General features: G+C 43.4%; 3 pseudogenes; 2 read left to right on the top strand and 1 right to left on the bottom strand.

Moving 5' to 3' along the window:
* The window catches only part of LOC123486972, an 18,891-nt pseudogene extending 8,622 nt beyond the window's left edge, over positions 1 to 10,269 (top strand).
* Positions 10,270 to 15,613: 5,344 nt separating this feature from the next.
* Positions 15,614 to 18,968, bottom strand: LOC123486971 (annotated as a pseudogene).
* Positions 18,969 to 25,992: 7,024 nt separating this feature from the next.
* LOC123486970 lies at positions 25,993 to 47,983 on the top strand (annotated as a pseudogene).
* The last annotated feature ends 24,106 nt before the right edge of the window (positions 47,984 to 72,089 follow it).

The raw sequence follows: 72,089 nt of genomic DNA, 5'->3' as shown, positions 1-72,089 counted from the left end.
TTGAGCAGCCTGGGACATCATGTCGCTCCATCCACCAACGCCACGTTGCACCACAGACTGTCCAGGAGTTGGCGGATGCTTTAGTCCAGGTCTGGGAGGAGATCCCTCAGGAGACCATCCGCCACCTCATCAGGAGCATGCCCAGGCGTTGTAGGAGGTCATACAGGCACATGGAGGCCACACACACTACTGAGCCTCATTTTGACTTGTTTTAAGGACATTACAGTGGGGAAAAAATGTATTTAGTCAGCCACCAATGTGCCAAGTTCTCCCACTTAAAAAGATGAGAGAGGCCTGTAATTTTCATCACAGGTACACGTCAACTATGACAGACAAAATGAGAAAGAAAATCCAGAAAATCACAGTGTAGGATTTTTAATGAATTTATTTGCAAATTATGGTGGAAAATAAGTATTTGGTCAATAACAAAAGTTTCTCAATACTTTGTTATATACCCTTTGTTGGCAATGACACAGGTCAAATGTTTGTCTGTAAGTCTTCACAAGGTTTTCACACACTGTTGCTGGTATTTTGGCCCATTCCTCCATGCAGATCTCCTCTAGAGCAGTGATATTTTGGGGGCTGTCGCTGGGCAACACGGACTTTCAACTCCCTCCAAAGATTTTCTATGGGGTTGAGATCTGGAGACTGGCTAGGCCACTCCAGGACCTTGAAATGCTTCTTACGAAGCCACTCCTTCGTTGCCCGGGGCGGTGTGTTTGGGATCATTGTCATGCTGAAAGACCCAGCCACGTTTCATCTTCAATGCCCTTGCTGATGGAAGGAGGTTTTCACTCAAAAATCTCCACGATACATGGCCCCATTCATTCTTTCCCTTTACACAGATCAGTCGTCCTGGTCCCTTTGCAGAAAAACAGCCCCAAAGCATGATGTTTCCACCCCCATGCTTCACAGTAGGAATGGTGTTCTTTGGATGCAACTCAGCATTCTTTGTCCTCCAAACACGACGAGTTGAGTTTTTACCAAAAAGTTCTATTTTGGTTTCATCTGACCATATGACATTCTCCCAATCCTCTTCTGGATCATCCAAATGCACTCTAGTAAACTTCAGACGGGCCTGGACATGTACTGGCTTAAGCAGGGGGACACGTCTGGCACTGCAGGATTTGAGTCCCTGGCGGCGTAGTGTGTTACTGATGATAGGCTTTGTTACTTTGGTCCCAGCTCTCTGCAGGTCATTCACTAGGTCCCCCCGTGTGGTTCTGGGATCTTGTGATCATTTTGACCCCACGGGGTGAGATCTTGCGTGGAGCCCCAGATCGAGGGAGATTATCAGTGGTCTTGTATGTCTTCCATTTCCTAATAATTGCTCCCACAGTTGATTACTTCAAACCAAGCTGCTTACCTATTGCAGATTCAGTCTTCCCAGCCTGGTGCAGGTCTACAATTTTGTTTCTGGTGTCCTTTGACAGCTCTTTGGTCTTGGCCATAGTGGAGTTTGGAGTGTGACTGTTTGAGGTTGTGGACAGGTGTCTTTTACACTGATAACAAGTTCAAACAGGTGCCATTAATACAGGTAACCAGTGGAGGACAGAGGAGCCTCTTAAAGAAGAAGTTACAGGTCTGTAGAGCCAGAAATCTTACTTGTTTGTAGGTGACCAAATACTTATTTTCCACCATAATTTGCTAATAAATTCATTAAATCCTACAATGTGATTTTCTGGAAAAAAAATATTCTCAATTTGTCTGTCATAGTTGACGTGTACCTCATGATGAAAATTACAGGCCTCTCTCATCTTTTTTAAGTGGGAGAACTTGCACAATTGGTGGCTGACTAAATACTTTTTTCCCCCACTGTACATCAAAGTTGGATCAGCCTGTAGTGTGGTTTTCCACTTTAATTTTGAGGGTGACTCCAAATCCAGACCTCCATGCGGTTGATACATTTGATTTCCATTTTACATTTTTGTGTGATTTTGTTGTCAGCACATTCAACTATGTAAAGAAAAAAGTATTTAATAAGATGACTTCATTCATTCAGATCTAGGATGTGTTATTTTAGTGTTCCCTTTATTTTTTTGAGCAGTGTATTATGATCAGTATTCATATAGTGCATTTGGAAAGTATTTTTCCACATTTTGTTACGTTACATCCTTATTCTAAAATGAAGGTTTTTCCTCATCAACACAGTACCCCATCATGACAAAGTGAAAAAAGGGTTTTAGATTGCACATTTATAAAAAATAAAAACTTAAATACCTTATTTACATCAATATTCAGACCCTTTGCTATGAGACTCGAAATTGAGCTCAGGTGCATCCTGTTTCCATTGATCATCCTTGAGATGTTTCTACAACTTCATTGGAGTCCACCTGTGGTCAATTCAATTGACTGGACATAATTTGGAAAGGCATACACCTGTCTATATAAGGTCCCACAGTTGACAATGCATGTCAGAGCAAAAAACCAAGCCATGAGGTCGAAGGGAATTGTCCGTAGAGCTCCGAGACAGATTGTGTCGAGGCACAGATTTGGGGAAGGGTACCAAAAAATGTCTGCAGCATTGATGGTCTCCAAGAACACATTGGCCTCCATTCTTAAATGGAAGAAGTTTGGAACCACCAAGACTCTTCCTAGAGCTTGTCACTTGGCCAAACTGAGCAATCGGGGGAGAAGGGCCTTGGTCAGGGAGGTGACCAAGAACCCAATGGTCAGTCTGACAGAGCTCCAGAGTTCCTCTGTGGAGATGGGAGAACCTTCCAGAAGGACAACCATCTCCAGCACTCCACCAATCAGACCTTTATGGTAGAGTGGCCAGACAAAAGCCACTCCTCAGTAAAGGCAAATGACAGCCCGCTTGGAGTTTGCCAAAATGCACCTAAAGACTCTGACTATTTGAAACAAGATTGAACTCTTTTGTCCTGAATGCCAACGTCATGCCTGGAGGAAACCTGGCACCATCCTACGGTGAAGCATGGTGGTGGCAGCATCATGCTGTAAGGGATGTTTTTCAGCGGCAGGGACTTGGAGAATAGTCAGGATTGAGGAAAGATGAATGGAGCAATGTACAGTGAGATCCTTGATGAAAACCTGCTCCAGAGCGCTCAGACCTCCGACTGGGGTGAAGGTTCGTCTTCCAACAGGACAATGACCCTAAGCACACAGCCAAGACAACGCATGAGTGGCATCGGGACAAGTCTCTGAATGTCCCTGAGTGGCCCAGCCTGAGCCAGGACTTGAACCAGATCAAACATCTCTGAAGAGACCTGAAAATAGCTGTGCAGCGACGTCCCCATCCAACCTGACAGAGCTTGAGAGGATCTGCAAAGAAGAATGGGAGAAACTCCCCAAATACAGGTGGTGCCAAGCTTGTAGTGTCATACCCAAGAAGATTTGAGGTTGTAATCGCTGCCAAAGGTGCTTCAACAAAGTACAGAGTCAAAGGGGTCTGAATACTTACAGTACCAGTCAAAAGTTTGAACACACCTACTCATTCCAGAGTTTTTCTTTATTTGTACTATTTTGTAGAATAATAGTGAAGACATCAAAACTATGAAATAACACATATGGAATGATGTAGTAACCAAACAAGTGTTAAACAAATCAAAATATATTTGAGATTCTTCAAAGTAGCCACCCTTTGCCTTGATGACAGCTTTGCTCACTCTTGGCATTTTCTCAACCAGCTTCATGAGGTACGCACATGGAATGCATTTCAGTTAACAGGTGTGCCTTGTTAAAAGTTAATTTGTGGAATTTCTTTCCTTCTTAATGCGTTTGAGCCAATCAGTTGTGTTGTGACAAGGTAGGGGTGGTATATTGAAGATAGCCCTATTTGGTAAAAGACCAAGTCCATATTATGGCAAGAACAGCTCAAATAAGCAAAGAGAAATGACAGTACATCATTACTTTAAGACATGAAGGTCAGTCAATCCGGAAAATGTCAAGAACTATGAAAGTTTCTTCAAGTGCAGTCGCAAAAACATCAAGCGCTAGATGAAACCTGCTCTCACTCGAGGACTGCCACAGGAAAGGAAGACCCAGAGTTACCTCTGCTGCAGAGGATAAGTTCATTAGAGTTACCAGCCTCAGAAATTGCAACCCAAATAAATGCTTCACAGAGTTCAAGTAACAGACACATCTCAACATCAACTGATCAGAGGAGACTGCGTGAATCAGTGCCCATGGTAGAATTGCTGCAAAGAAACCACTACTAAAGGACACCAATAAGAAGAAGAGACTGCTTGGGCCAAGAAACACGAGCAATGGACATTAGACCGGTGGAAATCTGTCCTTTGGTTTTGATGAGTCCAAAATTGAGATTTTTAGTTCCAACCGCCGTGTCTTTGTGAGACTCAGAGTATGTGAACGGATGATCTCTGCATGTGTAGTTCCCACCGTGAAGCATGGAGGTGTGATGGTGTGGGGGGTGCTTTGCGGTGACACTGTCTGTGATTAATTTAGAATTCAAGGCACACTTTAACCAGCATGGCTACTACAGCATTCTGCAGCGATACGCCATCCTACCTGGTTAGCGCTTAGTGGGACTATCATTTGTTTTTCAACAGGACAATGACCCGGCTCACACCTCCAGGCTGTGTAAGGGCTGCTTGACCAAGAAGGAGAGTGATGGAGTATTGCATCAGATGATCTGGCCTCCACAATCACCCGACCTCAACCCAATTGAGATGGTTTGGGATGAGTTGGACGGCGTAGAGGAAGGAAAAGCAGCCAACAAGTGCTCAGCATGTGGGAACATTCCAGGTGAGCTATAGGAATGCCAAGCGTGCAAAGCTGTCATCAAGGCGTGGTGCCTCACTGAAATCTTAAATATATTTTGATTTGTTTAACACTTTTATGGTTACTACATGATTCCATGTTATTTCATAGTTTTGATACCTTTACTATTATCGCACAATGGTGAAAAGACATAATAATAAAAACCTTTCATTGAGCAGGTGTGTCTCAAAACTTTTGACTGGTACTGTATGAACAGATATTTCTGTTTTTGCTTTGTCATTATATATTGTGTGTAGATTGGATGAGGGAAAAATGTAATCAATTTTAAAATAAATTTAACGTAACAAAATGTGAAAAAGTCAAGGGTTCGAATACTTTCCGAATAACGTATTACAGGTTGTTACTTCGGAGGTCGCCTAAGCCTGGCAACCCAAACTTCCACCTCGCAAAACCCAAACATGATGATTATTATATTATGGGATGATTAACTCTCACTGGCTCCCCATCCAGGTTTGTTTGGCCGTGTCCTGGCCAGGTGGTTCCTCCACGCTGCTGCTGCAGAAGGATGGCTAGCGGTTTGAAGCAGGGAGATCCCTACCCTCCCCATGCACTGCAGCTGAAGTGACATCCTGGCCATCACCGGCTTCACCACCTGCATGGCATGGCCTTCACCACCGGTAGGGATCCACCACCAGGAGGGAGCATGTTGATCTGCACTGCTCTTAGACCAATCAGAGAAAGTACAAAGATCTGTGCCTCTGCTCTGAGCCAATGATGAGAGGAGACCACTAGAAAAGAATATACCTTTTGATCTGTTTTTGTCAAACATTCTATAGGAAATCTTCCTGCAATCCGTCCTGGATCCTGTAATGAGATATTTCTCACACTAAACTTCCTAACTCATGAAACTGTTGTTGCAAGCTATGCTCTTTACCAACTGAGTCACATGTGGAATGGCCAGTGCGAGCTAATCACATGGGTCATATTACAGTGCCTTCTAATGTATTGCATGGGTAACATAATTGATCACTGTATAGCTGTAATTCAAATTATATCCTATCTATATATAGGAACTACTTTTAACCAGGCCCACATAGACCGGGTCAAAAGTAGTGCACTATATATGTAACAGGGTGCCATTTGGGACGCAGCCATCATCTTTTTGATATAACTGTATATGCTCTTGTTGTAATGTGTCTCCCTCTGCAGGCTCCATGTGGTACAACTTGTTGAGGGGTATACTTGGAGGTGGGAGGGGGAATGGTGCTGGGGTTACTGCTGGGATTCCTGCTGCGCTACTCTTTCCCAGCAAAAAGACCAGGTAATGGTTCTCTATTAAAGCACTTAGCTTTTAGTCTAGGAGTAGGCTTAATACAGTTTCAGGAAACTGGCCTGCAGAGTTGACCTATAACGAAGCCTAGTTTCAGTAGCCTCTTCCCTTTTTCAATAATAAGTTACTCCAGGGACATAGTCCTTGTTTGAAAAACTTTAGTAATGCATCCTTCCTTCCTTCTTCTTTCACTTCGCTCTCTCTCCCCTGTAGGACAATGCCAGATGAAGCGCCTGATTCCTGCTGCTGGGCTCTGTCGGTGTTTGCCGTGTTCGGCATAAACGCGTGGCCGTCTCCGCTCGGGGCCTCCTGCACCCTGGTCCTCGCCTCCTGGCCGGCCTGGGCTGAAGAAGGTCAGCATCAATCCCACACACACACACACACAACGACTCCCATCCCAAAGCCAACCTCACTCAACCCCCGTACACTGCATCTTCTAGCTAGACATTTACTCTCTCACCCAACCCCAAAATGCCCCCAAAGCATTGGATAGCAGCTGGACAGCTTGAACGCTCCAGTGCAACACAAACTGTTGCTGGGACACAGTGGACCTTCCAGTTGCAATATAGAGGCCCAATCCCAAATATACAGCCACAGAGTCCCATCTGGTATTGTCTCTATGGGAGGCAGATTCTCCAGTAGAGAAACAGTTGTGAAGTCTTGGTGTTTGCTGAACTCTCTCTGTAGTCTGGTTTGTGTCTGGTAGGTGGTTTTTAATGTTTTTGTTTTCACTAGTTTAAATAGCACCTCTCGAACCCCTCCATTTGCTCTTACTTTCACAATTATTTTGAAAAAACATGTTGAAAATGTGCACGTTTGAGAAAACCCGTAACACTTGGGTGTCCGTGTGTGTGCGTGCACAGTGCATTCGGAAAGTATTCAGACCCCTTGACTTTTTCCACATTTTGTTACGTTGCCTTTATTCTAAAACGATTAAATATATTTTTTTCCCTCATCAATCTACACACAATACCCCATAACTGACAAAGCAAACATGTTTTTGGACATTTTTGCAAATGTATAAAAATTTACTGATATCACATTTAAATAAGTATTCAGTCCCTTTACTCAGTACTTTGTTGAAGCACCTTTGGCAGCAATTACAGCTGCGAGTCTTCTTGGGTATGACCCTATACAGCTTGGCACACCTGTATTTGGGGAGTTTCTCCCATTCTTCTCTAGCCAGATCCCTCTCAAGCTCTGTCAGGTTGGATGGGGAGCGTTGCTGCACAGCTTTTTCAGGTCTCTCCAGAGATGTTCCGATCAGGTTCAAGTCTGGGCTCTGGCTGAGACACTCAAGGACATTCAGAGACTTGTCCCGCCACTCCTCTGTCGTTGTCTTGGCTGTGTGCATTGTCCTGTTGGAAGGTGAACCTTTGCCCCAGTCTGAGGTCCTGAGCGCTCTGGAGCAGGTTTTCATCAAGGATCTCTCGTACTTTGCTCTGTTCATCTTTCCCTCGATCTGACTAGTCTCCCAGTCCCTGCCGCTGGAAAACATCCCCACAGCATGAGTCTGCCCCCCACCACCATCTGCTTCACCGTAGGGATGGTGCCAGTTTCCTCCAGACGTGACGCTTGGCATTCGGCCAAAGAGTTCAATCTACTGTTTTCATTAGGGACCAGAGAATGTTGTTTCTTATTGTCTGAGAGTCCTTTGGGTGCCTTTTGGCAAACTCCCAGCGGGCTGTTTCATGTGCCTTTACTGAGGAGTGGCTTCCGTCTGGCCACTCTACCATAAAGGCCTGATTTGTAGAGATGCTGCAGAGATGGTTGTCCTTCTGAAGGTTCTCCCATCTCTACAGAGGAACTCTGGCTCTGTCAGTGACCATCGGGTTCTTGGTCACTTCCTGACTTCCCCCGATTGCTCAGTTTGGCCGGGCGACCAGCTCTAGGAAGAGTCTTGGTGGTTCCAAACTTCTTCCATTTAACAATGATGGAGGGCACTGGTGTTCTTGGGGACCTTCAATGCTGCAGATATTTTTTGGAACCCTTCCCCAGATCTGTGCCTTGACACAATCCTGTCTTCTTGAGCTTTATGGACAATTCCCTTCCGGCCTCATGGCTTGGTTTCTGCTCTGACATGCACTGTCAACTGTGGGACCTTATATAGACAGGTGTGTGCCTTTCCAAATCATGTCAATCAATTGAATTGACCACAGGTGTGGACTCTCAAGGATGATCAATGGAAACAGGATGCACCTGAGCTCAATTTAGAGTCTCATAACAATGGGTCTGAATACTAATGTAAATAATGTATTTTATTTTTAATAAATGTACAAAAATGTCTAAAGAATCAGTTTTTGCTTTGTCATTATGGGGTATTGTGTGTAGATTGATTATTTTTATTTTTTAAATCAATTTTAGAGGGAAGGGGTCTGAATACTTTATGCGTGTGTGTACGTGTCTGTCTGGTACTCGGCGGGTGTGTGTGCGGTCCCTGTGGAGGACATAGTGGGTATTGCCTGGGAGGTGTTCCAGCCACTGCTGTTCGGCCTGATCGGGGCCGAGATCAAATCTCAGAGCTGGACAAAAACACCGTCGGTGAGAACACACACATGCATAAACACACAGTCAGTAAGAACACACACCACATAATATACATTTATACCTCGCTCTTTGGAGATCATCTATTAGGGCGTTTCCAAATGTAACTTGAATAAAGTGTTTCTGTCATTCTACCCCCCTTATACTTCTCTCTGTCCTACCAGGCCTGGGCATAGGCTGTCTGGCCATTGGTCTGCTGGTGCGTGTTCTCTTCACCTTCGTCTGTGTGCTGTGTAAGCCGGCTTCAACTTCAAAGAGAAGCTCTTTATTGCTCTGGCCTGGCTACCCAAAGCCACCGTACAGGTACTTAATGGTAAAACAGAAACTAAGGTGGTCTAGCGGTCCTGCCACTGCGCTCTGGGCTCGAATCAGCTTACTGCTCTTTCAGCATTCTCTCTCCCTCTCCATCTCTCGCTATCCAATAAGCATACAAAAGACTATCTAAGGGTGAAATTTGCCTCACACAAAAAGGCTTCTCAACAAGCAAAATAACCATATCATTTGAATATTGTGACTAGTGATTGCGCCACATGCAACACGTTTGTTTTCTGTTTACTTAAACTCATAACAATATTAGTATTGTGAGTGTTAAATAATGTTTTGCAGAGTCTGGTGCTGCTCTCGTATGGAGCCGGGGAAGGGTTAGGAAAATCTGTCGTATTATTACCAATGTTGGTGTCATTTTAAGTTTATGACTGAGTGTTCCAGCTCTCACAATGTTGTGGGTAACATGAGGCCAAAGTGTCGATCTTCTCTCCCCAGGGCGGCCTATCGGCTCCACAGCGCTGGGACATGGCCCGCACCAAGGAGGATAAGGGAGCTGGAGAAGTCACGCATGGACGTGCTGACAGTGGCCGTGCTCTCCATCCTGCTCACCGCCCCCATAGGGGCCCCTTGTCATAGGACTCACAGGACCTGTCCTGCCCAGAAACCAAAGAACCCTGCCTGGGGTGAGTACACACACACAGAATGTGCAAACACACTGTCTGCATAAATGCAAAATGACAGAAGCACACACACACAGCAACAGGAAGGACTGCCTCACCATCTGAGTGTTTTAATATAGAAACAAACACACAAAACCCCACACCTACTACTAAACTTGCTTGAGTGACAGCTTGTCATAGCTGTCCACACGCATTGGGAAGGAAGCGTGTTTACTGAAAAGCAGTGTCCCTTTATGACAGAGATTATCTTTATTAGAAAAAGCCTGGAATCCAAACAGATATGCTTTGTTTCAACATGGTTGACAATGGTGAAACAGAGCGCATCAGCCAGATCTCAGGCTAATAAAGAGAAGCTGTGGATGGGAGAATGAATTGTATCGTGGCTTCAGGTAGTTTTTTGTTTCTGCATTATGCTTCAGTCTCAGCCCTGTCACCACACAATGGTGGCTTGTTTTACTCTTCAGGTTTGGAGAGGGAGATTTTTATTTGACTACACTGTGTGTCCTGGTAAAATGTGTTACCTGCCAATCACTGTTCTCAGACTCTACACTCGCTGAGACATTTTCCATATGAACCATTTGGCCTCTAGTCTTATTTTGTTTATACTCACATGAAGGCACTTCAGTTTCTCTCGCTCTGCACACACGCAAGCACACACACACCACGATAAAAGCCATTTTTTAATAATGATTTTCTACCCTTTTCCTTGGATATGCAGAGCGGGGAGCAAAGCGGAACTATAACTGACACCCCAATCACCTCGAGAGTACCCTCTGATAACAAACCAACCTCAGTGGCGGAACCGGGAAGTACACTTCACCAAGGAGAAAATTACATGGATGGATCATAGGAAATGGGGCACTTCAAGGGATGCATCTAAAATGGCATCCTATTCTAGTGTAATGCACCATATTCCCTTTAAAGTGTGGTACTGTATAGAGAATAGGGTTCCTATTTTAGACTCAGGTGACACCCAGGATATTGCCTTTCAGACAGGGGGGTTTTCAGAGGGCTTTGCCACCTCTCTCATCTGTCTATCCGTGTATCTGTCCTTGGTGTGTTTGACATCCTGCAGCGTTTGATTTATATCTCCCCCAAGGGTAGTTTCCAGACTCCGAGCTACACCTGCCACTCAACCAACAAGCCACTATATCCAAGCATTCTACACTATACTGTAATGTTACGATACAACGACTGAAAATTCAGTAATGCTACTACTAAAATGATACCCTATCATTAAAAGTGGTTCTATGAGCAGAGCCACTAGAATTGTGACATTGACCATCAGGCATGTTGTGTGTTCATTATCATACTGTCATTCACTGTATGTACGCCCTCACAACATTTATTTTTTGTCCTTAGGCCTTACGCATCAATTATTTACCAGCTGCTGATGTTGTATTCTGTGTGCATGTAATGTATTTATGGAAGTGTTGTACTAGTTTGTTATGCAGTTTGATACAGGAAAATATTATTTTAGCGATGGACGGTTGTTGCTAGCGTGCTATCTAGACTCAGGACAAAGGCAAGATGATTTTATTTATTATGCGTTTCATTTTAAGCAATATTCAGATAATGTTGTGCAGTGTGCACTAAATGTGACCAAATTATGTCACAAAAAACATGAATAATATGGGCCCCTAGCTAAGATCTATTTAAGACGGGTCTTTCAGGCAGAATCGGTGTGGCTCAGATAATCGAGTCACATTCCGAGCAATATACTGTAAAATCAATGTTTAAGAAAAGACTGCCAAAACAGTTTTTGTTCTATTCATTTATCATGTTTTTATTATTCTTAATATTATTCATTATTTATTGTGCAGTTGATTTAGAGATTTCTTTGTTACGTTTGTATGGACTCTTGAAAGAGTCCCTTGGGTTTTCAGTAGTAATTTGTGGTATATCATACCATGTAAGAGTGCTGTATAAGCTCAACCAGAATATTATACCCGGAAATGATTTGATATTGAGATAAAAACGTCTGCACTGGCCTCAACAAAGGTGGTAGTCTTTTTGACACTCAGTGTAAGAAAACATTAAGGACACCTTCCCCTAATTTGAGTTGCATCCCTTACTTTTGCCCTCAGAACAGCCTCCAATTTGTCTGTGCATGGACTCTAAAAGGTGTCGAAAGGCGTTCCACAGGGATGATGGCCCATGTTGACTCAATGCTTCCTACAGTTGTGTCAAGTTGGCTGGATGTCCTTTGGGTGGTGGATCATTCTTGATACACACAGGGAAACTGTTCTGCATGAAAAATCTATCAGCATTGCAGTTCTTGACACAAACCAGTGCCATACCCTTTTCAAAGGCACTTAAATATTTTGTCTTGCCCATTCACCCCTCTGAATGGCACACAGTCCATTCGGGAAAGTATTCAGACCCCTTCGACTTTTCCATTTTGTTATGTTACGGCCTTATTCTAAAACTGATTAAATAAAAAATGTTCCTCATCAATCTACACACAGTAGCCTGTAATGACAAAAGCGAAAACAGGTTTTTAGAAATGTTTGCAAATGTATTAAAATGTATTTACATAAATATTCAGACCCATTGTTATTAGACTCAAAATTGAGCTCAGGTGCATCCTGTTTCTGCATTGATCATCCTTGAGATGTTTCTACAACTTGATTGGAGTCCACCTGTGGTAAATTCAATTGATTGGACATGATTTGGAGAAAGGCACACACCTGTCTATAAAGGTCCCACAGTTGACAGTGCATGTCAGAGCAAAACCAAGCCATGAGGTCGAAGGAATAGTCCGTAGAGCTCTGAGACAGGATTGTGTCGAGGCACAGATCTGGGGAAGGGTACCAAAAATGTTTGCAGCATTGAAAATCCCCAAGAACACAGTGGCCTCCATCATACTTAAATGGAAGAAGTTTGGAACCACCAAGACTTCCTAAGAGCTGGCCGTCCCGGCCAAACTGAACAATTGGAGGAGAAGGGCCTTGGTCAGGGAGGTGACCAAGAACCCGGTGGTCACTCTGACAGAGCTGCAGAGTTCCTCTGTGTAGATGGGAGAACCTTCCAGAACGACAACAATCTCTGCAGCACTCCATCAATCAGACCTTTATGGTAGATTGGCCAGACAGAAGCCACTCCTTAGTAAAGGCATATGACAGCCCGCTCGGAGTTTGCCAAAAGACACCTAAAGAACTCTCAGACCATGAGAAACAAGATTCTCTGGTCTGATGAAACCAAGATTGAAGTCTTTGGCCTGAATGCCAAGCGTCACATCTGGAGGGAAACCTGGCACCATCCCCTACGGTGAAGCATGGTGGTGGCAGCATCATGCTGCTGGGGATGTTTTTCGGCGGCAGGGACTGGGAGACTAGTCAGGATCGAGGAAAGATGAACGGAGCAAAGTACAGCGAGATCCTTGATGAAAACCTGCTCCAGAGTGCTCAGGACCTCAGACTGGGGCGAAGGTTCACCTTCCAACAGGACAACTACCCTAAGCACACAGGCAAAACAACGCAGGAGTGACTTCGGGACAAGTCTTTGAATGACATTTAGTGGCCCAGCCAGAGCCTGGACTTGAATCCTATCGAACATCTCTGGAGGGACCTGAAAATAGCTGTGCAGCGACACGCTCCTCATCCAACCTGACAAGGCTTGAGAGGATCTGCGAGAAGAATGGGAGAAACTCCTCAAATACAGGTTTGCTAAGCTTGTAGCGTCATACCCAAGAAGACTCGAGGCTGTAATCGCTGCCAAAGGTGCTTCAACAAAGTACTGAGTAAAGGGTCTGAATACTTATGTAAATGTGATAGTTCCGTTTTTTATTTGGAATAATACTGGGGAAAAAATTAAAAAAAACGGTTTTGCTTTGTCATTATGGGGTATTGTGTGTGGATTGATGAGGGAAAATAATTATCTAACCAATTTTAGAATAAGGCTGTAACGTAACAAAATGTGGAAAAAGTCAAGGGTCTGAATGCACATGTCTCAAGGCTTAAAAACCCCTTTAATCTGCCACCTCCTTTATCTACAGTACACTGATTGATTGATGGATTCAACAAGTGACATCAATAAAGGATCATAGCTTCTCACCTGGATTCACCTGGTCAGTCTGTCATGGAAAGAGCAGGTGTCCTTCATGTTTTGAACACTCAGCGTAGATGTAGTTACTATCATGTATTGTAGTAGTCATGTTTTAGTTTTGTGTTAGAGGTAAGCAAAGTTCTTATCTTTAATGTGGTGATAATATCTTATTATAAGGGGTGAGATTTTCCTATCACCTTCAGAGTGCACAGGTCGGGTCCTAGTGTCAATGTTTTGGAATGGAAAGCAGATGCAAATAGTAACTGGTGCTGCTGACGTCCTTAGGTTATATGTTGGAATGTGAAAACACCACACAATAGTTGTTGAACATTTTTGTGCAGACAAACTCATTGAAAAATGTAAAATATATATAATGTGTCAAATGATTGTAAATCAGTTGTCCAATCAGTTCCCAAAACTTCAAGGCCTGTCTGTCTTCTTGCCATTTGACAAAAATCATTTTGTGAAACAAAGTAAACTCAGGTGAACTTTTTTTATTTTACAAAAGTCCCACGGCCTAAATCCCAGTAAAACATTATGAAAATACAGATCTATGTACTGTAATTGGTATTTAACATAAGGATCAGTAACCAAAGGATCAGATTCCTTCTCCAAATCTCATGTTGAAGAAGTACTTGCAACACATTCAGTCTGAATGCCAAGTCAATCCGACAACTGACATGTTTGATACTATAAAGGCAAAAAAATGAATTGCTTAAATATTTTGGTGTAGAAAAACATGGGTTCATTGTTTCTTGAGGGGAGCAGTTTTGTGTAATTAAGATGTTCTGAAATGTCTTAAGATCTTCAGTTTTCAATACAAGGACACACAATATAGTATGAACACAGAATTAAGGCATGTTTTATAAGGTTATGAACAAAGAGAAATGGCAGAGAAAACAAATCCTATAAGTGTGTTTGTATGCAAGTGAAAGACTTCAAGCTTGCGCGTTCGGAGACTGAAAATGCTAAGTAAAGTTGTTTTCTTTCAACCTAACAAAATATACTACTACCCTAAATAGCAAGTTGCTACCTAGTTGCAATCGTGATTCAAGTCTAAATTCCCCTCAATGTGGTCCCAATAGTTTGGAACCGAGCCCTACCAAGGAGCCCTAGGTTAACTTGTTTTCTAACGAGACCTATAAGTGAGAGATAGCCAGACTGGAAAATGGCCACTATACAAAAAGTTTTCTGAAGGAGACAATAAGAGGGAGTGGTGATAGGTTTTACACTACTCCGTGGTATAGCCTTTCAAACTATCTCAGTTATTGCCCATTATTGGCAAGTTGAAATAGAATAAGATGTGTTGATGGTAAAATCTTTGAGGAGTTAACTCGCCACCAACATTTCTGCAGCATATCACTACCAAAAGCAAAGTATGCGCCATATCTTTTTTTTTACCAAAACAAAAGTAAGACAATTTGGCAGAGTACAAAAAGGCCATGCCCTAAAAATACAGACAAAAACACTTTTTAAAAGAACTAAAGACCGTTAGAGAAGGGAGTAAGATGTCGGCTCCCTCACAGCGTTAAAGATGGATTATAGTATCTTCTTCTTGAGTATGAGAGGCCCCACGTTGTCTCCAGTCAACTTCGTTGTGCTTTATGTGTGATTTGTCACAAACAGGGGAACTGCAACAGGGAAACAACTTAATATTAGCTGATACGTACAGTACGAGGCATTGCTTATAGATAGGATAGCTTGAGCCCCCCCTGCATAGTTGACAGTTTATTAACAGTCATATGCTTCCCCTTGGCCTCAAAGACTGTGAGAATGGACAAAGAAACTGCTGACATCTGCATAACATTTTCACAAAGGTTAGAAGACCACTTGCTAAGCTATGTCTTTGCATCTAACATGATCTAAAAACCAATCTCAAGCCAACCACTATCCCATTCCCTTGGCCCCGGACGCATAAAGGCTGATCAGGGCCTGTATTCAACAAGTGTCTCAGAGTAGGAATGAAAGATCTAAGATTAGGTTCCCCCTGTCCATATAATCTTATTCATTATGATCTATCAGGCAATATTGATCCTAAGCACTCCTACTGAGAGACTTTGTGAATATGGGCCCTGAAATTACTAGGAAGGTGTAGTGTTAGCAATAACCATCCAACTCTCCCTCTAGTCCAATTTACCGTTTTGGAGCGCCAGCAGCGGCAGTAGCAGACGTTTGTGCTCTTCAAGTCCTCAATGTCGATCTCGTTGACCACTTTGGGGTTCTCCTTCTGGATCTTCAGGTTGATCAGGCTGTCCTTCTGCTTCTTCTTCTTGGGCAGGAAGGGCCGGATGGTGAGTAGCCCAGCAGGGCCAAGATTCCCAGGAGAGGCAGCAACCGGAGCCACTCAGAGACTGGGAAGAAAACACACAAACAAATCAGGCACACACACACACAGGCAGGCACAGGTAAAACACACACAGGCGCAGATACACACACACACACAGTGATGTTGGATCTCCTCAATTGTTCCACCCCTGCGGTTCCCATAACATTCCACCTGGGGTGTTCTGTATCAGTGTCCGATGCTACATGCCCCTGGATTAACTATCTAATGTTAGCTACATTTCATTCAATTGACAATTCTGTGAACTGTCTTGTGCAATTTTTAAATTGACACAATACCTGTTTAGCAACGGTGTAGGCTAGAAAATGACGTGCAGAAGCTTGCAGGGATTTGTAGTCTTGCATGATGTCTACTTTGATGCTAATTAGCATTTTCGAATCAGAGTAAATACAGCGGAATATATTGATGAAAGTCACCTTGTCCGAGAGAGGTTTACATGGCTATCAAAACGTCGCGCCAGGGTAATGGCCCACACGAAACACAGCCCTTATTTTAAGTGTTCTAAAATTCCCTATGGGAAAAATGAATGGTGGAAAACGATTGGAACCATTTCCCTGTTTGACCGCTAGGTTTGATGGTATTATGACACCTCCACTGTGGGGCTCTATAGGCTGTCTCCATTTAGCAGAATACAACTGTCTGGAAACCTGATCACTGTGCACCCCAATGACCATGGATTATACCATTGACTATGACAGCTGAGGGCTGTGTTTTGAATCTCATGGCAATTAAATTAAAAGCCTTTTGATTAAAAAAAGAAGGGTTGCCTAATGGGAGAGATGTTAATCTCATTATACGATTTATCTCGACTTCAAAAGGCAAATGTAAAAACACCATCAAATCCGGACAAAAGAGCAAAACAATTTAATGACGCGCACATATTTGAAGCTGCTAGAATGTCTTTCCCTGTGTGGAGGCATCGTTTACACAGGCATCCAATTCTGATATTTTTTCCACTAATTGGTCTTTTGACTGTCTAAACGCAGCCATAGTGTCTTTAGATTCCTGCAGGGACATTTCACTTGACTCCCATATTTTCCTGACAGTGAAAAAATTAAAAAGACATGTAATATAGGGGTGGAAAAACCTCAGTACTTATGCTACTGACTGCAGGCAAGTTATAACTTCAAAGCTACACCGAACGGCAATGAAATTAACAATAATTGAGCTTCCAGTGCCATGCCAATTATTCCAGTCGCTTCATGTTCATGCATCTCCTATAGATTTGCTACCGAAGACTTATTAAATCCAATGTTTACAATGTCAATGATCCTCAGTATGGAGCACCTCAGGGCAATGGGAGAAACCATAATTTTCCACCACCGCTTTCCAGACCTGGGTTCAAATCCTATTTGAATTCATTTCAAATATTGTACTCTGTGCTTGATTGAGCTTGCCTGGCTTAATGGACAAATAGAATAGTCCCAAAACTGAAAACCCATCCCATCTGGCAATCCAGACAGAATAGGGAAAACACTCAACCCAGGTACTTGAACCCAGGTCTGCTGCTTTCCTTAGCAAAGGGCATGTCATCTCCACATTCAAGAATATCTGCTATGAAGACCCAACTCAGAACCCCAGCCACTAGTTTAGGGCTATTTTTAGGTCCCAAATCTGACACTTTCCATAGTCATGCATTCAGCGTTCATCCCAAAGGTCAAGCGTAAGCGTTTCTTCCAAGTTGTCAAAGCTAATGTAAAGCCAATATTTACATTGGGTTTGTCATAATACTTAAATTCAAGGCATAACTTTTTCCAATGTTGTGCAATGACAGCTACTGTCGTCAGACCCTTTTCCTCTCACAACTACTCAGAAAGGCTAGTGTGGAGCCTCGTTCAGGTGTAGTTTGAGAGGAATCTGTTCTCCATTGAGTAAGCATGCAGTCCTAGATTTACACTGCTTTATGGGAATACTATGAGAGTGTATTTAGTGTTTTGAGGCTAAGGCAAAGGAAAGGTTTGATGATGCACTGTTTAATGACACCAAATTATATCAGCAGCAGTTTCACTAAGGAACTTTTATAAAGCCATCCAGTGAGTCTTATTAGCCTACATGTGACTGGTTGGTAACAGTTTACTTGAAGCAGCTTCTCATCAAGTGTTATTATTGCCTTATAAACATTTAGAGCGCCAATAGGCCTATAGTTGGTTTTATTTTTGCTTTATAGACTGACTGGTCTCAATGTGCTGGCCTGCAATGAGAGCAAGAATCATCACTGCTAATAGCATATACTTTGTTCATGTCAAGCAATGAGCTCCATCAATTGAACTTGGAGTTTGTTGCTTATGCACACAGGAGTATGTAAAACACGCATCACTGTAGCCTGTATATCAAAGTATGGCAGCCTCAACCTGGATTTTGTTGTAGCCTAATGTTTCACATGCATGGAATAACATGGTTTAGTTCCCTTCAATAGCCAAGAGAGGCAAGAGAGACAAGGTGACATACAAACGAAACACTTGTTTGGCTACACCTACGGTACAGTACACTTGATACAATGTTTCCACTCTCCGAGTCTGATACATTGTAACAATACAAGAACACTTCTCAAAGTAGTGCACTGTTAAGCTACCCTACAATGTTCAATCATCTTGACCTGACCCAAGTAAGGAACTTTATTCAATATGAAGTGGATGAGCACTTTAACAGCCACACAGAAAACAATCTATAAGAAACTTGGAAAAACCGCATTAAAACTGGCAAACTACTGTGGCTAGTATTGTAGGCGTGCATGCATGGGGATTAGCTATTCTGTCTTTCCTGTTTTCACCATTGCAACATTGTAACCATTTACCTGTTAACCTTGCAAATCCTCCGATCGTCTCCGGAAGGGGGAGCTTTTTGAGGTAGGCTGGAAGCTGGATTTTTATGATCCTTGAAATAGTTTCTAAAACCATCTTGAATGAAACTATAGGCAGGTTTTAGTTTGAGCTGGATATTTCCTGAGGTCCGTTTGCGTCATTACGCTATATTTGAAGCTCAAGTCTTGACCGGTGCGTACAAATTGTCCGTGCAATAGAAATAAATAGAGAAGACGCGTAGATGTGTTGGTGAATAGACGCAATTGCGGAAGATGACGCTAAAACATGTAGCCAATGAACGTTGGCAGAGTTGGTGTAATCTGATTGGACAGTTTATAATGGTTCGGATAAAGAGAAACTAGCTAATTTCATGAACCTTGTTTGATACATAGGCCTATGTGATGTTTGTATGACAAAGTAGCCTACCGATGTTTTCTGGGGAAAAATACATTGTATTCCATTCTATTGTATGCTATTGTATTGTATTCTATTTGTTATTTATTTATTTGTGCATTGGCTTCATTCATTCATTCATCCTTCCTAAGCAAACGTTAAATGTTTGTTTACTCATAATTTCACCCATATAATAATACTTAAAAGTTTGAGTAGAACTTCAAGAGGAAATCCAATAGGCTGGGATGTATCTATTTGCATAGTCATCCAGTCTCTCTCTCTCTCTCTCTCTCTCTCTCTCTCTCTCTCTCTCTCTCTCTCTCTCTCTCTCTCTCTCTCTCTCTCTCTATCTGTGTGAGTGTGTGATGTGGGTAGTTGGCTACAAATGGGATCCACTTAAAAAGTTTAGGGGGGCTACATAAATCATATATCTATGTCTCAGGCATCGTTCATAATCTCAAATTATGTCTCAGACATAGTTAATAATCTGAAAATTATTTAAGTTTAAAAGATGGGTTTTTCTCTCTCCATAGTACAGAATGGCTTGTCTGCAATCTGCACTAATCTGAAAACACAGGAGAGAGGTGAAGTCAACGTGGATGATGATGCGTTCAGGGAATTTGCTTATGCCTGTCAGTTATTTCACCTCACTCCTGATGAATGGAAGGACCATTAAAATGCACAGAAGATAAGCAATTGGTTAAGACAATCCACAGATCCACAGAGGAAATCCACAGAGGAAAAGCAATTGATTAAGACAGACCCCTGTATCCTCTTTTATAAATATGCAAAAATCACTGGGCATAAAGATAGGCTTACCTTTGGCATAATAACACCCTGAATTACATTTTAGTCATTTAGCAGACGCTCTTATCCAGAGCGACTTACAGTTAGTGAATGCATACATTATTATTTTTTTCATACCGGTCCCCCGTGGGAATCAAACCCACAACCCTGGCGTTGCAAACACCATGCTCTACCAACTGAGCTACATCCCTGCCAGCCATTCCCTCCCCTACCCGACGCTGGGCCAATTGTGCGCCGCCCCATGGGTCTCCCGGTCACGGCCGGCTACGACCACTGCGCCACTCAGGAGGTTATAACATTGTACTTTCCATTTCCAGTTGAATTTATTTCCTTATGAATCCAACTATACTAAACAAAAATATAAACGCAACATGTAAAGAGTTGGTCCCATGTTTCATGAGGTGAAATAAAAGTTATCAGAAACTTTCCATACGCACAAAAAGCTTATTTCTCAAATGTGTATACATCCCTGTTAGTGAGCATTTTTCCTTTGCCAAGATAATCCATCCTCCTGACAAGTGTGGCATATCAATAAGCTGATTGAAGAGCATGATCATTGCACAGGTGCACCTTGTGACCTAGGGACAATAAAAGGCCACTGTAAAATGTGCAGTTTTGTCACACAACACAATGTCACAGATGTCTCAAATTTTGAGGGAGCGTGCAATTGGCATGCTGACTGCAGGAATGTCCACCAGAGCTGTTGCCAAAGAATTGAATGTTCATTTCACTACCATAAGACAACATCGTTTTAGAGAATTTGGCAGTACGTCCAAACAGCCTCACAACCGTAGACCACGTGTAACCACGCCAGCCCAGGACCTTCACATCCGGCTTCTAGCACCTGCGGGATCCTGACACCAGCCACCCGGACAGCTCATGAAACTGTGGGTTTGCACAACCGAATAATTTCTGCACAAACTGCTAGAAACCGTCTCAGGAAGCTCATCTGCATGCTCATCGTCTTCACCAGGGTCATGACCTGACTGCAGTTTGGCGTCGTAACTGACTTCAGTGGGCAAATGCTCACCTTTGATGGCCACTGGCACGCTGGAGAAGTGTGCTCTTCACGCATGAATCCCAGTTTCAACTGTACCGGGCAAGCGGCTTGCTGATGTCAACGTTATGAACAGAGTGCCCCATGGTGCAGTGGGGTTATGGTATGGGCAGGCATAAGCTATGGACAACGAACACAATTGCATTTTATTGATGGTAATTTGAGTGCACGGAGATACCTTGACGAGATTCTAAGGCCCATTGTCGTGCCATTCATCCGCGGCCTACATAATCTCAGGTTTCAGCATAATAATGCATGGCTCCATGTCACAAGGATCTGTACACAATTCCTGGAAGCGGAAACATTTCCCAGTTCTTCCATGGCCTGTATACTCACCAGACATGTCACCATTGAGCATGTTTGGGATGCTCTGGATCGCGTGTCACGACAGCGTGTTCCAGTTCCAGCCAATATCCAGCAACTGGATGCGAAGGAGATGTTTTGCGCTGCATGAGGCAAATGGGGGTCACACCCAGATACTGACTGGTTTTCTGATCCACGCCCCTACCTTTTTTTAAAGGTATCTGTGACCAACAGATGCATCTCTGTATTCCCAGTCATGTGGTCCTCTGTAGCTCAGTTGGTAGAACATGATGCTTGCTATACCAGGATAGTGGGTTTGATTCCCGGGACCACCCATACTTAACCCTCCCGTTGTCCTAGGGTCAAAATGACCCGCCACTGTGTTGAACCAACTTTATTTAATTTTTATATTTTTTGGATCATTTGTGAGAAGGAGGCAGTGATACTTTCTTTAAAGTCTCACTGCCTCCTTCTCACAAATGATCCCAAAAATATAAAAATTTAATAAAGTTGGTTCAACACAGTGGCGGGTCATTTTGACCCTAGGACAACGGGAGGGTTAAAATGTATGCACTCATGACTGTAATTCGCTTTGGATAAAAGCGCCTGCTTAATGGAATATATTATATTATTATTATTATATTATGTGAAATCCATAGATTAGTGCCTAATGAATTCATTTCAATTGACTGATTTCCTTATATGAACTGGAGCTCAGTAAAAACATGTATATTTTTGTTCAGTGTAAGAATCACATTTCCATAGCAGGTTTTACCCTTGGGATTTCTATGATGGGCATAACACGCCCTCTAGTGTTTGAGGCATGCAGGCCTCATCCGAGTTGTTGATGAAAGTGATTGAACTCCACTATCCAGAATTCTTTGCTGTTTAGGCCAACCTTGAATCTTTGCCTGGAGAAATGTCCGTCTCATTAGTTGTACTATTTTTGTCAGTGACTTAAATAATTGGTATAATAACAACATATTTAATTGGTATCTCGGTTGAACAAGTTCAAACATTTTTGCCATGTTTGCAACATGTTTTGTAGTTGGGCATATTTATAGTCAGCCCTTTGCCTTTTACTTTTAGGTCCATAGCCTCCCGTGTCATTGGTGAATGACCGAAGATGTCGCATAGTAGGTTGTTTGCCCGGCTGCTCTGTAAGTATAACAACAGATATGTGTTTTCCTAAACATTCTTTAAATTGTTTAGTTTCAGCTAAATTAAGCGCTTCACGGAGCACGTTTTGCACGGAATTTGGGGTTTCTTGCTCACAGGATAGCCATGACAAGCAGCGCTCGTGCCTCTATATTGGCTAACTCTTTTAGCATGCTGATAGCGCATCAATTTCTAGGCCACAGTCCGAACTACTGAACTTTGACCGTGCTTGTCCTTTAGGCTGTATATTTAGCATGTCAATTCTATAAATGAGATTAGGACATGTAGTTATCTATACTATAACGTAACTGTCAGTGTAGCCCTAGTTGTTTTGGTAGCTGGCACTTGGTAAACTAATGCTACCTAACGTTACTCCCCATTGTATTTTAGGTTGCAAACAACCAGTAAAGCTTTCAATTTGTGATTTTTATCTCTTTATATGGAAGGAGCTACAGGCTGTTATGTTGGTTGCAGTGTTGGGGAAACTACTAGTACTCTGAAAAGAGTTTACCAAGCTACCAATTACTTCACACTGAAAGAAGCCTACCTAGTGTACCTTAACTTAAGAAATTGTTTACTTAACTAAAGTTACATTGAAAAAGTTGTTCACTACAGTACATCCAAACTACAAATTGCAAGAACAGATCACTTTGGGATGATATGTTAACAGAATATGTGTTTTTAGCCAGTTAAACACAAACGATGTTTAAAGTGAGAATTGGGTAGATCTGATGCCGAAAAAGAAAGGAAATGATTGCCTACTTAACCCATTTTCTTTTCGTTTTGCCAAAAAAGTACTGAAGTTTTAGTAGTTAGCTACACTGCCACATGGCAAAAAAGTAATTAACTAATGACAACACTACCTAGATTTGAATTTAGTCTCCTGAGTGGCGCAGTGGTCTAAGGCACTGCATCGCAGTGCTAACTGTGCCACTAGAGATCCTGGTTCGAATCCAGGCTCTGTCGCAGCCGGCCGTGACCGGGAGACTCATGGGAAGGCGCACAATTGGCCCAGCGTTGTCCAGGGTAGGGAGGGAATGGCCGGGCATTTGCAACCCAGGGGTTGTGGGTTCGATTCCCACGGGGGACCAGTATAAAAAATATATATATGTATTCACTAACTGTAAGTCGCTCTGGATAAGAGCGTCTGCTAAATGACTAAAATGTAAATGTAGTTCAACTGCCGCCAAGATACTGCAACATTTGTTAAATTACTAGTTGAACTACATGTAGTTCACTACTCCCAACACTGGTTGGTTGGTATGAAATGACTTTAAAGTCACCCATCAATTCTGTCCCTTCTCTTTCGCCATTGTTTTTAGCATTCCATTGCTCTACACCAGCAATGGGCTATTGAAACGGGCTAATGTGATGCTCCATTAGCCGTTACAGAATAGGTAAGTTCATGTTTGGCGTAGCACAGAATTTTTCGACCAACCTTGGCGATACATGTTTGGCCGAATCGAGAACGAAGATGGTATCGTTAAGGTTGGTTTCAAATTCTGTGCTACGCCAAACAGTACCTATCGTAACGGCTAATGTAGCATCGTTAGCCTGTTACAATCTGCTAGCTACACATTGACAAGCTCATTGAAAAAGCATAGGTCAAAAGCTCATAGGGTTCTTGGCCAATTCTGTGGACCAGCTGCCCCTGAGCAGAAGCCTGATGATAACCTTATCAATCATTTACATTTTAGTCATTTAGCAGACGCTCTTATCCAGAGCGACTTACAGTTAGTGAGTGCATACATTCTTTTTTATTTATTTTTCATACTGGCCCCCTGTGGGAATCGAACCCACAACCCTGGCGTTGCAAACGCCATGCTCTACCAACTGAGCTACATCCCTGCCGGCCAGTCCCTCCCCTACCCTGGACAAATTGTGCGCCGCCCCCTGCGCCACTCGGGAGGCCAAGTCAGTAGCCTATCAGTGCCTGTCAATGTTATTTTATTGATTTTCTGCTGCAGTTTAGTTCAATGCTCAAAGTCAACAAAACAACAACAAAACAAATGGAGAACAAACGACAACATGAAGTGTTAACCGTTAGCGAGCAAACTAACGTTACATGCGACCATGTTGTTGCCCTCTGTTCAAGCAAGCCTTCCATGGGCAAATAGCAGAATTTCCAAATGTGTGCAATTTCAGAATCTCACAAATTTCTGTAGATTACACATTCATGGTCATTTGTTTCATTTCCCTTATTTATAACCTGCCTTTTGTGAAATAATAATCTCACCATGACTGCCATACAGAACTGCACAGACTAATGCCATTCATAGACTTATCTTCCTTTCAATATCAATCATGAGAGAAAAAGCACAATGGGCAGCAAAAATACATTATCCAAGCATAGTGGCCTACATAGTGTATGTGTGTTTGACTACTGACAGTTGCTACTGTGTACTGTAGGTTTTGGAACAGGCTCTGGGCCTACCTTCAGGTCTGTTTAATTGGATTTAAAGCAATCAGAGGCACATCATGTGACATAACAGCTCAGGCAACAACGCTGGACTATGTCTCCTAGATGGCCAATCCTTCTCCCCCTTTCCATCATGATGTGAAAGTGCATTTTGACAAGTGTTTTTTGGTATTATCACTTGTGTGTGTGGTCTCACTTTCCTCTCCTTCTGTCTCCATTTGCAGTCAGCAAAATGGGGTAAGGGAACTGTTATACTGCTTCAAGGAAGCACCTCTACATTGACAAAGACACCAAGGTCATTTGCCAAGGCTTCACAGGGAAGCGGGTATGTAGGCTACACAGCACCTGGCTGACACTGGCTGCTGTCTTCATTCAACTGGGTTGTGTTCATTATGGCACTCAAAGGAAATCTTTAAAACTTTTTGCAACTGAAATTATCGAACATTATTGTTTCCTATTGGACAAGTCCAGGTAGTCCCTCCCTGTCTCAGTCCGCTTTCATCTGTTTGGCGCAATGAACACAACCCTGATTGGGTTATTGTGTTTTACTATCAACAGGCATTGTTGACGATCAGCCTGTGCAGAGTCAAAACAGCTCAATCATCTTCCCAAAATATTCATTGCCAAAGTTGCCATGTAGGAGTATGTAGGCCTACAGATTTAAAAAGAACCAACTATCTATCCACTGGCTAAGGATTTGAATTTGCAATGTGTTACATTGAGTAAAAAAAAAAGATTAACATATAAATTAAAGCAACACACACACACACAGTAGCTAGCTATCTGCAACTGAGCACCTTATCCCCAGACAGTGAGTGGTAGTTAAATGACAGCAGAACCTCGTTCCCCGATATTGTCTTAGATGAGGATGGAAGACCTCTGTAATTGTCTGTCAAAGTGGCCCAGTCGAAAGAAGAGTATCGGCATCATTGTCCAACAAGCAAACATCTCTTTCCTCTTTCACCTTGTAGGTTAATACCCAGCCCCCCTCCTCTGCAACAACTCTTCAATATAGGGTTATTAAATATAGTTATTCTAATGAACACTCATGCTAATTAGAAAGGGATGAACTGTGCACTGACTTTCCTCTATGGCTTGATAAGCAAACCATACTTCAAATTCATTGTCCTATCATTAGTGGATGATAGCTAGGACCGCCACCACCGGCGAAAAGAGCAAAGTGAGCAGACAGTGCATGTTGCATTAAAAATGAATAGAGGAAGAAAATAGATGAGTCTGGTGCAGGGAAGAAATATTGAAATTTAAAGATATCTGCATTGGGAGGAAAAAAAGTGCTGGCTCAGTCTTTCCTTTATCTTTCTTTACTGCTGGTAATTATAGTTTTAATGTTAGGATCATTGAATTGGACGTTTCCTGGTTGGCCCTTGTAGCCACTTATCTATAGCGTTTCTAGACAGCCTCTGTAATTATTCACCGAGAAGGCTGCTGGAACTTGGCAGGTTGAATATTAATAATATTACGACACATTATTGGACTGGGTGCCCACTGAAAAAGTAAAGTTGGGACTATGAGTGATTTTTATTGATGACCTCAAGAAATACAGAGACATAATGCCATTGATTATGGTCGTTTAGTGTGCCTGGGTTGGATTTAAACTGATTGTATGTGATGCCAACCTAAGCCCCATTTCAGTTACAGGCTAATCCTAACTTACACTTAAGTTGAATTTTCACTTAGTGTCCCATTGACCTAAATGCGTGACTAAGTGACAATTAGACACAGTAAAATACCTGAAAATCCTATACCAAATCTCCTCTCTGACCCCCATTCACATAGTCCTTGATTTACCTGCTGTTGTACCTAGTCTTAATATGCTGGTGGTGTCTGTTTGCCCATCCATGTCAGCTTGATTCCCATGCCCCCTCCCTCTTGCGGGCACCGGGCACCATTCTGCCCAGTTGATTAATGGTGGATGGCAGGCCTGTTCTCCTCATTCCCAACTACCTGTCTTTAATGATATCTCAAGGTTGGCCGTTGGCGCCAGTGAGTGACCGGGACAACTCCCCGCTCCATCTTCACACACTGTCAGCCGCTACCTCCCTACCCCTTCCCCTTGGCCCCTAACCCTTTGAACTGAAGGATCTCCACGACATTGCTTCCATCTTACAGATCTGCAATCAAACATTGAAGCGGGCTAAGGTCAAGAGAAATGACTGGGTGAATTGGGAATGGGCTAGCTGACTCTTCCTCCTCTCTCCCTCTAGGGGACGTTTCACAGTCAGCAGGCGATCGACTATGGCTCCCGGCTAGTCGGTGGCGTATCCCCCGGCAAGGGGGGGAGGACACACCTCGGCGTGCCTGTCTTCAACTCTGTCAAGGAGGTTAAATGTTTTCCACTATTTCTTATTCAGCCCTAAACGAGAACTGTTTCTCAACTAACTTGCCTGGTTAAGAAATTGTTAAGTAAATACATACATTGATGAATAGAAAGCCCTAAATTCACCATGTCCCTCTGTCCCACACCTCCAGGCTAGAGAGGGCACCGGGGCCGACGCCACAGTCATCTACGTGCCCCCTCCGTTTGCGGGTGCCGCCATCATCGAGGCCATCGACGCCGGCATGCCCCTGGTGGTGTGCATCACAGAGGGAATCCCCCAGCAGGACATGGTGAAGGTCAAACACAAGCTGTTGCGCCAGAACACCACCCGCCTCATCGGCCCCAACTGCCCCGGAGTTATTAATGTAAGAATACATATACACACACGCACTGGTATTTAGTATACACACACACAAGCAGATGCGCCAGGTCACTACCCGCCTCATCGGCCGCAACTGCTCTAGAGCGATCAACGTAAGAGGCTAGAACACACACTCTTTTGGTATTAACTTTGTGTTTTCCTATTTTGCAGCCGGGAGAATGCAAGATCGGGATCATGCCGGGCCACATTCACAAGAAAGGGAGGATTGGTATGATATTTTCCCCTGGCTCACTTGCATTCATCTCAGTGAATCATTGAATAATATCCCATTTTACTTGGCAGCAGTGTCATAATGCTGACAGACCAACAGCTTGTTCTGTGTCTGATGGAAAGTTAACAGTAGGTTAGAGATCCCAAATACGTGCTTCAGTCTCCAAAACGACGTGTGTAGTTGAATCGTGAGAATGAGTCCGAGAGGGAGAAAGAGAGATGAGGGAGAGAAAGTGAGAGGGAGAAAGGACCTCTGCCCATGTGGCGATCCATGATAGTCGCTCAGCGAGCGACCAAGCAGTTTATTTTCTTCACTGTCTCGCGGCAGACCGTTTGATAAGATGTCAGTGCTGCAACCCTGTAGGCACTAGTCAGCAGACACATCCATAGCAAATATTTCTCCAGGTGCAGTGGAGGCTGGTGGGAGGAGCTATAGGAGGACAGGCTCATTGTAATGTCTGGAATGGAATAAATGGAACGGTGTCAAACATATAGAAACCACGTTTGACTCTGTTCCTTTTATTCTATTCCAGTCATTACAATGAGCCTGTCCTCCTATAGCTCCTTCCACCAGCCTCCACTGGTGTAGTGATGGAGGGACTGCTGGGGAGCTGCATCGCTGCACAGACATCCTAGACCACTTGCTGCTCATTGCAAAGGCATACAGTGTCTGCGTCCCTAATGGCACCCTATTCACTATTGTCCCTGGGGCTCCAGTCAAAGGTATTGCACTATATAGGGAATAAGGTGCAATTTGGGCCTCACCCATACAGTATAAATACAGGTCCTTTCCAATACTTAAAAATGCATCCTTCCTCCTTACCTCTCAAGAAGGAAGGATGCATGTTAAGAGAATTGGAACTTGTCCTCAGTCTCTCCTTATCTACATACAGGAAAGGGAACTGTGTTGCCAGTGGTTGTGAAATATAGGTATTTTTTCCCCCATCTTTCAGGCATTGTCTCTAGGTCTGGAACTCTCACATGCTGAGCTGTGCACCAGACTACAAGTTGGCCTGGGGCAGTCTCTCTGCATCGGTACGTGGGATTAAATGTTATGGTATACAGATACTGCAAATGTATAGACCAGGGATGGGCAACTTTGATGGGGGTGGGGGCCACAAAAACATCTGAACTGATCATGAGGGGCCTCAGAGGCTTGCGGGTCTGCGTACCCGCCCATGCAGTCAGAGCCGGCCCTAGCCTTTTGAGGGCCCTAAGGAAAATGTCAAATAACAACAATTTCACTAACTGAAGTTGTTTTCTCCCCTCTTGACAGCAGAGAGAACAATCTGAAGTTTTAGAGTAATTTCATGCAATTCTACACTTTGCCATGGGGCAGAGATAATTTTTCTGCGGGCCTACAAAAAGGGACGCCAGTTGCACATCCCTGGTATAGACAATATACACTGAGTGTACAAAGCATTAGGAATGCCTGCTCTTTCCATGACATAGACTGAACAGGTGAATCCAGGTGAAAGCTATGATCCCTTATTGATGTCACTTGATAAATCCACTTCAATCAGTGTAGATGGGGAAGAGACAGGTTAAGGAAGGATTTTTAAGCCTTGAGACAATTGAGACATGGATTGTGTATGTGTATTATTCAGAGGGTGAATGGGCAAGACAAAATATTGAAGTGCCTTTGAATGGGGTGTGGTAGTAAGTGCCATGCACACCGGTTTGTGTCAAGAACTGCAATGCTGCTGGGTTTTTCAGTTTCCCGTATGTGTCAGGAATGGTCCACCACCCAAAGGACATCCAGCCAACTTGACACAACTGTGGGAGCATCGGAGTTAACGTGGGCCAGCATCCCTGTGGAATGCTTTCAACACCTTTTAGCATCCATGCCCGATGAATTGAGGCTGTTCTGAGGGCGAAAGGGGGTGCAACTCTATATTAGGAAGGCGCTCCTAATGTTTTGTACACTCAGTGTAGTTATTTTTAATGCATACATAACACTTTCCACATATAAAACCAATTAAAAATAAACATTCTAAGTACATTGTACTCTATGCCTACGGTCACATCTGACATCCATCTTATGGATATAAGCAGCGTAACAGTGTTTTCTAATGGTTTGTGTGGTTTTTGTTCAGGCATCGGCGGGGACCCCTTCAACGGGACAGACTTCATCGACTGCCTGGAGGTGTTCCTACAGGACCCCAAGACGGAGGGTATCATCCTGATCGGAGAGATCGGAGGCAACGCAGAGGAGAACGCTGCCAATTACCTCAAACAGCACAACTCTGTAAGAGGAGACCCACACACATTAACATGCTACCAGACTGTTAACACTTTGTCAATGGTCCACCAGTACTTTTGTGAATCATCCAGACCCTTTTGGAAAGATGTGTGTAGTTCTGTCAGGTACTCCCTTTCATCGCTTTGATTCCGACGACCCCCTTAGGAGTGCACACTCAGAGCCCCCACATCCAAAACGTGTGTGTGGACACATTTTACTATACTTGTGAGTACCAGAAGTCCTCACAAGAATGGTAAACTACAGTGGGGAGAACAAGTATTTGATACACTGCTGATTTTGCAGGTTTTCCTACTTACAAAGCATGTAGAGGTCTGTAATTTTTATCATAGGTACATTTCAACTGTGAGAGACGGAATCTAAAACAAAAATCCAGAAAATTACATTGAATGATTTTTAAGTAATTAATTTGCATTTTATTGCATGACATAACTATTTGATACATCAGAAAAGCAGAACTTAATATTTGGTACAGAAACCTTTGTTTGCAATTACAGAGATCATATGTTTCCTGTAGGTCTTGACCAGGTTTGCACACACTGCAGCAGGGATTTTGGCCCACTCCTCCATACAGACCTTCTCCAGATCCTTCAGGTTTCGGGGCTGTCGCTGGGCAATACGGACTTTCAGCTCCCTCCAAAGATTTTCTATTGGGTTCAGGTCTGGAGACTGGCTAGGCCACTCCAGGACCTTGAGATGCTTCTTACGGAGCCACTCTTTAGTTGCCCTGGCTGTGTGTTTCAGGTCGTTGTCATGCTGGAAGAGCCAGCCACGACCCATCTTCAATGCTCTTACTGAGGGAAGGAGGTTGTTGGCCAAGATCTCGCGATACATGGCCCCATCCATCCTCCCCTCAATACGGTGCAGTCGTCCTGTCCCCTTTGCAGAAAAGCATCCCCAAAGAATGATGTTTCCACCTCCATGCTTCACGGTTGGGATGGTGTTCTTGGGGTTGTACTCATCCTTCTTCTTCCTCCAAACACGGCGAGTGGTTTGACCAAAAAGCTCTATTTTTGTCTCATCAGACCACATGACCTTCTCCCATTCCTCCTCTGGATCATCCAGATGGTCATTGGTCATTGGCAAACTTCAGACGGGCCTGGACATGCGCTGGTTTGAGCAGGGGGACCTTTTAATCCATGACGGCGTAGTGTGATACTAATGGTTTTCTTTGAGACTGTGGTCCCAGCTCTCTTCAGGTCATTGACCAGGTCCTGCCGTGTAGTTCTGGGCTGATCCCTCACCTTCCTCATGATCATTGATGCCCCACGAGGTGAGATCTTGCATGGAGCCCCAGACCGAGGGTGATTGACCGTCATCTTGAACTTCTTCCATTTTCTAATAATTGCGCCAACAGTTTTTGCCTTCTCACCAAGCTGCTTGCCTATTGTCCTGTAGCCCATCCCAGCCTTGTGCAGGTCTACAATTTTATCCCTGATGTCCTTACACAGCTCTCTGGTCTTGGCCATTGTGGAGAGGTTGGAGTCTGTTTGATTGAGTGTGTGGACAGGTGTCTTTTATACAGGTAATGAGTTCAAACAGGTGCAGTTAATACAGGTAATGAGTGGTGAACAGGAGGGCTTCTTAAAGAAACTAACAGGTCGGTGAGAGACGGAATTCTTACTGGTTGGTAGGTGATCAAATACTTATGTCATGCAATAAAATGCATATTAATTACTTTAAAATCATACAATGTGTTTTTCTGGATTTTTGTTTTAGATTCCGTCTCTCACAGTTGAAGTGTACCTATGATAAAAATTACAGACCTCTACATGCTTTGTAAGTAGGAAAACCTGCAAAATTGGCAGTGTATCAAATACTTGTTCTCCCCACTGTAACTATAAAATTCCGATAAATTAGTAAATGTTCCTGGTCCTCACTTGTAAAAAGGTTATTTTAGGTTTAGAATTAGGGTTTAGAGTTAGGGAAAATAGGATTTTGAATGGGAATCAATTTTTGGTCCTCAAGTATAGTAAGACGTACTGTGTGTGTGTGTTCCCACATGCTAATGGATCTTGGGTTCTGCACAGGCTGAGGGTGTGAGCTAGAGTGCATGTCCTTCCAGAGAGTGTTAGGGTTCATGGTGCAGAATACGGCACACACCTTTGACACACTCGTTCCAGGCAGGCGTGGGAGAGACTGCTCTTTGGAGCATGGATGGTGAATTATGCAAGGCTTGAAAAGTGGTTAAGTGCCTTTCAGCGACAGTTATTGCCAAGTGGGTGTTTTGCCCTCTCTAGATTTGTCAAGACACAGAATTTTGATTGAGCAAAGATATTTTTGTGAGGTAGGTGTGTACACACACTATGCGGTTTGTCTGTCAGTGTCAGGTGTTCAGCAGCTGAAAATTAATTTGATGTGCTTTCGGCTGTCCTAATGCATGCAAATCTCTCTCCCCACCCTCTGTCTCGGGAGAACAACTCTTTGGATGAGTTCAAAATGGCACCCTATTTTCTAATAGTGCTCAACTTTTGACCAGAGCCCTATGGGCCCAGGTCAAAAGTAGTGCACTACATTGGGAATAGGGTGCCATTTGGGACGCAACCCCTCTCTCTCTCTCTCTCTCTCTCTCTCCCCCTCCCTCATGTACAAACCGGCTCACCCAATCATCCAAAGTGTTGACAAACCGAGACCAATGGCTCGCGACACCAACATGCATGAAAAGCCAATTTGAGTGTGTAAGTGGCGGGTAGTTCTCTGAAAGTCGATTGTGTGTTGAGCGTTGTACACCAGAGGCAGCAGTTTAACCAAAGCCTGAAATTGTTTAACCTGAGCTGCTGTTTTGTCAACGCTGAGAAATGAAAACGCTGAATGCAAAGCCAGCCCTAAAATTGTTGCTCTCTTTAGTTTGACTCCTTGAACAATTCCATGCGTCAAACATTTTTTATTTTCTAGGGTTGCAAGATGTCGGTAGCGTTCCCAAAATTCCCAGGTTTTCCAGAAAACTATAAGTTAACTACAGTGAGGGAAAAAAGTATTTGATCCCCCTGCTGATTTTGTACGTTTGCCCACTGACAAAGAAATGATCAGTCTATAATTTTAATGGTAGGTTTATTTGATCAGTGAGAGAGACAGAATAACAACAAAAAATCCAGAAAAACGCATGTCAAAAATGTTATAAATTGATTTGCATTTTATTGAGGGAAATAAGTATTTGACCCCTCTGCAAAACATGACTTAGTACTTGGTGGCAAAACCCTTGTTGGCAATCACAGAGGTCAGATGTTTCTTGTAGTTGGCCACCAGGTTTGCACACATCTCAGGAGGGATTTTGTCCCACTCCTCTTTGCAGATCTTCTCCAAGTCATTAAGGTTTCGAGGCTGACGTTTGGCAAGTCGAACCTTCAGCTCCCTCCACAGATTTTCTATGGGATTAAGGTCTGGAGACTGGCTAGGCCACTCTAGGACCTTAATGTGCTTCTTCTTGAGCCACTCCTTTGCCGTTGCCTTGGCTGTGTGTTTTGGGTCATTGTCATGCTGGAATACCCATCCACAACCCATTTTCAATGCCCTGGCTGAGGGAAGGAGGATCTCACCCAACATTTGACGGTACATGTCCTGTCCCCTTAGCAGAAAAACACCCCCAAAGTATAATGTTTCCACCTCCATGTTTGACGGTGGGGATGGTGTTCTTGGGGTCATAGGCAGCATTCCTCCTCCAAACACGGCGAGTTGAGTTGATGCCAAAGAGCTCCATTTTGGTCTCATCTGACCACAACACTTTCACCCAGTTCTCCTCTGAATCATTCAGATGTTCATTGGCAAACTTCAGACGGGCATGTATATGTGCTTTCTTGAGCAGGGGGACCTTGCGGGCGCTGCAGGATTTCAGTCCTTCACGGCGTAGTGTGTTACCAATTGTTTTCTTGGTGACTATGGTCCCAGCTGCCTTGAGATCATTGACAAGATCCTCCCGTGTAGTTCTGGGCTGATTCCTCACCGTTCTCAGGATCATTGCAACTCCACGATGTGTGATCTTGCATGGAGCCCCAGGCAGAGGGAGATTGACAGTTATTTTGTGTTTCTTCCATTTGAGAATAATCGCACCAACTGTTGTCACCTTCTCACCAAGCTGCTTGGCGATGGTCTTGTAGCTCATTCCAGCCTTGTGTAGGTCTACAATCTTGTCCCTGACATCCTTGGAGAGCTCTTTGGTCTTGGCCATGGTGAGAGTTTGGAATCTGATTGATTGATTGCTTCTGTGGACAGGTGTCTTTATACAGGTAACAAGCTGAGATTAGGAGCACTCCCTTTAAGAGTGTGCTCCTAATCTCAGCTCGTTACCTGTATAAAAGACACCTGGGAGCCAGAAATCTTTCTGATTAAGACGGGGTCAAATACTTATTTCCCTCATTAAAATGCAAATACATTTATAAAATATTTGACATGTGTTTTTCTGGATGTATTTGTTGTTATTCTGTCTCTCACTGTTCAAATAAACCTACCATTAAAATTACAGACTGATCACTTCTTTGTCAGTGGGCAAACGTACAAAATCAGCAGGGGATCAAATACTTTTTTCCCTCACTGTATGTAAGATGTGCCAAATATGTTATGTCCAGCTCAGGGCTCAAGCTATGCATTTGGTAACTTGCTAGCTAAGTGGCTAGATGGCAAGATCAAGATTCTTGGTTACAGAGACAGACAATCCCCTCCTGGATCAAGATCCATGTTGCCTACAATTATTTTGTGCATAAAAAATAAATACAAAATATATTTATTTAGAAATACACTGCTCAAAAAAATAAAGGGAACACTTAAACAACACAATGTAACTCCAAGTCAATCACACTTCTGTGAAATCAAACTGTCCACTTAGGGAAGCAACACTGATTGACAATAAATGTCACATGCTGTTGTGCAAATGGAATAGACAACAGGTGGAAATTATAGGCAATTAGCAAGACACCCCCCAATAAAGGACTGGTTTTGCAGGTGGTGACCACAGACCACTTCTCAGTTCCTATGCTTCCTAGCTGATGTTTTGGTCACTTTTGAATGCTGGCGGTGCTTTCACTCTAGTGGTAGCATGAGACGGAGTCTACAACCCACACAAGTGGCTCAGGTAGTGCAGCTCATCCAGGATGGCACATCAATGCGAGCTGTGACAAGAAGGTTTGCTGTGTCTGTCAGCGTAGTGTCCAGAGCATGGAGGTGCTACCAGGAGACAGGCCAGTACATCAGGAGACGTGGAGGAGGCCGTAGGAGGGCAACAACCCAGCAGCAGGACTGCTACCTCCGCCTTTGTGTAAGGAGGAGCAGGAGGAGTACTGCCAGAGCCCTGCAAAATGACCTCCAGCAGGCCACAAATGTGCATGTGTCTGCTCAAACGGTCAGAAACAGACTCCATGAGGGTCCACTCCCGACGTCCACAGGTGGGGGTTGTGCTTACAGCCCAACACCGTGCAGGACGTTTGGCATTTGCCAGAGAACACCAAGATTGGCAAATTCGCCACTGGCGCCCTGTGCTCTTCACAGATGAAAGCAGGTTCACACTGAGCACGTGACAGACGTGACAGACGTGACAGAGTTTGGAGACGCCGTGGAGAACATTCTGCTGCCTGCAACATCCTCCAGCATGACCGGTTTGGCGGTGGGTCAGTCATGGTGTGGGGTGGCATTTATTTGGGGGGCCGCACAGCCCTCCATGTTCTCGCCAGAGGTACCCTGACTCCCATTTAGGTACCGAGATGAGATCCTTAGACCCCTTGTGAGACCATATGCTGGTGCGGTTGGCCCTGGGTTCCTCCTAATGCAAGACAATGCTAGACCTCGTGGCTGGAGTGTGTCAGCAGTTCCTGCAAGAGGAAGGCATTGATGCTCTGGACGGGCCGCCCGTTCCCCAGACCTGAATCCAATTGAGCACATCTGGGACATGATGTCTCGCTCCATCCACCAACGCCACGTTGCACCACAGACTGTCCAGGAGTCTGGCGGATGCTTTAGTCCCAGGTCTGGGAGGAGTCCCATCCGCCACCTCATCAGGAGCATGCCCAGGCGTTGTAGGGGAGGTCATACAGGCACGTGGAGGCCACACACACTACTGAGCCTCATTTTGACTTGTTTTAAGGACATTACATCAAAGTTGGATCAGCCTGTAGTGTGGTTTTCCACTTTAATTTTGAGGTGACTCCAAATGCAGACCTCCATGGGTTGATAAATTTGATTTCCATTGATAATTTTTGTGTGATTTTGTTGTCAGCACATTCAACTATGTAAAGAAAAAAGTATTTAATAAGATTATTTCATTCATTCAGATCTAGGATGTGTTATTTTAGTGTTCCCTTTATTTTTTTGAGCAGTGTAGTATGACGGTATGAAAATCTGGATACCACCCAACCCTAACAGATACTAACTGTATTGTCATTTATTTTACTCTAATTTGTCATTATAAGATCAGCTTGGCATATTTTCAGACACTTAATGGAATCGTATATGAAAGTATAATACAATGACACTACAGCAAATAGGGTGCCATTTGGGACCGAAAAGTGCAATACAATATCACATTGGTATGCTCTATTGGTATGCCCTTACCAGCATAGCTAGATATTTCAAAATGATCTCTCTTTCTCCACAGATGAAAAACCTTCAAACCCTTCAATCTATTAGTTACAGCAGACGCATCACATCATCCTAGGCTGCGTCCCAAATGGTACCCTATTTCCTATATAGTGTACTACTTCCGACCAAAGCCCGGGCCCTCGTCAAAAGTAGTGTGCTAGGGAGTAGAGTGCCATTTGGGACAGATCCCTAATGAATTTCATTGCACTGGACAGATTACAAATGAGGGTTTGGTGTGAAATATGCGGAGGACATGATCAATGAACGGTCAGGCAACATTACATGTATTGAACTTTATCTTCCTGGAAGAGATGTAGTAGATGTCGGGCGACAGGACCGTTCCTCCCCCTGGCTCGCGTCCCAAAATGACACCCTATTCACTACATAGTGCACCACTTTTGACCATGGCCCATAGGACTATATGGGACTAGGGTGCCATTTGAGACGTACGCACTGTTAACGACGGCCGCGTATTGATTCCATTACGGAGGACAGGACCGACAGCGGTGCTCTTGGTCTTAGAAATTGATTTTGAGTCAGTTGATATTTTGATACATAGACATAAGGCATTGTAACTTAAGCCTTATGAAAACACATTATTACGGGTTGTCTTATAAGTTGTAAAACATTTTACCTGCAGGTTTTAAGTAATTTGTCCATACATATTATTTAAGGTTGGCGGAGGTTAGGTTAGTTAGGTGGGGATGGGTAAAGACTGTCGAAATAGGGTTGGTGTAAAGCAGTGGTCACCAACCTTTTTCTGAGTCAAGATCACTTCGCAGTCAAAAAAGCAAGCTGAGATCTACTGCTCAGATATTTTTTTTTAAACCTTACTGCCTAATAAAAAGAGTTCTGTAGGAATGAGGTTTGTGCAGTAGGCCTAATACATTATCACAGCATATTGGCTAAATGCCTGGCCTGCCAATATTGTTCTTCTCAGACCATATTATATTTCAAAATAGATCCAGTTGGTGTAGCACTTGCACAGGCACAGCTGAGCATACATTTTAATAATTAGCTTTTTTATTTTACTGGACTGATCTGTCATGGTTCTTTCAAGAGAACTGGGAACTCTGGGGGGTGGGGGGTCAAATCATGACGTCAGTGATCTTCAGGTCGGAAAGTCAGAGCTCTAGAAAGATGCCAGAATTTCCGAGTTGGAATACCGTTCAAAACTATTTTTCCCAGTTGTCTTGAACACACGGCTGTCCGAAAGTCTGAGATTTCAGATTTCCCAGTTGTTTTGAACACGGCATTAGTCTCATCTGAGGGAGGGAGAAAGCAGCAGAGGTCACCTAGTATTCTTCAGCCTCTCCATGCATTGTAAAACTAAAAGGGCTACATAAGACCTAACACCGGTGAGCCCAGGCTTTCCAATGAGACAGGTAGAGTATTTGGCAGCTAACCCACCGTGAACACTAAACGTATCCTTTAATCCTTTTTCATTTTATCCTCTGACTCTTAGCCCCTGCTCTCGCTCACTTGTTCACTCTCTCTTTCGCTCCCCCCCCAGGTGCTTTACGCATGACGCAAAGCCCTTGTAATTCACTAACACACACCAATTGTCGTCTAGGAGGCCAGGGAAGGATTTTGAGAAATAGTTGTGGGAGTGTGTAGCACACTCCATTCACATCTAGTGTGTGAATAGGGTGCCTCCTCAATTTGTAATTGTCTATCGTCTTAATCTGACAAGATTGAGACTCTACTCTCGAGCATACAACAAGGCTTCCCCTTTGAAACAACCCCTGCCTCCTACTCCACCCCTCCTCCAGTGGGGGAAGGAACTGAAGAAGAGGTGGGGAAACAACCCTCTTCTCCTCCTCTTCTCTCTAGTTCCATTATTAAAGTAATACATCTCCACGGTTAACAATGGAGGACAAAGGCGGTGGGAACTTTCAAATGCTAATTCGACTTCTCTTATTATCCACCGATTTTCTCTCCGAGTGAAGATGAAGATTAATTGACTAATTACAGCCTTACATGTTTAGGTAGATTTAAGAGTTGATTCACACAGGGGTGGTTCGTTTGTCAAAGCTGTGAATTCATTAGGATGGGACTAGCGAGAGCTGGAACTGGAGTTTTTAGGGCCTAGCTAGAGAAACGGCTTTGGGCCTGTATTCATAAAGCGTCTCAGAGTAAGTAGGAGTGCTGATCCAGTATCAGTTTTTCCTTGTTGATCATAATGAATAAGATTGTATGGACAGGGACACTTTGTGAATAAAGATTCTGAAACAGAGGTGGCCATCCCTTCTCCTGGAGAGCTACTGGGTGTTCAGGCTTTTGCGCCAGCCCTGCTTCAGCTAGTCAAGGTCCTGAAAAGCAGCTGAGTAGTACAATCAGGTGTGGAACAAAAGCCTTGCAGGTGGGTCGGTCTTTAGGAAAAGGCATGGCCACCCCTCGTTCTAATACATTTAGAGGAAAAATGTTGGGCCACCTTACAAGCGGAAACATTCACCTCTACTAATTAGTATCCTTTCTGTACCTTTTTTTTCCCTTGATTGCAGTCATGTTCCCCTGTTCAGTGAACATTTGCTTTCAGAGCCATTTCTTGTTAATACTGTACATCGTTAGCCGGGTTTTTTTTCCCAATTTTTTTTTCTTGATTTTCTTGGCTGATCTGCTTAAACAAGTATCAGTGTCTTGAAATTAATAGCGGTTGTCTTGCTGTACATACCTGCCAGTTTCAGGGGGCTCCATTTGTAAAGCCTGTGCTGAAATGGTAGAAGTGAAGTAAAGCCTAAGCAGGAGGACCACCTTTCCTGGCTTGTAGAGATATAGAGATATTGTTATCCACGTCGCACCAACGATGTTAGGGATGAAACAGTCAGAGGTCACCAAGTGCAACATAGCTTCAGCGTGTAAATTAGCTAGAAAGATGTGTTCGGCATCGAGTAATTGTCTCTGGCCCCCTCCCAGTTAGGGAGTGACCAGATCTCTACAGCAGAGTCTCAGCACTCAATCGCTGGTTGAAAACTGTTTTCTGCCCCTCCCAAAAGATAGAATTTGTGGATAATTGGCCCCTCTTTCTGGGACTCACCCACAAACAGGACCAAGCCTGACCTGCTGAGGAGTAGACGGACTCCATGGCCCTAGCTGGAGGGGTGCTCTCATCTTATCTACCAACATAGATGGGCTCCTAACCCCTCTAGACCCACAGTGAAATAGGGTGCAGGCCAGGCAGCAGGATGTTAGCCAACCTGCCAGCTTAGTGAGTCTGCCAATAGCACAGTCAGTGTAGTCAGCTTAGCCATACCCATTGAGACTGTGTCTGTGCCTCGACCTAGGTTGGGCAGAACTAAACATGGCGGTGTTCACCTTTAGCAATCTTATTAGGATAAAGACTTCTCCTCCATTCCTGCCATTATTGAAAGAGATCTTGATACCTCACATCTCAAAATAGGGTTACTTAATGTTAGATCCCTCACTTCAAAGGCAGTCATAGTCAATGAACTAATCACTGATCATAATCTTGATGTGATTGGCCTGACTGAAACATGGCTTAAGCCTGATGAATTTACTGTGTTAAATGAGGCCTCACCTCCTGGTTACACTAGTGACCATATCCCCCGTGCATCCCGCAAAGGCGGAGGTGTTGCTAATATTTACGATAGCAAATTTCAATTTACAAAAAAAAAAAATGGCGTTTTCGTCTTTTGAGCTTCTAGTCATGAAATCTATGCAGCCTACTCAATCACTTTTTATAGCTACTGTTTACAGGCCTCCTGGGCCATATACAGCGTTCCTCTCTGAGTTTCCTGAATTCCTATCAGACCTTGTAGTTATAGCAGATCATATTCTAATTTTTGGTGATTTTAATATTCACATGGAGAAGTCCACAGACCCACTCCAAAAGTCTTTCGGAGCCATCATCGACTCAGTGGGTTTTGTCCAACATGTCTCTGGACCTACTCATTGCCACAGTCATACTCTGGACCTAGTTTTGTCCCATGGAATAAATGTTGTAGATCTTAATGTTTTTTCCACATAATCCTGGACTATCGGACCACCATTTTATTACGTTTGCAATCGCAACAAATAATCTGCTCAGACCAACCAAGGAGCATCAAAGTCGTGCTATAAATTCTCAGACAACACAAAAATTCCTTGATGCCCTTCCAGACTCCTTCTGCCCCTACCCAAGGACGTCAGAGGACAAAAATCAGTTAACCACTTAACTGAGGAACTCAATTTAACCTTGCGCAATACCCTAGATGCAGTTGCACCCCTTAAAAACGAAAAACATTTGTCATAAGAAACTAGCTCCCTGGTATACAGAAAATACCCGAGCTTTGAAGCAAGCTACCAGGAAATTGGAACGGGAAATGGCGCCACACCAAACTGGAAGTCTTCCACTAGCTTGGAAAGACAGTACCGTGCAGTACCGTATCCCTCACTGCTGCTCGATCATCCTACTTTTTCCAACAATCGAGGAAAATAAGAACAATCCAAAATTTCTTTTTGATACTGTTGCAAAGCTAACTAAAAGCAGCATTCCCCAAGAGAGATGGCTTTCACTTCAGCAGTAATAAATTCAAGCGAAACTTCTTTGAGGAAAAGATCATGACCATTAGAAAGAAATTAGTCGGACTCCTCTTTTGAATCTCGCTATTCCTCCAGGGCTTAGCTGTCCTGGATCTGCTCAGCTTCTGCGGGGGCCTGGGATCGGGAGAGACACTTGAGTGTTTTAGTACTATATCTCTTGAGCACAATGATGAAAATAATCATGGCCTCAAAACCTTCAAGCTGCATACTGGATCCCATTCCTACTAAACTGCTGAGCTGCTTCCTGTGCTTAGCCCTCCTATGTTGAACATAATAAACAGCTCTCTATCCACCGGATGTACCAAACTCACTAAAGTGGCAGTGACATAAAGCCTCTCTTGAAAAAAAGCCTAACCTTGACCCTGGAAAATATAAAAACTATCGGCCTATATCGAATCTTCCATTCCTCTCAAAATTTTAGAAAAAGCTGTTGCGGGCAGCAAACCTCACTGCCTTTCTGAAAACAAACAATGTATACGAAAATACTTCGTCTGGTTTTAGACCCCATCATAGCACTGGGAGACTGCACTTGTGAAGGTGGTAAAATGACCTTTTAATGGCGTCAGACCGAGGCTCTGCATCTTCCTCGTGCTACTAGACCTTAATGCTGCCTTTGACACCACTCGATCACCCTATTCTTTTGGAGAGACTGGAAACCCAAATTGGTCTACACGGACAAGTTCTGGCCTGGTTCTAGATCTTACCTGTGCGGAAAGATATCAGTTTGTCTCTGTGAAATGGTCTGTCCTCTGACAAATCAACTGTACATTTCGGTGTTCCTCAAGGTTCCGTTTTAGGACTCACTATTGTTTTCACTATATATTTTACCTCTTGGGGATTGATCAAAACATAATGTTAACTTACTGCTATGGATGACACACAGCTGTACATTTCAATGAAACATGGTGAAGCCCCAAAATTGCCCCTCGCTATGAAGCCTGTGTTTCAGACATAAGGAAGTGGATGGCTAAAAACTTTCTACTCTTAAACTCGGACAAAACAGAGATGCTTGTTCTAGGTCCTAAGAAACAAAGAGATCTTCTGTTAAATCTGACAATTCATCTTGATGGTTGTAAAGTCGTCTCAAATAAAACTGTGAAGGACTCCGGCGTTACTCTTGACCCTGATCTCTCTTTTGACGAACACTATCAAGTCTGTTTCAAGGACAGCTTTTTTCCATCTACTAACATTGCAAAAATCAGAAATTTTCAGTCCAAAATGATGCAGAAAAATTAATCCATGCATTTGTTACTTCTAGGTTAGAACTACTGCAATGCTCTATTTTCCGGCTATCGGATAAAGCACTACAATAAACTTCAGTTAGTGCTAAATACGGCTGCTAGAATCCTGACTAGAACCAAGAAATTTGATCATATTACTCCAGTGCTGCTTCCCTACACTGGCTTCCTGTTAAGGCAAGGGCTGATTTCGAAGGTTTTACTGTTAACCTATAAAACGTTACACGGGCTTGCTCACTACCTATCTTTCCGAGTTGGTCCTGCCTTTACATACCAATATCGATCGCTACTCACACCTCTTTTCCCTAAATTTCTAAGCCAAACGCGGCAGGCAGGCTTTCTCCCCTATAGATCTCTTATGACGTCTCCTACCCATGTCGAAGACGCGGGCTCGGTCTCACTATATAGTCATTTACTGAAACTTACTCTCTTCAGTAGGTCATATATTAGTGTAGTCTGCCCAGAGTGTGAAGGTGAGCGGGAAGGCTCTGGAGCACACCCCCTTGCTGTCTCTGCCGGCCGGTTCCCCTCTCTCCACTGGGATTCTCTGCCTCTCCTGTTACGGGGCTGAGTCACTTCTGCTTGCTGGTGCTCTTTCATCTCCTGGAAGTTCTGTGTTATTCCTGGCTATCTTCTGGCCCCCCTTTTTTCTGTTGAACCTTTGTGGGCTCTACTGGCTTGTCTCAGATTGTAAGTTGGTGGTTGAGGATATCCCTCTGAGTAGTGCTGAGAGCTGTGCTTTTGGCAGAGTGGGTGGGGTTATATCCTTCCTGTTTGGCCCTGTCCGGTTTCTTCGGATGGGACCCAGTGCTATCCTCCCACCCTCCTGTCTCAGCCTCATATTTATGCTGCAGTAGTTTATGTGTCCAGGGGTTGAGGTCGTTAGTTTATCCCTAAGTACTTCCCCTGCTCTTATCCAGTGTCCTGTGTGAATTTAAGTATGCTCTCTCTAATTCTCTCAGTTCTCTCTTTCTCTCTAGACACCAGCCCACTGACCATCGTCAGACTATCGGGCATGCTACACCTTGCTGTCCCCAGTCCCTGGCTTTGCTGCTATTCCAGTTCCAACTGTTCTGCCTGCTGATTACAACCCCTCCCTGTCCCAACCTGCTGTTTAAGACTCTTAATGATCGTATATTGCCAGCAGAAGGCCTGAGCCCTAACTCGTCGGGAGCTGCCGGTCTTAGTACTCCCTTGCCTCTTCCCCAGTCCGCCTGGCCTTGCTGCTATTCCAGTTTCAAACTATTTCTGCCTTTATAACCCCCTACCTGCCCCAGACCTGCTGTTTTAAACTCTTAATGATCGGCTTCTGCTAAAAGCCACGAGATTTATTCCTGATTATTATTTACATACTTGTCTATGAACATTTTAACATCTCTTCAGCATGATTTTCTGTTACTTAATCTCCACCCGTTCAGCAGACTAGTTCCCCCCTCTAGCCTGGTTCCTCTCTAGGTTCCTTCCTTAGTTTTGGCCTTTCTAGGTTTTCCCATCCACCCGTGCTTCTACACCCTGCATTACTATGGCTGTTTGGGGTTTTTACTAGGTTTCTGTGCAACTTAATATCAGCTGATGTATGAAAGGGCTATGTCTAAAATAAATTTGATTGATTGTTTGCTTGACGGACAGTTTGTTCGACACACTGTGTTACCCTCTCCCTCAGACGTAGTGTTATCGGAGAGAGGGAAAGAAAGAGAGAGCAAGAGAAGATGGGGAGAGAGGGAGGGAGATCCTTATCACAAGGCATGTCCCCTAGAAGGAGCTGTCTGAAGAGAGGCCTGGGTTGTGTTCATTTAGCACCAAATGGACAGAAGTGGGTAGATACTACAGTACCTAGTCTAATATTAAACACTCATTTTCACTATCTATTTCAAAATGATTTTCCTTTACGTGCCCCTAATGAACAAGCCCCACCCTTACGTCTTTCATCCCCAATACAATGTTATTCCTGAGTGTGAAATATTAGCTCTCTCTCCCCCTCCTCGGCCAGCCTGGAAGATTATTTCTGCTGTTGAATTTAGCCATCCATCAGGACGAGGCTGAAGCGGACAGCGCCAGAGCTAATCAGTGTCCGTGTGACTAATTACCTTCTTCTGCGAGAATGAGATCATATGAAATGGAGGGAGGGGGCTGTGTGTGTGAGGAGGAGTGTATCTGCCCATCCACGCTCATACCCATGCAATTAAATGGTCTCATTGACTCTTTCACACACATCTGGACAGAGCATGCTAATATAATATTGGCATGAATGTGAATATAATTACTATAGAATTACTCAAGATTTACTCTACGCTACCATCTTTGTTTTAATAATAAATAAGAGGGTCTAAAGATGACCTATTTTAAGAGGGGCTGTTAATAGGAAAACGTGTTGTCTTTGTTTTGGAATGTCTAGTCTGTCATTTGTTTGAGAATACAGGTGTGACTGAGGCTCTCTTTCCCCCCTCAATCCCTTTCCCTTCAATCCCCCAGGGAGCGAATGCCAAGCCCGTGGTGTCCTTCATCGCCGGGCTCACTGCCCCACCCGGGCCGTGGGATGGGCCACGCAGGTGCCATCATCGCAGGGGGGCAAGGGCGGTCCCAAAGAGAAGATTGCCGCCCTACAGCAGGCGGGCGTTGTGGTCAGCATGTCCCCCGCCCAACTGGGCAGCACCATGTTCAAGGTGAGACTATAGAGATGTATTAAAGAGCTCATCTATCTTTGCCATGGCTCGAGCCCTCTAGCCAACTCTATGGGTGAGACCAGTGGCGCGACAGACCGTACCATTCTCCCAAAGCAGCTGGGGAGGACGGCAAAGGGTTACTTTAGTCGCTTTAGTCCCACATCCCAACCTTGCCTCTTCCTCCAGATATACTAAAACAATCTACATACAAAAGTAGAAAAAAACCATGAACTAAATCAAGTTGACTGTATGTTGAGTAAATTTTTTTGTTTTTCTACTTGAGTGTATGTTGTTGTTTTCAGTGTTTGGGTTCGTTAACAAGCAGTTGTGGGACTTGGGATTGAATTTTTAATATGCAATAAACAAAAGGCAACAGCAAGGTGAAGGGGGGAAATTAATAAGCATGGCTGTTGATGCCAGGGCGGTAACTTAGCTACGCTGCTGCTGCCTCTTTATTTCAATTTATCACCGGAGGAAGCCTGTTTTAACAAGACGTATAAAAAGTTACAGCGTGTATTACACCCATTCATCATCTTATTCTTTCATTACGAAAGCGAGCGCAGGGTGGCAAACCCCACAGCACAGATATGGATTTGTGCGGTGGTGGCACTGTTTTGGTTTAATTCATAATCATTGCGCCGTAATGATAAAACTCTTTCCCGGGCAGTGTTAATTTCCCGGCCCATTGTGTTCATACGTCTCTGTTAATCTCATTGGCGGCTGCTGTAATTGGCGTAATAATACACACCAGAGCAAACAAACAAAGTAGTGCCCGCTGGGGTTAGTTTGGTTTGGTATAACATGCTCTGCTCTCAGTACAGTACAATGCCTAACCCTCTAGTGTTTGTTTTTGCTTGGTCAGTGAAGCTCCCCTTCTGTCACACCTAGATTCAAGTATTTGTTTTCTTTCAAATATTGTACTGCGCTAGATTTAAGCTTTCCTGTCACTGATAGAATAGTCCCAAAGGTGCAAACTCCACCCACCTAGCATTCCAGGCAGACTGTCAGGCCCACATAAACCTCCATTCATGTGTGCTGCGCTCTCCATTTCTCACTCTTTCTCATGGCCTCCCTTCACAAAAATGTCACACACAGCACTCTTCATCCCTCCCTCTCTCCTCTCCCTTCATCTTGCTCCGCCTCTCCCCTTCTTTCTGTCTTGAGCACCTTTGACACTCTCCCTCCTGACTGTTTGTCAGCACACAAGGACTATCCTCTCTCGCTCTCTCTCTCTCTCTCTCTCTCTCTCTCCTGTTCCTCTTACTCTGCAACACCTTTCGTTTACAGTTTCCCCCTTTGCCTAAATACATATCTCAAGCTATCACTATTTCTCCCCTCTCTCCTCTGTCTTTCCTTCTTCAAATCACATTTTATGTCACATGCTTACTTACGGGCCCCTCCCAACAATGCATTCAAATAGATAGAATAATATAAAAATTATAACACGAGGAATAAATACACAATGAGTAACGATAACTTTACTGTATACACAAGGTACTGTACCAGTACCGGAGTCGATGTGAAGGGTACGAGGAAATTGAGGTAGATATGTACATATAGGTAGGGATAAGTGACTAGGCAACAGTATAGGTAATAAACAATAGCAGCGTATGTGATAAGTCAAAAGCATTAGTGCAAAAAGGTTAATACAGATAGTCCGGGTAGCTATTGGTAATCTATTTAACTAACTATTTAGCAGTCTTATTGGTTGGGGGTAGAAGCTGATCAGGGTCCTGTTGGTTTCCAGACTTGGTGCATCGGTACTGCTTGCCGTGCGGTAGCAGAGAGAATAGTTTCTATCATTCTCCCTTTGGACTCTGAGTGGACCTTGTGCCACCTTCCACCCTTTCCCTCCTTTCATCCATCAGAGAGGGCCTGAAGCCTCCGGGCCACCATGTCAGCCCTAACACAGCCGCTCATCCCCCAGTCTCTTTCTCCCTCCCCCTCTTCTCTCTCTCTTTCTATCTGTCCCTTTCTCAGAAAGTCAAGGCCCGACCTTGATTGGCGCGTACAGATCACTTAATCTGCCCGTGTGAGACTGAAGGGCGTCTTCCCTTAACACTCCTGAGTATTACATTACAGATAACACACACCCCCGCCGAGTTGCTCTAGCACTGTCAAAGTTGTGGCGTTGAGCAAGTAGCTGTTTTCAACCACTTGGAGGCAGTAGACTTCCAGGCATTTTGGAAGGAAGGCATTTTCCAATGGGCAACATCATGCATGTGTGTTGCTGCAGACCTGATAAATGACATTTGCATAAAGGAGCTTTTTCCTCTGAAATGGGAAATTCTAGGACGAAGGGAAGGAGAGTATTTATTCTGTCATCCTTCCTCTGCTGATATTTAGTAAATGGTCTATGTAAATGGCTGACATCCGATGCTTAATGTTCTCCGTCATCCTTTTGGTTATGTGCTTCTTATTTTTTCACTGTCGTATAATATGACTATGGATCTTTGATCTTGGTGTGAATATACATGTTTTCTGTGTTTGGACTATTCCACACTGTATATGAGCCTTCCATAGCCTTATTCGGTTTGTAAGGTATTTATCTTTGCATCCGGAATAACGATTTTGAATGTTATTTGTCTTTTATAAACTCTTCAATAATCTCTGAGAGAAATATATTGTCTACATCCCAAATGGCAGCCATAGGGCTCTGGTCAAAAGTAGTGCACTATGTGGGGAATGGGGGTGCCATTTGAAGACTTCCCCCCAGGAAGAAAGGAAAGTGCCTTGTCAGGGTCTACTAACACCCCTTCCATCCCCCCACCCCTGTAGCAGTAAACAAACTGTGTGAGATCCACATGAATAAATCACCCTCTCCTCTCCTTCCCCCCTTTTTCACCCTCCTCTGTTTGTTCTGTCCATCTCTCCATGCAGGAGTTTGAGAAGAGGAAGATGTTGTAAATGGGGAAAGGAAACACCCCCCTCAACAACAACCCCCCTACTACGCAGTGTTTTTAAGATGTTTTGATTTCAGCTATGAATTCATACCTTTACACAAGAGAGTAATTATATCAGTATGTCTTGATGGTTTCTTTTAAATAAGTGATAACATGCTTGTTATAGACTTAAGTAAAAGTGTATTTTAGAGGACAGTTATTGCCATCTGTTCGCAGTAGCTTCTGATGTGTCTAGCTTAGTTCGACTACAGAGGGATGCCATGGTTACCGAGGTGATCTGGTGTCTGTGTTGTCTTCTCCCTACTACTTCACTCTCCTACTGTAACCAAGTATTCCATCAAACTGTCTGTTCTCACTGGCTATACACCTGAATAAGAAAATATTTCTCAAACACTTTTGGGTTGTAGGCTCATTTTTATGTTTCTCGCTCTCTCTTTTGCCACACACACAGGTTGGCATGACAGTGTGAAAGTGTAATCACGCAGTGGTATTATTGGGTACAATATGAGGATGGTTCTGCTGCTTTACAGTGTAGTAGCATTAAAAACAATGTCTGTTTGGAAATGGTATGTAATACTAAACTTTATTTGGAAGATGTGTTCTTTTGTTCCAATTTGAAAAGGTCTCCACTGAACTGAATTCATCCAATCACAATCCCCCATCATGCAGTGTCACTCCCTGGCGAGGCCAATTAGGAGGCAGTGTATATACAATCCAGGGATTTCAGGTGCTATAGTAGAGCTAACATATGTCACCCATTATGGGATTTGCATTTGCACGCACACACTCATTCTCTCTTCAACTCATTGGAAAGGGAAGCTGTGTAGGAGGCCTTTTCTTGGTCCTACAGTATAATTGCATTGCTTCATTACATAATGACACATGTTGAAACTATACCAGATGAAAATGCTAATTCCTTCTCAATTCACACTACTCTTTTCATAACTGCTCTTGAAGCTGTGGTTTAAGGGATGAATACTAATGCTGCGTTTACAGAAGCAGTACAATTCTGATCTTTTTCCACCCCCACTAATTGGTCTTTTGACTAATCAGATCAGCTCTGAAAAAGATGTGATGTGATTGGTCAAACGACCAATCAGTTGAGGGGTTTATGGGCTTGTTCGACACTGCAGCTGACAGTGCAGGTGACTGCCAACTACAAATCCCCTTGCATCATAGCTACTAATTATTATTTGTAGATCAGACAGTCGGTCACCATTTACTCACAATATAGGCCCAAACTGAGCTGTAGGGTACTGATCTGGCCTGGTTAAGCATTCGCCATAGTAGCATAGTGTGAATCAGGCTTTACATTTTGATCATCACAGCCTCAGTCAATTGGCCCAATTTGTAGGCTACATTTAATTAAATAATTGTGTACCTTGTCCAGGCTAGTAGAGAGCATACAGTGCCTTCAGAAAGTATTCATACATTTACATTTTACATTTACATCATTTAGCATACGCTCTTATCCAGAGCAACTTACAAATTGGTGCATTCAACTTATGATAGCCAGTGGGACAACCACCTTTAAAAGAAAATAATGGGGGGTGGGGGAAGAAGTATTACTTTATACTATTCCAGGTATTCCTTAAAGAGGTAGGGTTTCAAGTGTCTCCAGAAGGTGGTAAGTGACTCCGCTGTCCTGGCGTCGTGGGGGAGCTTGTTCCACCATTGGGGTGCCAGAGCAGCGAATAGCTTTGACTGGGCTGAGCGGGAACTGTGCTTCCGTAGAGGTAGGGGAGCTAGCAGGCCAGAGGTGGATGAACTACGTGCCTCGTTTGGGGTAGGGTCTGATCAGAGCCTGAAGGTAAGTGGTGCCTTTCCCTCACAGCTCCGTAGGCAAGCACCATGGTATTGTAGTAGATGCGAGCCTCAACTGGAAGCCAGTGGAGTGTGCGGAGGAGCGGGATGACATGAGAGAACTTGGGAAGGTTGAACACCAGACGGGCTGCAGCGTTCTGGATAAGTTGAAGGGGTTTAATGGCACAGGCAGGGAGCCCAGCCAACAGCGAGTTGCAGTAATCCAGACGGGAGATGACAAGTGCCTGGATTAGGACCTGTGCCGCTTTCTGTGTAAGGTAGGGTCGTACTCTGCGAATGTTGTAGAGCATGAACCTGCAGGATCGGGTCACCGCTTTGATGTTAGCGGAGAACGACAGGGTATTGTCCAGGGTCACGCCAAGGTTCTTTGCACTCTGGGAGGAGGACACAAGGGAGTTGTCAACACAAGGTTCAGCTTGAGGTGGTGATCCGACATCCACACTGATATGTCTGCCAGAGATGCGATTCGCCACCTGGTTATCAGAAGGGGGAAAGGAGAAAATTAATTGTGTGTCGTCTGCGTAGCAATGATAGGAGAGACCATGTGAGGATATGACAGAGCCAAGTGACTTGGTGTATAGAGAGAATAGGAGAGGGCCTAGAACTGAGCCCTGGGGGACACCAGTGGTGAGAACATGTGGTGCGGAGACAGATTCTCGCCATGCCACCTGGTAGGAGCGACCTGTCAGGTAGGACGCAATCCAAGAGTGAGCAGCGCCGGAGAGGAGGCTCTGATGGTTCACAGTATCAAAGGCAGCGGATAGGTCTAGAAGGATAAGAGCAGAGGAGAGAGAGTTAGATTTAGCAGTACGGAGAGCCTCCATGACACCGAGAAGAGCAGTCTCAGTTGAATGACCAGTCTTGAAACCTGACTGGTTTGGATCAAGAAGGTCATTCTGAGAGAGATAGCAAGAGAGTTGGCTAGAGACGGCACGCTCAAGAGTTTTGTAGAGAAAACTTTTGACTTATTCCACATTTTGTGTTACGGCCTGAATTCAAAATGGATTAAATATATTTTAAATCACCCATCTACATACAATATCCCATGATGACAAAAGTGAAAACATGTTTTTAGAAACTTTTGCAAATGTATTGAAAATTAAATACAGAAATATGTCATTTACATTTTAGTCATTTACAAAAGTATTCACACCCCCTTTGCATGACACTTCAAATTGAGCACAGGTGCAACCAATTTATTTTGATAATCCTTAAGATGTCACTACAACTTGATTGGCGTCCACCTGTGGCCAATTCAGCCCGAAACCCAGTGCATGTGTTGCAGTCACATGAGAAGGAAAGCGAATGGAGAGGACTGGAGCCATATTGGGAAGATGCTCTCAAAATGTCGGCGCCCGAGAAGACATGTTTCGGAGGTGGGCAGGATGATTATGAGATGGAGTTACATCAAAGTCCAGAGAAGAGGAATATTGGGGCAGGGACACAGAAAGGTGGATTTCTGAGGAGGAATGGAGGGGGTAAAAGAGGAGGAAGAGAATGAGAAAAGCAGAGGTTGGATTTGAATTTGAGAAAGATGGTGATTAAGTGCATTAAGTGAGGAGGAAGGTGTGGTGAAGAGCTCGGAACTGGAGCCTGGCATCAATGGACATGATAAATAACAATCTGGTCCAGTAGGAGTGACATTTTTGGAGAAAGTGTATCCATTTATGGTCTCGGTGGGCGAGAAAGGAGTTGGGTGCAGTTGAATCAGTGAAGGTAATCTGTAGTGGACTTGTGATATTTGTTTGTGTTTCTTCTGACCAGAGGGAGCGTGTCACACAACTTGGGTCAAGATCTGTTTCTAGCTTTGCTCTTAGGAAGCAGGCACCATTGAAAGGAGTGATTTCTGGGGTAGCGTTAAGTGTGGAGCTGGAGCAATTGAAGTTGAAGATTCCTGGTGTTTGCGATGCCTGCAGTTTGGTGTGACGCAGATCCGGTGGTGAGCGTGGTGAAACAGTCACTGTCAGTCCTTTTTGAGATTTGAGTCAGTCTTTACCTGACAAGGTCATGTTAGGATTGATCAGTTATCCTGTTAGAGATTTTGTGTCGAATCCGCTGCGCTGTTTCAGGTGCAACGTTTATGGTCATGTCGCAGCAGTGTGTAGGAAGGAGATTCCAAGATGTGGGAAGTGTGCAGGAGGGCATGGGATAGAGGATTGTGTAGTTTCTGTGGCTAAAGTTGTGTCAACTGTAGGGATGCACATGTTGCTGGGGATCGGAAGTGTCCGGTGTGAGAGAGGCAGGTTGAAGTGGTCAGAGTAGTGCAGGTGTCATATGCTGAGGCAGTGAAGAAAGTAGAGGAGGATGGGTCAAGGGTGAGGGATCCTGTGAGTAGTAGATCTCTGCCAGCATAGAAAGATAGGCCAATGAATGATATATGCTTCAGTAAGGTTGGTTTTAGCAATGGTTATCAACTGAACTGCAGAAATGGAATGTAAATCACAGAAAATAGATGTTGTGGTGGCAGCTGTAGAGAAGTATTTGGCTATATAAGATTTGACTTCAGAATAGTTACAGGGTGTGTTGAGTGGTAGTGTCCCGTTCTCCCAGGCCGATGGCATGGTGCAGGAACAGATAGGGTCAAAGTAGTGGAATGGGATATTGTGTTTTTAATGAGTGTAGGGTTTGTTTATTTTTCCCATTTTGTATAAGTGTAACGGATTTATACTATAGTTTAGTTGGGGGTGGTAATGTAACATATTGGATGCCAACCGCCATTAAACTCCACCGTATAAGAAGTGCATGTCAGACTGGTCTCGACCAGGCACCGAGGTAGATTGGCTGACCGAGTTTGAAGTGGAGGTAGTGCAGGGCTTAGCATGTCTTTCTCTGAGGCTAAAAGTAGATTTTGGCTTGGAAAAGTTGAATATTTTCAGAAGCAGTCAGATAATTGGTCAAGGGAGGAGGATTTGAGGGAAAGAGAAAGGAGGTTGGAAAGACTGAGGGAGGCAGAGGATGGGTTTGAATCTGTTTAAGCTAGCAATAACAAGGGAGAGGGTATGTTGAAGAAGATTGGTGTCAATGTAACAGGGTTGGTTATGTTTCCACTTTCATCTAAAGAAATGTGTATTTAATGTTCAAGCACTCTTGGTTGGTTCAATTCCGATGACAATAAGGTGTGTTGCTATTGGCCCCACTTGCAGATAGGGGGAGATCGCGGACGTCAGGTCTCCCCAGTATGAAAATGCTGATGCAAGGTGTAGATCACGTTCTGAATACTGTATTCTATTTTTATATTTTACAATGTGTACAGGTTTGCTGTACATTCCTGATTTATATATGAGTGGGTATATGGTACCTGTTAGGGATTGAGGGGCTTTCTGGGATGTGCTTTGGTATATGATTGCTGTATAGAAGTGTGTTAGCTAAGCATGCACCGACGTAATGGTCACATAAGCTCACTGCTAACAGTTGTTTTCATGCTACAGATTTTAGCTTCGACAGCCATCAACCTCATTAAACCCTGCACAACTAACGGGCTGTTTCCTATTTAATCACAGGTATTTACACTTTATATTTTGTATTGTATTTTGTTTATGCCCCAGTATGAAAATGTGATGCAAGGGATAATAAATAACGATCAACTTGGACCACTGGCTGGGGTCATTTCTTTGAACCAAACTCAACGCAAGGAGATTACGATTAACATCAAGTTGAAACAGAGTGAGCCGGACACCAGTTCGAGTTCTGTAGGTGAAATGGAAGGGGTAGAAGGTGTTGTGAGGAGCCCGAGCTCAGAGCCCGAGCCTTGCATTGATGGACATGGCTATGATAAAGATGATTCATTTGGTCAAGTGAGAGTAAGATTTTTAAAGAAGTGGAACCAGGCCTTTTGGCTGATCCATGGGTGGTTTCAGGTTGGGTGGAAAAGATGGCGGGTGCTGTTGAGTCGGTGAAGGTAACCCGAAGTGGACTTGTGATGTTTGTTTGTGTTTCTTCAGATCAGAGCGTGCAGGCGCTCCGTGCGATGCAAATTGGGGAAAGACCTGTATCTTGCTTTGTGCTTGGGTACAGGGCACCATTGAAAGGAGTGATTTCTGGGGTAGCGTTAAGTGTGTTGGTGGAGCAATTGAAGTTGAAGAGTCCTGGTGTTTGACACCCGCCGTTTGGTGCGACTCCGACCCGGTGAAGAGCATGGTGAAACCGAGGTGACGCAGCCTGTTCTTTTGAGCTTTGATTTAGTCTTTACCTGACAAAGTAATGTTAGGATATATGAGTTATGCTGTTAGAGCTTTTGTGCCGAATCCACTGCGGTGTTATAGGTGTCACGTTTATGGGCATGTAACAGCAGTGTGTAAGAGTGAGATTCCATTGTGGGAAATGTGCAGGAGGACATGAGACAGAGGAATGTGTAGTTTCAGTGGAAAAAGTTGTGTGTGTCAACTGTAGGGGTGCTCATGTTGCTATGGATCGGAGGTGTCCGGTGCGAGAGAGGCATGTTGACGTGGCCAGGGTCAGAGTAGTGCACAAGTTGTTGTTTGCTGAGGCAGTGAAGAATGTAGAGGGTGGATCAAGAGTGAAGGATTCTGAGAGGATCCCTGTGAATAGTAGATCTGTGCCAGAGCAGAGGGATAGGTCAATGAGTGATATGTTTCAGTAAGGTTGGCTTCTTAGCGTTCACAGCAATGGTTATCAACTGTACCGCAGAGATGAAACGTAAGTCACAGAAAATAGATGTTGCAGAGAAGTACTTGGGGGTACGAGATTTTACTTCAGAAGAGCTACAGCGTGTGTTGAGTGGTAGTTTCCCGTCCTATCAGGCCGTTGGCCTGGGGTAGGAACAGATAGGGTTAAAGTAGTGGAATACAGTGATTGGTTTTAATGAGTATAGGGTTAGTTGGTTGGGTAATTTTTTATTTGTATATATATATATATATATATATATATATATATATATATACATACACACACACACACACACACACACACACACACACACACACCACACACACAGTATACATATTTCTTCCTGGTTCTTTCCCATTTTGTATCATAAAGTGTAATGGATCTATAGTATAGTTTAGTTGGGGGCGGGTAATGCAACATATTGGATGCCAATCGCCATTAAACCTCACCGAAGAAGAAGTGCATGTCAGAGCAGAAACTATTCCATGAAGTCCAAGGAAATGTCCGTAGAACTCCGAGAGAGAATTGTGCATGAGGCCTTCAGAACGATTAACACCCCTTGATTTATTCCACATTTTGTTGTTACAGCCTGAATATAAAATGGATTACGTTTAGATTTTCTTTGTCACTGGCCTACACACAATACCACATAATGTCCACATTTTTACAAATTAATTAAAAATGAAAAGCTGAAATGTCTTGAGTCAATAAGTATTCAACCCCTTTGTTGTGGCAAGCCAGGAGTAAAGATGTGCTTAACAAGTCACATAATACGTTTAATGGATTCACTGTGCAATAATAGTATTTAAAAAAAAACAGAGTTGTCAATCTAAGTAACATAATAAAAAAATCCATCAGTTTAAACTAGAGATATTTTTGCATTGGATGCATCTTAATCCACTGCATCCGATGATGTCGCGTTTCCGCATCTGCTCAAGAAATCGTCTGTAGCGTCAGAACGGTTTGACCTACAAACTATTGACCTACAAACACGATGGTGTTCTCCGTTTTGCTCTATGACCCCCACAAGTGTTAGGGGACTCTTCTGAAGTCGGTGCCGTCTATGTGCCAACTGATTGTAGCGTCCGAACCATTTAGGCTACAAACTAATGCGACCCCACTGTGAAAATGTACCAGGACTCATCTGAAGGTAACCAGTACAGTTTTTTTTATTATTATGAGAGTACAGTGTATTCAGAAAGTATCACTTTTCCACATTTTGTTACATTACAGCCTTATTCTAAAATGGATTAAATGTTTTCTCCTCATCAATCTACACACAATACCCCATAATGACAAATGCGAAACAGTTTTTACCATTTTTTGTATAAACATTTTGAAAACAGCAATACATTATTTACATAAGTATTCTAACCCTTTGCTTGAGACTCGAAATTGAGCTCAGGTGCATCCTGTTTCCACTGATCATCCTTGAGACGTTTCTACAACTTGATTGGAGTCCACCTGTGGTAAATTCAATTGATTGAACATTATTTGGAAAGGCACAAATCTGTCTATATAAGGTCCCACAGTTGACAGTGCATGTCAGAGCAAAGACCAAGCCATTAGGTCGAAGGAATTGTCTGTAGAGCGCCGAGACAGGATTGTGTCAAGGCACAGATCTGGGGAAGGGTACCAAAAAATTTCTGCAGCATTGAAGGTCCCCAAGAACACAATGGCCTCCATCATTCTTAAATGGAGGAAGTTTGGAACCACCAAGACTCCTCCTAGAGCTGGCCGCCCGGCCAAACTGAGCAATCGGGGGAAAAGGGCCTTGGTCAGAGAAGAATGGGATAAACTCCCCAAATACAGGTGTGCCATGCTTGTAGCGTCATACCCAAGAAGACTCGAGGCTGTAATCGCTGCCAAAGGCGCCTCAACAGTGTACTGAGTAAAGTGTCTTTAATACTTATGTAAATGAGATATTTCTGGATTTAATTTTCAATAGATTTGCTAAAACTTCAACAAAAAAAAAACATGTTTTCACTTTGTCATTATGGGGTATTGTGTGTAGATGGCTGAGGGGAAAATCAGTTGAATCCATTTTGAATTCAGACTGTAACACAACAAAATGTGGAATAAGTCAAGTCTTTTAGTGAAGATAGTGTGATCACTGGTTGATGCTTTCAGGCCTAGATTCATTCCTCTCGCATGTTTGCGTATTAACCTTGGAAAGAAGCAATAGATAACAATAGATAACAGATGACATACAGTATAGAAAGACTTGAAGATTAGGCCACTTAAGCCAAGGCCTACATATATAGAAAATGTAAGTCTATGCCGTTTGAAATTGAAGAACAACATTACAGATGGACAACTCCTCTGGAATATATTCTCTAAATGTGCGGGGATTGGAGTCGGTAATGAAGCTTTAAAATGCCCTCCTATACCAGACATCTCTGTAGTCTTTATGTTTTCAACGGGTAGGTGGCCAAGACTTATTATTATGTGTACACATTGTTAGCAATTATTTTCTAATCTGCGTTAGAGAAATTACCATAATACAGATTGCCAGTGGAATTTGAATCTCTTATTTGTGTTTGGGGCTCAGGTGTTTCCTTTAACTAACTATTGCCAAGTGAGCACACAGCCGCCGCCAAGCTTTTTATCTCGCTGCACATATCTAATGTGACGGGTGGGAGGAACGGGCTGCATGAGCCCTGGCCGCCATCCTCCGAGCGACAGCTTCGATTGCGGAGGTCAGAAGGTGTAAATGGATCGCACTGTGCCGGAGCGACAGGCGATGAGGCAAAAATAGCCCCAGGTGTCTTCCTCGCTGACTCTTCCCCATTTTGTTGAAGCATTCTCTCTTCTCTTTTGAAATTGCCAACTTTAAATAAATACATCTTACATTCTCTGCACGCATGCACACCCAGGGGAGGCATTATAGGGGTCCTGGCCCGCCCTGCCGTACCTCCTTGCCCGTCCAAATAAAATATTGAAATATTGATCATTTATTTGACTGAGACGCATGCCAACAGAAAGACGCATCAATCTCAGATAAAGCATCCGAGCGAGCGAAACAGCGGCCCTCTGTCTCAGTATGTGTATACCATGTATATGAGGCTGTTTGGATAAAGAGTATTGCATGTCATACTATTTCTGTCCAGACAGCATCGGATACATGGCCTACATATAGTAACACAGAGGGGCGCTGTTTTGCTCGCTCGGATGCTTTCTCCGGTGAGATATTTTCAGCAAAGAGGAAGAGGCGAAGCGAGAGTGCTCATTCGCCAAAAACTGTCCAGAATAAACCCAATAGGTTTCTATGGGCTGAATATGCAGACCAAAGCATGTCGCCTGCCTTCCCGCCTTTAGGACAACAACTCCCATTGTTAGGGCGGAGAAATGAGCATCTCGTAATTACATTTACATGTAAGTCATTTAGCAGATGTTCTTATCCATAGCGACTTACAATTAGTTTGTTCATCTTAAGATAGCTAGGTGAGACAACAACACATTACAATTGTATCAAGTACATTTTCCGTCAGCAAAGTATGTATCATCAAAGTCAGTGCTAGTGGGAAAAGAGAAGTGACTTTTAAAAATAAAACATTTGGGGGGAGGTGGTCATTGGGGGCACCAGATCTCTGGTTTCAGCCACTTTGGAAAGGAAAGATGTCGAGTGCACAGTGCACTGTTCGGATGCTGGCTTCCCCTAAAGTAAATTTGATGTTTTGCCAAAATTATATCATTACTCCTGTCTAAAGAGAGCATGACTTACAGTTGAAGGCGGAAGTTTACATACACCTTAGCCAAATACATTTAAACTCAGTTTTTCACAATTCCTGACATTTAATCCTAGTAAAAATTCCCTGTCTTAGGTCAGTTAGGATCACCACTTTATTTTAAGAATGTGAAATGTCAGAATAATAGTAGAGAGAATGATTTATTTCAGCTTTTATTTCTTACATCACATTCCCACTGGGTCAGAAGTTTACATACACTCAATTAGTATTTGGTAGCATTGCCTTTAAATTGTGTAACTTGGGTCAAATGTTTTGGGTAGCCTTCCACAAGCTTCCCACAATAAGTTGGGTGAATTTTGGCCCATTCCTCCTGACAGAGCTGGTGTAACTGAGTCAGATTTGTAGGCCTCCTTTTTTTTTTTACGTCATTTTGCCACAACTTTGGAAGTATGCTTGGGGTCATTGTCCATTTGGACGACCCATTTGCGACCAAGCTTTAACTTCCTGACTGTCTTGAGATGTTGCTTCAATATATCCACATAATTTTCCTTCCTCATGATGCCATCTATTTTGTGAAGTGCACCAGGCCCTCCTGCAGCAAAGCACCCCCACAGCATGATGCTGCCACCACCGTGCTTCACGGTTGGGATGGTGTTCTTCGGCTTGCAAGCAACCCCCTTTTTCCTCCAAACATAACGATGGTCATTATGGCCAAACAGTTCTATTTTTGTTTCATCAGACCAGAGGACATTTCTAGTTGATACAATGTTGCAAGTTCGCTAGCAACAGCTTCAGGCCTGACCCAGTTGACTGATTTGATACAATGTTGCACCTCACTAGTGGTAGAGAGATGAATGCGATTGAAATAACTTGAATTTTCATCAGGATATTTTCTACTGTTTTTATTTGTCGGCTTTAGGCTTATGTATTTTACTTAGTTGAGGATGGAAGTTATAGGCCTACTGCTGCATTGACCTATATAGGCGCTCATTTCTTTAGCTGCCAATGGTTCACAGTGTATCAATGTGTCCATATAGGCAGAGACAGGTTCTCACACATTAGTTGAATTTTAACTTTTAGATTTTGATCATTTTAATTTAAATTATGACTAACCACGTGACAATGATTTTGAGAAATGAAAACGTTATTATTCAAATGCAAATATAAAAAAAAAACATGCCAAATCAAATGCCCATCCAACTGATTCGTTCTGGCTCCGGCCCTGCACACATCTAAATTAGATTATTTAATTCCAGCCATTATGAGCCTGTCCTCCCTGATTTCACCCTGCACCAGCCATTACTGGATCCAGCACTCAAGCTAATTGCACACACCTGTTTGTTTGAAAGGACCTGGATGGACCTGTTGAACTGCAAACAAATTCTTAGAATTTTGAAAACCAATTGGAAAGTAAACAAAACTATGTAGACTTTACTTTTCTTGGATAACATAAGCATAGTTTATCGCAAAAGTATATTATTTGGGGTATCTTGCAACTGATGTGAAAATATTGAAAATCTTCTAATTAGCATTGCCTCCACCGTGATCTGTCATATGCATGCAACTGGAGAGCTAAACAACTTCCATTCTTTTCATTTAGTTCTAACCTAGGCAAATAAGAACATTTACAATGTAAATTGCAGTTATGTCTAAAGAGTAACCTAAGTTAATTCAGCCATTTATCTATGGCAATTGCTGTTTTTATTACTTAAACTAATCAGTGCTAATGTCTTACTGATGTTATGGATAAGATGAAGGAATATGGAGAACAGTCATTTGTAGGCTAGGCAAAGTATGTGTTTGGTGTTTCATGGCCATGTTTTTATTAAACATGATGTGGTCTGAGATGAACAAAAGACTTATGTACTGTATATTGTGATGCAAGAAGGCTGCAAGATACAGTTCCCAACGGGTAGGTGGCCTAGGTTTCACACCTGGGGTTTTCTTCCATTACATGTTTCTCTTTTGTTCCAATTTGACATGGATTGCACTCAGGCGACCACTTTGTCAGTTGGTATCTCAATGTGCTCAATAATTCAAGGTTGTCTCTTCAGTCTACTCACACCGCTGTCTGCGTGCAGAGCGTTTTGAGTCTGGCGAGAGATTATTTCCAAGGTGACGTTTGAACCATGAATGAATTAAATGACATTTGGGTTGTTGAGTTAAGTGCAGCTGAATTAAGTGCAGCCTGGAATTTATTTTATTCAAATGGCTGCATTTTCAAAAAGGAGTCATCGATTGTAATTTGAACATTTTTAGTGATTAATTACTGTCTGAGTTATCATTTCAAACAAACCTGATAACAGCTTTTTGCTAAGTTCAGAGTGAGTTGGGATCACTGAGTTGGGATCACTACCTAGGGATCACTACCTAGGTACTACTGTTGTAAAGTTCTGTAAGGGACTTTTCAGAAGTTCTGCTGCTTGAAAGGTTCTGCAGCCAGTCAGAGCAGCAGAATGTGTTCCATTAAATACATCCAGGTGAATTCCTGCAAGTAGTGCCATTTCCATGGCAACAGTGGCAGCAGAATACTCGCCAGGCGAGTTACCGAGGCCCCTCTTTAGGCCACGGGGGTCTGTCCGTCTTTATGAATACAGTCATGAGTGTGTATCGTGATTAAGACCCACCCACGGACCGACCCTGAGGCAAGGACCTCATTACCTGTCGAGTGCACGCTCTTTGACTCCATTGGAGAGACACACACTGAGCGGCAGTATTTAGAATAAAAATATATATAACCCCCCTCCCCCCCAGATTCCTTCAAGCAGATGAACTAATGAACTCGGTGGATTGCCCTCGCAAGTGTTCTCTGCACACAATACTACATCTAATGAGGAATGTATGCAAAGAATAAGCAGTTGGAATGTGCCAGGAAGTGCCTTGCATGCAAATGAGGTCCCAGCTCGTTCATTAAATGCCTCAGCTATTGAAACCGGTCTGATTCTCTCTCTTACTGTTCCGAGAGCCGCAGCCTGGCGGTATTTAGCTAAATGCCCAGAGTGTATTCCAGAGCATCTTGTAAAATGAGGAAAATGTTGACAGGATACAAGGTGGGTGGTTAACTCTGACGGTTTGCCACTCAAACATAACATTAACAATAGCGCAGAGGTGCCATGCCAATCAGTGATACAAGACCTTCATTTGGGTCTTCCTGGTAATACCTTTCCTGGACACATACAGGTGGTGTTTTAGTTAAGCATCTTCCCTGACCCCCAAATGGTAATTAGCTGGTTGTAAAAGAAACCATGCAATTACCAGACTATACGTTTTTCTGATTGCTCTATGTTCCTTCTGTATGTATGGCTCTTATGTATGACCCAAGGTGGCAAAGATAACTCTGAATGGCTTTGTTGACAATCTTGACTCTACCTGACAGTGAAACAAGGGATGATTGTCACACGCTCCATGAATGAATACATATGAGAGAGAGGTAGAGAGAGCAAGGCTGAGAGGTGTTGAGAGGAAGCGAGGGGTAATGCAAGGGAGGTGTATGGAGAGAGAGGTATGAGAGATAGTGAGAGAATGCGAGATAAAAACAGAGGCCTTGACAATATGCAATTTGCATGAGGTAGTATTGCTTTAATGGAACCACTGGCTCTGAGAATTGCTCTGGGAATGGGAAAAAGAGTGAGGTATGGAAAATACTAGGGGAGCTCGGCTCTCCTTTTTCAAGACAGTTTAAGATTATTTATTGTTGCGATGGGGAAAAGGTTTCATTTTTTACCCTTGCTCGGATGCTGGTGATGACTACAGAGCAAGACTTTCTCAGAGAACAAGCTATTGTTTTTTCTTGTCCGACACCTTGCTAGAACAAATGTTCAGCACCATTTAAAAGAGAAGAATCTAGCACTTATGCACCTATAATGGGTGGTTTGAAATGCATTTGTTTCCTTTTCCTACACTAGTAAAAGCTTATAGGCCTATGATGTACACTGCTCAAAAAATAAAGGGAACACTTAAACAACACAATGTAACTCCAAGTCAATCACACTTCTGTGAAATCAAACTGTCCACTTAGGAAGCAACACTGATTGACAATACATTTCACATGCTGTTGTGCAAATGGAATAGACAACAGGTGGAAATTATAGGCAATTAGCAAGACACCCCCAATAAAGGACTGGTTTTGCAGGTGGTGACCACAGACCACTTCTCAGTTCCTATGCTTCCTGGCTGATGTTTTGGTCACTTTTGAATGCTGGCGGTGCTTTCACTCTAGTGGTAGCATGAGACGGAGTCTACAACCCACACAAGTGGCTCAGGTAGTGCAGCTCATCCAGGATGGCACATCAATGCAAGCTGTGGCAAGAAGGTTTGCTGTGTCTGTCAGCGTAGTGTCCAGAGCATGGAGGCGCTACCAGGAGACAGGCCAGTACATCAGGAGACGTGGAGGAGGCCGTAGGAGGGCAACAACCCAGCAGCAGGACTGCTACCTCCGCCTTTGTGCAAGGAGGAGCAGGAGGAGCACTGCCAGAGCCCTGCAAAATGACCTCCAGCAGGCCACAAATGTGCATGTGTCTGCTCAAACGGTCAGAAACAGACTCCATGAGGGTGGTATGAGGGCCCGACGTCCACAGGTGGGGGTTGTGCTTACAACCCAACACCGTGCAGGACGTTTGGCATTTGCTCTTCACAGATGAAAGCAGGTTCACACTGAGCACGTGACAGACGTGACAGAGTTTGGAGACGCCGTGGAGAACGTTCTGCTGCCTGCAACATCCTCCAGCATGACCGGTTTGGCGGTGGGTCAGTCATGGTGTGGGGTGGCATTTCTTTGGGGGGCCGCACAGCCCTCCATGTGCTCGCCAGAGGTAGCTGACTGCCATTAGGTACCGAGATGAGATCCTGAGACCATATGCTGGTGCGGTTGGCCCTGGGTTCCTCCTAATGCAAGACAATGCTAGACCTCATGTGGCTGGAGTGTGTCAGCAGTTCCTGCAAGAGGAAGGCATTGATGCTATGGACTGGCCCGCCCGTTCCCCAGACCTAAATCCAATTGAGCACATCTGGGACATGATGTCTCGCTCCATCCACCAACGCCACGTTGCACCACAGACTGTCCAGGAGTTGGCGGATGCTTTAGTCCAGGTCTGGGAGGAGATCCCTCAGGAGACCATCCGCCACCTCATCAGGAGCATGCCCAGGTGTTGTAGGGAGGTCATAGAGGCACGTGGAGGCCACACACACTACTGAGCCTCATTTTGACTTGTTTTAAGGACATTACATCAAAGTTGGATCAGCCTGTAGTGTGGTTTTCCACTTTAATTTTGAGGGTGACTCCAAATCCAGACCTCCATGGGTTGATAAATTTGATTTCCATTGATAATTTTTGTGTGATTTTGTTGTCAGCACATTCAACTATGTAAAGAAAAAAGTATTTAATAAGATTATTTCATTCATTCAGATCTAGGACACTGACAACCGTAAGTGTAGTCACTTTTAGTTTTGCGTTTCACCGTTTGGATTTCACAGAATGAGATGATAGATGTGCATAGTTCCCCCACATTCTACTTTTTGTATTTTTTTTGTGGCAATTATATATTCACAATATGTAACATTTAAATAAATGCCCCCCCGCCAACAGCAAGCCCAGCCAAAAACATTACCACTTATTCCCATGACATGGTAGTAAGTAGCCTCGTCCGAGCCAGAACAGCCCATAGGGCAGGAGCCTATCTGTTGTTTCTGTAGCATGAGGCAGCTTGATGTAAAAGTACACAAGACACTATTCCCATGCCATTACAAAAAGGATAGGAAAGTTACATGAAAGTTACATATGTGCCATGTCTCGTTATCGTCTAATCATTAGACCCTTCTTTCTAAACGGTGCATGGGGACCTGGGGAGTTGTTTTCCAACACATCTCCATAGTAGAATGTTTAATGATGGCTGGGGAATGGCTCTCCCGCTGTGCAATGATGTCCCAACCACCTGGTGATGAGTGCACTCCTTGGAACCTCTCCCAGTGTGTGTATGTGCGTGTGCATCTTTCTGTTGTGTGTATGTACTAGTGGGGATTCTGACACAGAGGAATGGGTTGCCACAGAAATTAATTTCACTGCACAAAGAGGTATAAGGATGCAATAAGGGTACAATTTAATGCAATCTTTTGTAAATATTCATTCAGCTCAAGGTTGAATATCTTTTTACATGTATATATTCCATGATGGCCTAGGGATTTGCCTAAGGTTAGATAAAAACATACTTTTTCACCTCAGCAAAGTGGTACTGTCTCACTACATGGCTGAACTAAGCCCCTCTCCCAAAAAGAGCAGTTCCATATCCAAGTGGCGGACCTGTCTGTCGTTTTTCAAATTCAGTAGTAGGCCTTTAACCTACAGTTTGTTGACCTATAGGTCCTCATTGCTCTAGTGGATAGTCTTTTGGCAAAGTTGAGGCTCATACAGGAAGCGACATAAACCATATTTTGTTCACCAAGGCCTAGTGCTGTCAAAGACTTGAGAATAGCCATAAAGCTCCTCTTCGCAGCAGGTGCCTAGCTCTCACTTTGTTCCCACCACTCAAACTCAGTGGGTCTGCTACTCTACTCAAAAGTGACCAGAGAAGGATAATGATCCTTTGAGTGTTCATGGAGGATCATCATCTGAGAAGATGCCTGATCTGCCCAATCACATCGGCTCTGTCCCAAATTACACCCTATTCCCATATGAGGACGTTTAATCATGATCAGGGCTCTGGTCAAAAGTAGTGCACTATATAGGGAATAGGATGCCATTTGGGATGCACCCATGTGATTCACCTGTTCTTTGATGGTGGGGAAGGAGGGAGGAACATCTGCGATTCCCCTCGAAGGCCCTTCCTGGCTCCCCTGCAGTCTGGTATATCTCATCAAAAGACAAATTATCTCAGCTGTTGGATCCCATCTAAACATGGATTCACCTTCCAGTGCATTTAGCCTAATGAGCAGCTTTCACAGGCCTGGAAGGACCACTTCACCACTTGTTAGTTTTCACTGTAGTTTGTGATGGTTGAGAACATTTGTGAACTGGACTTTTGTGATGGTTTTGCAATGATCATGGATACACAGAGATCAACTATTTTTTTTCATGGTACAAGGCCTTGTGAAAACAGCTTAAGATCTTGACTTTCTTCACCGTCAGCAGAGTGAAGGAGCAGATGAAATTCGGCACTGACAAATCTCTGTCTGATGCAATCGCATGCAAATTACATTTCCTGTCTCCCCTCGTAAGAACGTCTGACTTTCCTATTAGAGAAAGTAAGTGGCTCAGGCACGGTTAAACGTGTTGCAAGGTGGAATTACGTCGATGTCTGATCAGCAACACCATAAACACCATGAGACAAGCCAGCAAGAGCAACCCTCAACTCCCCTCAAGGAGAGTGTCCATCTTTATTCCTCCACCTCTCTCTCCTCTCCTCCTCCCCTTGTCTGGCGGCTTTAATATCATCCCAGAGTTTTGAGCCAGCACAGTTGTTGATTAAAGCAACTTCATTTATCATTGCCGTGGCAACTCACGAGAGCTTTGAGAGCAGGAGGGGAGAGGAAGGGAGAAATGGAAAGGGGGAGAGAGGAGGGAGGGAGGGAGGGAGGGAGGGAGGGAGGGAGGGAGGGAAAAGAGGGGGATGGAGAGAGTATTTTGAGCCTTTTCATTATAAACAGTTTACTCTCTCTGTCATTCATCCTTATCGCATCAGAAATGAAATAGGGATGAACACTTGTTTTTCTGCTCGTCCCCCTCAAAAATACGTAATAATCAAATACCCACTGTCAAATTAATTTATTCCAACACTATGTCCCTCTTTGGTGTGGAGAAAGGGAGAAACACATATTTCAATTGAATTGAATCACATTTGTTTTGCAAGGATGTTTTGACGCGTTTCGGTTATGTTCTCACCAGTATAATGATTGTTGTCCCTGGAGAAATAATAACCGCTGTATTCATCTTTATGGCTGTAGTTGTTACACTGTAGTTGTATTGGTTTATATAGTGAAGGAAGGAGTCATAATTGTATGGTTGTGTAAGGGTAGCTGGTACACTGTAGTCGTATTGCTATATAGTGATTGAGTCACAACTTTATGGTTTTGTAGTGATAGTTGTTACACTATAGTCATATTGGCTTTATAGTTGTGCAGTGATTATTGGTACACTGTAGTCGTATTGGTGTATAGTCACAGATCTTCTTTGAATAACCCAAGCATCCATTCAATGTATTTGATCCTCTCAGCTGAAAAGCCATATTTATACACCAGTGGTGCTCATTGAGGTGTGGGACACAAATCCCACTAAACCTTTTCTTTTTACATCCTTCAACTTTGTTTTTATGTTGCTTCTCAGAATGTATTGGCACCGCTCACATATGAAAGCCATTCTGGTTTGCTTCCAGTGTCTGTTTAGACAGTACGCAGAGTTGTGATGCTTGTTGGTTTGGCATCTAAATTGTCCTTGTGGGATTCATTAATATACTCTTTAGGTGTGGCAGTTTAAGAAACTTTTAGTGCAGTTCGGTTTAATAGCCAGTTACCCAAATAAACCATCTTAAAAAAGGCCCAATAAAATTATTGGTTGTCCCTTGTGCAGAAATGGAAAATGACCGAACAACTTTGGCATTGTTGTTCTTTAGATTCTCATCAGAATCATCGATTGGATCGTCCGATCCAACTTTCTCGTCAGACTTGGCTTTCTTTTTTCTATACCTGCACTCTCTCTACTAACTCTCCCTCTCCTCTAATCACAGTCATTCTGCAGTGTGGGCCCAGTGCCCACCTTGATGCATGGAATTCCTTCGCCACGGGAGCATGACAACTCTGCCCACAATTCTCTGCGAAATTGAAACTTTATTTGAGTCTGTCCCTGATGGGTTACTTTGGAATTAATTGAAATATGAAAGCTGCCACAGTGAATTTTCAACGCTTTCAAATTGACAAGAGTAAAAGGGTAGAGAGAGACTGAGAGCTCAGGGTGAGCATGACTCTACTATGACATTTTTTAAATTTCAAATGCCATGCCATGGTGAGTTTACAAATATTACAAAGTTCACTTCAAAATAAGGTCCATTTTGATATGCCATTATGTCCTTTACTAGTTGATGAGTTGGTAAGGAAGAAGGCTAGCATGCATCCCAATCTTAAGAATATCAAATTGTTTGCTAATACCGAGGACCATATTTGAAATAAGTGTTTTCATCATTTTTATGTGTCATCCTCTGGGGTTCTTTGTACTTTTAAATTGCTTTGAACTGTGAAACATTTTGTACCCAAAAATAAATCAGGTACAATGTTTTTATTACTTATACTCTGTGGATCCCATGAACAAAAATATAAACGCAACATGCAACAATTTCAAAGATTTTTCCGAGTAACAGTTCATATAAGGAAATCAGTCAATTGAAATAAATTCAGTAGGCCCTAATCTATGGTACACACGACTGGGAATACAGATCTGCATCTGTTGGTCACAGATACCTTAAAAAAAAGTAGGGGTAGGGTTGTCCCACTCATCTTCAATGGCTATGCGAAGTTGCTGGATATTGGCGGGAACTGGAACACGCTGTCATACACGTCGATCCAGATCATCCAAAACATGCTCAATGGGTGGTGACATGTCTAGTGAGTATGCAGGACATGGAAGAACTGGGACATTTTCAGCTTCCAGGAATTGTGTACAGATCCTTATCACATGGGGCCATGCATTATCATGCTAAAACATGAAGTGATGGCAGTGGATGAATGGCACGACAATGGGCCTCAGGATCTCGTCACGGTATCTCTGTGTATTCAAATTGCCATTGATAAAATGCAATTCTGTTTGTTATGTCTGCCTATACCAAAACCCCACTGCCACCATGGGGCACTCTGTTCACAATGTTGATATCAGCAAACCGCTCGCCCACACGACGCCATACACGTGGTCTGCCATCTGCCCGATACAGTTGAAACTGGGATTAATCTGTGAGGACCGCACTTCTCCTGCGTGCCAGTGGCCATCGAATGTGAGCATTTGCCCACTAAAGTTGGTTACGACGCCGAACTGCAGTCAGGTCAAGACCCCGGTGAGGATGACGAGCACGCAGATGAGCTTCCCTGAGACGTTTGTGCCAAAATTTGTGCAATTGTGCAAACTCACAGTTTCATCAGCTGTCCGGGTGGCTGGTCTCAGACGATCCCGTAGGTGAAGAAGCCGGATGTGGAGGTCCTGGGCTGGTGTAGTTATACGTGGTCTGCGGTTGTGAGGCCGGTTGGACGTACAGTGAAATTCTCTAAAATGACATTGGAGGCGGCTTATGGTAGAGAAATGAACATTAAATTCTCTGGCAACAGCTCTGGTGGACATTCCTGCAGTCAGCATGCCAATTGCACGCTCCCTCAAAACTTGAGACATCTGTGGCATTGTGTTGTGTGACAAACCGGCACATTTTAGAGTGGCCTTTTATTGTCCCCAGCACAAGGTGCACCTGTGTAATGATCATGCCATTTAATCAGCTTCTTTATATGCCACACCTTTCAGGTGGATGAATTATATTGGCAAAGGAGAAATGCTCACTAACAGGGATGTAAACTAATTTATGCACAACATTTGAGAGAAGTAAGGTTTTTGTGTGTGTGAAAAATTTCTGGGATCTTTTATTTCAGCTCATGAAACATTGGACCAACACTTTGCGTTTTATATTTTTGTTCAGTGTAGTTTGTACTTTAGTCCTCAGATAATTTCAACGTTTTAAGAACCGTTTAACAATGGGCTCTCTAGACTCCCACGATGGATGATTTAGTTTTCTTTACTTCTGAACATTGACTTCAAAAGACCAACTTGGATTCCCCGTTGCATTTCTGTTATGGATGGTGTCTTTACATACATTTACCTGTTTGTTTTTAGCGTCTCCTCTGAGATTAAAAACAAAATAGATGGATATCATTTAGAGGCAAGGTTACAGAAGTACTCGTTTATGTAAATAAATAATTATTCTGAAAGCCCGACATCTTTGTGCCTTTGATTGCTGTTCGCTAGACGTCATGCTGTTTTGAGTCTTGTCTTCATTGCAGACTCTTGAGTGTTTGCTGTTTGAGTCTCTATGGCGGCGTTTACACAAGCAGCCCAATTCTGATTTTTTTCTCACTAATTGGACTTTAGTGGAAAAAAAGATCAGAATTGGGCTGCCTGTGTAAAGACAACCTATGTGTTGAGGTGCTTGTAAGCTATGCAGCCAAACTGCTGACAAACTTGTAATAATAATCTTGCTGGGTGTGTGTGTGTGTGTGTATATATATATATATGTGTGTATATATATATATATATGTGTGTATATATATATATATATGTATATGTGAGTTGAAGTCGGAAGTTTACATACACTTAGGTTGGAGTCATTAAAACTCGTTTTTCTACCACTCCACAAGTTTCTTGTTAACAAACTATCGTTTTGGCAAGTCAGTTAGGACAACTACTTTGTGCATGACAAGTAATTTTTTCAACAATTGTTTACAGGCAGATTATTTCACTTATAATTCACTGTATCACAATTCCAGTGGGTCAGAAGTTTACATACACTAAGTTGACTGTGCCTTTAATCAGCTTGGAAAATTCCAGAAAATTATGTCATGGCTTCTGTTAGGCTAATTGAATTAATTTGAGTCAATTGGAGGTGTACCTGTGGATGTATTACAAGGCCTACCTTCAAACTCAGTGCCTCTTTGCTTGACATCATGGGAAAATCAAAATAAATCAGCCAAGACCTCAGAAAAAAAATTGTAGACCTCCACAAGTCTGGTTCATCCTTGGGAGCAATTTCCAAACGCCTGAAGTTACCACGTTCATCTGTACAAACAATAGTATGCAAGTATAAACACCATGGGACCACGCAGCTGTCATACCGCTCAGGAAGGAGACGCGTTCTGTCTCCTAGAGATGAACGTACTTTGGTGCGAAAAGTGCAAATCAATCCTAGAACAACAGCAAAGGACCTTGTGAAGATGCTTGAGGAAACAGGTACAAAAGTACAGTGGGGAAAAAAGTATTTAGTCAGCCACCAATTGTGCAAGTTCTCCCAATTAAAAAGATGAGAGAGGCCTGTAATTTTCATCATAGGTACATGTCAACTATGACAGACAAATTGAGAAAAGAAAATCCAGAAAATCACATTTAGGATTTTTTATGAATTTATTTGCAAATTATGGTGGAAAAAAGTATTTGGTCACCTACAAACAAGCAAGATTTCTGGCTCTCACAGACCTGTAACTTCTTCTTTAAGAGGCTCCTCTGTCCTCCACTCGTTACCTGTATTAATGGCACCTGTTTGAACTTGTTATCAGTATAAAAGACACCTGTCCACAACCTCAAACAGTCACACTCCAAACTCCACTATGGCCAAGACCAAAGAGCTGTCAACAGACACCAGAAACAAAATTGTAGACCTGCACCAGGCTGGGAAGACTGAATCTGCAATAGGTAAGCAGCTTGGTTTGAAGAAATCAACTGTGGGAGCAATTATTAGGAAATGGAAGACATACAAGACCACTGATAATCTCCCTTGATCTGGGGCTCCACGCAAGATTTCACCCCGTGGGGTCAAAATGATCACAAGAAGGGTGAGCAAAAATCCCAGAACCACACGAGGGGACCTAGTGAATGACCTGCAGAGAGCTGGGACCAAAGTAACAAAACCAACTATCAGTAACACACTACGCCGCCAGGGACTCAAATCCTGTAGTGCCAGACGTGTCCCCCTGCTTAAGCCAGTACATGTCAAGGCCCGTCTGAAGTTTGCTATAGTGCATTTGGATGATCCAGAAGAGGATTGGGAGAATATCATATGGTCAGATGAAACCAAAATATAACTTTTTGGTAAAAACTCAACTCGTCGTGTTTGGAGGACAAAGAATGCTGAGTTGCATCCAAAGAACACCATACCTACTGTGAAGCATGGGGGTGGAAACATCATGCTTTGGGGCTGTTTTTCTGCAAAGGGACCAGGACGACTGATCCGTGTAAAGGAAAGAATGAATGGGGCCATGTATCGTGAGATTTTGAGTGAACCTCCTTCCATCAGCAAGGGCATTGAAGATGAAACGTGGCTGGGTCTTTCAGCATGACAATGATCCCATACACACCGCCCGGGCAACGAAGGAGTGGCTTCGTAAGAAGCATTTCAAGGTCCTGGAGTGGCCTAGCCAGTCTCCAGATCTCAACCCCATAGAAAATCTTTGGAGGGAGTTGAAAGTCCGTGTTGCCCAGCGACAGCCCCAAAACATCACTGCTCTAGAGGAGATCTGCATGGAGGAATGGGCCAAAATACCAGCAACAGTGTGTGAAAACCTTGTGAGACTTACAGAAAACGTTTGACCTGTGTCATTGCCAACAAAGGGTATATAACAAAGTATTGAGAAACTTTTGTTATTGACCAAATACTTATTTTCCACCATAATTTGCAAATTAATTAATTAAAAATCCTACAATGTGATTTTCTGGAAAACATTTTCTCATTCTGTCTGTCATAGTTGACGTGTACCTATGATGAAAATTACAGGCCTCTCATCTTTTTAAGTGGGAGAACTTGCACAATTGGTGGCTGACTAAATACTTTTTTTCCCCACTGTATCTATATCCGCAGTAAAACAAGTCCTATATCGACATAACCTGAAAGGCCGCTCAGCAAGGAAGAAGCCACTGCTCCAAAACCGCCATTAAAAAAGCCAGAATATGGTTTGCAACTGCACATGGGGACAAAGATTGTACTTTTTGGACAAATGTCCTCTGGTCTGATTAAACAAAAATAGAACTGTTTGGCCATAATGACCATCGTTATGTTTGGAGGAAAAAGGGGGTATCTTGCAAGCCGAAGAACACCATCCCAACCGTGAAGCACAGGGGTGGAAGCATCATGCTGTGGGGGTGCTTTGCTGCAGGAGGGACTGGTGCACTTCACAAAATAGATAGCATCATGAGGAAGGAAAATTATGTGGATATATTGAAGCAACATCTCAAGACATCAGTCAGGAAGTTAAAGCTTGGTCGCAAATGGGTCTTCCA

Source organism: Coregonus clupeaformis, unplaced genomic scaffold (genome assembly GCF_020615455.1).
Source record: "Coregonus clupeaformis isolate EN_2021a unplaced genomic scaffold, ASM2061545v1 scaf1389, whole genome shotgun sequence".
Lineage (NCBI taxonomy): Eukaryota > Metazoa > Chordata > Actinopteri > Salmoniformes > Salmonidae > Coregonus > Coregonus clupeaformis.
The sequence above is the reverse complement of the archived record's forward strand: the minus strand, read 5'-3'. Positions and strand labels throughout refer to the sequence as shown.